The sequence below is a fragment of the Lasioglossum baleicum genome, chromosome 4 (genome assembly GCF_051020765.1).
Source record: "Lasioglossum baleicum chromosome 4, iyLasBale1, whole genome shotgun sequence".
In the NCBI taxonomy this organism is placed as follows: domain Eukaryota; kingdom Metazoa; phylum Arthropoda; class Insecta; order Hymenoptera; family Halictidae; genus Lasioglossum; species Lasioglossum baleicum.
In genome coordinates this window covers 914,602-986,690 of record NC_134932.1, presented here as the reverse complement: position 1 = coordinate 986,690, position 72,089 = coordinate 914,602, and the positions used below count along the sequence as shown (strand labels likewise).

The window sequence follows — 72,089 nt, the reverse complement described above, 5'->3', positions numbered from 1 at the left end:
TAGAACGTCCGAATATTAATTCGAGTAATTGCAGTTCCAGTATAGCCTTTTTCCAGGATTGCAAGGGTGCGGGATTCGCCTCTTCTCATCTCTCGATAATAATACAAACACGGGGTTTCTCACTAGTTAAAAACGCTAGATAAAAGATCGATCTAGGACACTATCTGCCTCAAAAGTCCTATTTTCCGTTTACGAGGCGAAATTTGCATTAGTCGTCACCGTAATTTGCATTATTCGGAAGCATACAAGCTATTTTCATAGCTACATGCTGCCGAATAATGCCAATTACGCCTCGTAAACGAAAAAATAGAACTTTTGAGGCAGATAGTGTCCTAGATCGATCTTTTATCTAGCGTTTTTGACTAGTGAAAAACCCCGTGTTTGTATTATTATCGAGAGATGAGAATAAGAGGCGAATCCCGCACCCTTGCAATCCTGAAAACGAGTCTACTTCCTTTTAATAAACTAAAGCAAGAATTTGAAACCAAGGAGTATGTTCGGTTGCAGGTAGCTACGGTATAAAGTTTAGTACTTTAACGGTATAAAAGGTCCAAATACATCTGGCTACATCGGCTGTGCTTCTTTCGGCTGGCTAAAAATCACTTTGTTGGGAGGTACATCTCGAAGGTCTTTAGCTGAATGTTTTATGACGGCCTCGCCTGTGAATTCGGACTCGCGCTTGTTCCTTCGCGCGGAGGGTTTTACGACGGAACATTAAGTGGCCTGTAGTTCCTTTTTCATTTGGAACAACCTAAGCATTGGAAAAACCGAAAGAATACCGGTATTATTTCGGTTTCGGTAGAAAATTGATTGTGCCCGTGATTATCCTTACGGGCACCGTCGCGTCGGTTCTTCCACGCCATAATTAATCCTCCGGCAACCCTCCCTCTCTTCCCAGTTTTCCCCGAAATTCTATACTCTATACAATTGTACTTGCAGCTTGCAGCTATTCCTTCTGACGCGATAACGGTAACGTTAGCTTATCTGCTTTATAATATTTGTCATTGTTGTAATATCCTGCAATTTCTACCATCTTTAACCCTTAGCACTCCAGTGGTGACTCGAAATCACCACTAAAAATTGCTGTCCCATTATGCAAAATATTGTTTACATTGTTAAACATGTTGGTAGCTAATCAATTACTAAACCTTTAATTATTGTATGAGGTATTACAATCAATTTCATATCCATCAAATGAAAAGAATCGTATAGAACGAAATTATTCTACCTAGAACGAGATGTTTCATTTTCGAGTTAAAACAGCTCCGAAATTAAAACAGCTGCAAATGGTTAATTATTATAACTATCTTTTAAATTTTCAATATAGGCCCCACATAAAAAAGTTGTGAAGTGCAACATTTAGTACCTATATTCTCTACAATTCCGGCCAACTGCAATTTCTGGAAAAATATCTTTAGGGTGACGGGTAATTCAGTGTCTATGATGTTTCGCGTGGTTAACAGACAACGATATAGATATTTATTAAAAGAATAACACGTAACAATAACAAAACAAAACAAGATGTAATAATAATAACAATAACGAGAAAACTAGATTATAAACGTTAATGACTATCGAGTACTAACAAAGTACAGAGATATAAATTAACGTAGCGCGGGCAACTCTAGAGCGATGCGTTCTCAACGAGTGCCACAAGCTTTTTTTCCACTGGTAAAAATCCTTTTTGGTGGGAGGATTAGCAACGTGAGAAAGACCGTTAAAATAAGGGGAGGAATTCTCCGTTCCTCAAGAGTAAGGAGAAAGTTTCCTTCCCCAAAACAATTCAAAGTCGTCGCTGCCAAGGACATTGCAACGGTTGAGTCAGGGTTCTGGTAATCGTCACTTTTACGACCGAACCCTCAATGCAACCGTCCACAGCGCGCACTTGAGAAGGATGAAATTTCCGCGTCCGGAAAGTCCCTCTTTCCAACGCGCCATGTCCACTACATATCTTTTCACATCGTGCAGTAAACTAATTTCTCCAACTTCTCACGAAAAGTCCAAATCCATATAGTCCAACATTAAAAAAGTTACAGTTACTCGAATTAATACAACCCCTGGCAGAAAGTTTCCGATCCGGAGGCATTGATACGGATTTTACAGAAAACTATTACTTTATGGAGTTGAAACTGATGGGAAATTAAAAGGGGCTTATTAAAGAATGAAGAACAACAAATTAACATAAGCTTCCATTTATTATAACAAAGAAACGAGAAAATAAACAAAATGTTACATGGAAAAAAGTTAATAGACCCATTAATAGATCTACTGGAAGAAAGTTTCCCATTTGATTTACAGTCTCCGCAACACCAAATTTCTTCAACAATTACTGTTGGATGATTCTTATAGAGTTTTTTGCGCTGATTCCGAATCTGCCCTTAATTTTTCTCCTAGATACAAATTTCGGATCACGAATAATAGATACAAAATTTGTAATTAGTTACTCGAAGATATAGATACACAGGGGACCACTTGTAGCGGTATTTTCGAATACCTCGAAACCATTCTGCACTTCGCAATCATAACTTAAATTGTGTTTCTTTTTTTCAATTACAGAAAGTGGACAGCGAAAGTCGACAGCGCGAACTGCATCAATTCTTTAAGTTGAAAATAAATGTAGACAATTAAAAAATGTTTTTGGTTAAACTTTTCATTAAAACTCGAAGCAATAAGTATTTACCGAACAAAACGATTATAGATGCGGGATTCGATTCGGGTAATCGATTCCGTAATCCGAAAAATCTGAAAAAATACACATTAATAATCAGGATGAGACACAACTAACGTAATAATATAAATGTGGTCAACTGAAGACTTTGATGTATGTATATACATAAAATCGGCAATTTTATGTTTTCCGATTTGTTTAAAAATCGATTTTGCAACCAAAAATTTTGAAAAAAATCTCAGTAGTGTATGCTATTCGGTAGAATATTCATGAATTTTTTCATAATTTTCTGTTGAACATGACGTGACTAAAAACTTTGGTTGGATACTTCTGACCATCTTTTCCGGCTATACCTTAAGAATCAACGAAACCATTATTTAAAAAATACAAAATATATTTCTTTTTACATCGTTAAAACCGATTTTTCAAAAAAAATTATGCCTAATTTCTCTTCGATATCTCTTTTAGATCAAAAGTTATAGCAAAATGTGCGTCGCGCCGCGTGCTGTGCCCGAGATTCAAATGCGCGCCGTCTCCAGATTCCGACTTTTCGCCTCATGCTTCCGAAACTTCGGCAACGTGAAAATTGGTGAAAATCGAAGGAACGCGTCGCCGACGCGTTCGGTCGAGCAGGTAGTCACACGGACATGGTAGAGGTACGTTTGTGTGTAGCGCGCGTGCAATCGAACATGCACCAACACGGGCAAGCGCGGTCGACACCGCTCACGGATACGACGATACGTCAGGGAAGGGGAAACTGCCGTTCAGTTTTCAGCAGTTTTCAGTTATTCTCTCAACTCTCAACAGTTCTCAAGTTCTCGTTCGCTTAGCTCGGTCGTAATATCTGTGGTTGTCAGGAGGACGTCGCCGCATGTCACATTGTACTTTCACTTTCGAGATATTGTCGTTTAAAGTTTTGATCACTAATGCTTTGACAAGGACATTGGTTATAAATTGTATTATTTTTTCGAGCCTTTTGAATTGATTTTCGTGACGTTTTTTCTGGTAAATACCTAATCCTACACTATAAAGTTCAATAAAGGCATAAACTGAAATTTTTTGAAATTGTGACATGCAGCGTTTTTCTTGACACAATCACAGATATATTTACATAGCTTCGCTCTGTGGTTACACGTTACACTCGCGAGTGCGGTCTGCGTTGCGGCATTTGACTATTTGACTATTTATTAGATTGACTTGCTTGGATTATGTGATTACGTGGATTACTTGGATTACGTGCACTACGTGGAAGGAAGGAAGAACGGAAGGTATTTGTACATATTTATATTGGTTAATCGGTTTCATTTTGCTCAAATGTCTCCCAAAATCTTCGCGTGAAAAAGCGTGAGAACGCTTGTCGGCACACCACGCGACAGTGCCATTTGCCATCACGTATGAGGTGCTACGGGGCGAGTATGTTCACTTCAATGTAGAGTCCAAAATAGTAAATTGTTTGTTTCTTTATCACTTTATCACTCTCTTTTCATTATCATTATTATCATTTATCACTTAGCTTAGCAATATTCTAAATCGGCAAAATGATGGCTTAAACCAATTCAGTAAGGCAAGTATTTAATCTTCTTCACTTGCTTCTCATCATCGAATTTTTTTATTTCTGGTAGTACATTCTTTTGTTTGTAGTTCAACTTAATCGATTTTTTATAAATATCATTGCAATATTTGAATCAGTTAGGTATATTAGTTGATGAAAAACGTCAGTAGACCTTTTGTAATTGTAGCACCAGATATGTGTAGATATGTGTTATTATATTAACACTTATCTACAAAAAATGTACAAATTACGATGTACACACAAAGAATATGATTGAATTATGTAAAGACCCAATATATTTTATTTAATTTTATATATAATTTGTACATTTTTTGTAGATGTGTGTTAATATATTGTATCTACATAATTTTGACACTTCAAAAACACTGTGCAAAGAGAACACAAAGAAAACTGTGGAAGCGTGCGTAATGCAGTACACCTGAGTACACCCGGTAGAACGCCAATGAGGCAGTCTGCAGCGCTGCGGCGCGTGGCGTCGCTTCAGTGCCACTGCGCGCATGCGTTGTGCATTGGGAGTACTACCAATCAGGGCGAACCTGCGCAGCGAACGACACAAACTGGTCGTTACCCAAGTCCCTTCTCTCCTGAGACAGAGTTTAGTAAAGGTACGCTGGCGAGTGTAGCGCGCGGGCGCGTTGCTAACACGATACATACAGTGTCTTCTGCACCGACGAAATGCCGTCGGTGGCCTCCTGTTTCTCACTCCAGTCAGAATATATCCTAGAGGGCGTAAGAGAACACCGAAAAATTTTAGGCTCGCCAACTCCCGTAAGGCTGGCAGTCTTTAATACCCTGATAGCACAACGGACTCCACAGGGAGTGACGCAAACGCGCATAGGTTGACTCCACCTGGAACAACCTGGAACCGTCTGGATGCAGCCCACGGGGAATGCAGCTTTCTGCAGTCCAGCTGGAACGCCACTCTATCCTGGATTCCGCTTCCCCGCAAGATGGCAGCACGGTCGCACTGATTAATGCGGCGAATGCCGCTATACAGGGCAGCGCCGTCGGTAAGGGCAGATTGCTATTGTACAAATATGTAGCAGTTTCCCTTTTTACCGACAATACTGATTTTTGAATGAATATTCAGTCACATGCAAGGAGAGAAAACGAAAAAAAAATCTGTGCAAAATAAAAATTCTCTGCATTGATTGCAAGAGATGGAAGCTAAGATTAAAATGTCACCATGCAAAAAAAGACAAAGTGTCGTATAAGGGAAAAGAAAATTTACTTTTTCTTATTTTTTAATACACCGCAGGGAGTTGGTAAAGACACATGGACAATGACACAAGGAATATATATATATATAATAAATATTATAATTTTTTATTATTACTATGCTTTATTATTATTGGACGAACATCTAAATATCTCTTCAGGTTATTGTGATGCAAAAAATATTTGTTACGTAATGTGCACGGTGTGCCAGATATTTGGTCCATTGACACCATGCACATTACATAACAAATATTTTTTGCATCACAATAACCTGAAGAGATATTTAGGTGTTCGTATTTAAACGGAACACCCTGTATATTGTGATTATTACACGTTGTTGCCTCTGCTTCCCGAAACTTGTGGCCCGTAGCACGTTCTGGCATAGGTGGGATACCTAAAAAATACAAAGAAAATCAGTAATGTACAATATATGCATGTGTGTTGAATGGCATAATTAGATATACGTACCACGCGAAAAATTAGAGGTCTTCCTCTTCCCCGGTTGCCGCAGCTTCCTTCTACTCCTTCCCTGGATAGCACATTATATTTATCCTCTGTTCTGTAAATTAGATTTTCAATTACACAGTGAGTAAAGGTGAGTATTTAATCTTCTTCCCTTATTGCTCATCTCAACGAATTTTCTAATTTCTGGTGCTACAATTACAAAAGGACTTCTGACGTTTTTCATCAACTAATATACCTAACTGATTCAAACATTGCAATGATATTTATAAAAAATCGATTAAAGTTGAACTACAAACAAAAGAATGTACTACCAGAAATAAAAAAATTCGATGATGAGAAGCAAGTGAAGAAGATTAAATATTAGGTTGTCCCAAAAGTTCCTTCCGCAATGCCATTCTTTAATATTGCTAAATAAATATTAGGTTGTCCCAAAAGTTGTTTTTCGATGCATGCACATAATGCAAATTCATATTAAGAAGTACTAAAATATTAACATAAAGATTATCGTATTGTTTGTATTTATTTAGCTACATTAAAGGAACACAATGCGGAAGAAACTTTTGGGACAACCTAATACTTGCCTTACTGAATTGGTTTAAGCCATCATTTTGCCGATTTAGAATATTGCTAAGCTAATTCTAATCTGAATGGGCCAAAGCTGAATTGTGTTGGATTTGTTTAAAGTGATAAATGATAATAATGATAATGAAAAGAGAGTGATAAAGTGATAAAGAAACAAACAATTTACTATTTTGGACTCTACATTGAAGTGAACATACTCGCCCCGTAGCACCTCATACGTGATGGCAAATGGCACTGTCGCGTGGTGTGCCGACAAGCGTTCTCACGCTTTTTCACGCGAAGATTCTGGGAGACATTTGAGCAAAATGAAACCGATCAACCAATATAAATATGTACAAATACCTTCCGTTCTTCCTTCCTTCCACGTAGTGCACGTAATCCAAGTAATCCACGTAATCACATAATCCAAGCAAGTCAATCTAATAAATAGTCAAATAGTCAAATGCCGCAACGCAGACCGCACTCGCGAGTGTAACGTGTAACCACAGAGCGAAGCTATGTAAATATATCTGTGATTGTGTCAAGAAAAACGCTGCATGTCACAATTTCAAAAAATTTCAGTTTATGCATTTATTGAACTTTATAGTGTAGGATTAGGTATTTACCAGAAAAAACGTCACGAAAATCAATTCAAAAGGCTCGAAAAAATAATACAATTTAACCAATGTCCTTGTCAAAGCATTAGTGATCAAAACTTTAAACGACAATATCTCGAAAGTGAAAGTACAATGTGACATGCGGCGGCGTCCTCCTGACAACCACAGATATTACGACCGAGCTAAGCGAACGAGAACTTGCGAACTGTTGAGAGTAGTGATGGGCATTATCGACTAAATTCAACTATCGACTAATTACTATTTACCCTGATAACCAAATTCTCGATTTTTGCCTGGGATTCTCCGCGCGTATTAGTAGCTATTTTTGCCGTCTAATAGCGGAGGGCAATAGCAGAAGGCAAATTGAAGGCAGCCAGCCGGCCGAAGCTGAATTTGTTTAAGAGGGCAGTACCGTCGCGTCTACTGATCTGATTGGCTAATATCGTTTTACAGGGCCGCATCGTCGGTGAGGGTAGTTCGCACTGATGTGGCAGATGTCAGCAGCGAAGTAATCGAGCGCACGAGGAAGAAGATCGATCGACACCAATCGATACGATCAGCGTGTCGTTCGGAATAACGCATACGGTCGTGCGCAGGCGCGGCAGCTCCCCACTACGCACAGATGCACATTTTGTGCACATGCAAATTTTACTTATTCTCATATTTATGTTATTTTTCTTAGACTGCGGATCTTTATGCGAAATAAAAATTGTCTGCATAGATTGCAAGAGATGGAAACTATAAAAATTGCATTGCCATACCATTTTCTCTACAGTTCAATTTCAATTCATTACATTTCGAAATTTATTGAAATGTGTTTATGGAAAAAAAGTGTCGTTCGACGGAAAAGAAAATTTATATTTTTTTTATGACTACTATACACTTATTTTAATGTTTAAATATTAATAATTTTAAATTCAGACTACTCAATATCAGAAGGGATAATAAATGAATGAAGTAGGAAATAATAAATATTATATTTTTTCATTTAGTTTGATTATTTTTCTTTATTAGTCAACTATTAGTCAAATTTTTACAAACCTTGACTTGCGCGAACACAGAAGATGATTTGCAGGACAAATCTGATAAACAGGTTCTGGATGATCAGCTTTTCTTCGTAACTCCTCCCGTGAATCGCTCGAGTACAGTGCTGCTCTCACCGCATTTCTTCTTGGTTGAAAATGGTTGAAAAGAGGATTGTCTTATTATACAGACCTGCACAGACCTGGGCGACGCTGGCTCGAAAAATACATGTTGCTGTTGCTGTTGCTGCTTCTCACCAAAGAGGACTGAAGAGGACTAATCCCAACTAATCCTGACTAATCCTCTTTGCTTCTCACCTTCTCTTGCTCAGTAACACTCAATTACACTCAGTAAGACAGTTCCAGTCCCCACGTCATCCACTCCGACAAAGGAGTTGCAGGCTGCAACAGGCTGCAAATGGCTGCAACTTGCAGCAACATGTGTTTTTCGAGCCAGCGTCGCCCAGATCTGTTATATATTCGCCAATCACATCATCACATCAGTACGACTCGACGGTACTGCCCTCTTAAACAAATTCAGCTTCGGCCGGCTGGCTGCCTTCAATTTGCCTTCAATTTGCCTTCAATTTGCCTTCTGCTATTGCCCTCCGCTATTAGACGGCAAAAATAGCTACTAATACGCGCGGAGAATCCCAGGCAAAAATCGAGTTAATCCCACCTTGAGCAACTCGAACAATAGCGCAGCTCGGAACGGGCCAATTCTTAGCTCTAGGTAGGATTATCCCTCGGCAGGCCTGGTTATCAGGGTAGTTACTACATACTATCGAATATTTAGTCGATAGTTTTTAGTCGACTGAAATTTCGTTTTAGTGGTTATACGTCTAGATTGCGGGCTATAGTCTATGCCTACGTATAGATCTCATTTCTCACTCACTCTTACAGCATTGTACTGCAGTGCTCACTCAGTATTATAGGCACAGTAAGAGTAAATTGGGGTAAATATACCAGACAATAATTAAATAATTAATAATAATAAAAATAATTTTTTTATAATTTTTAATAATTCGATATCGCTAATGAGTGAATGTATTTGATAGTAAATCTTATAAAATTTATTCAAAACACCCGCCGTTAAAATTCAACCAATAGCTCGATAGTTTAAGCGACTGATTCAGTAACTGAATTTAGTCGATAGTTTTCAGTCGTTTACAGGTTATTCTCGTATTTACTCTTATTCTCGATGTTCGCTAGTTAAATGAATAGTAGGACAGTATGGAACAGTACAGAGATATTAAATTTCGTGATTGAATGATTTTGTCTTTATTTAATAATAAATTCATACACTATGTTATAAATATAAATGTACACAATTTATTTATATCACATATATAGTTTATATTGCATAAATAGCAATAAGATTTTAACATCCAATATGAATTAAAGTATTGAAATATCTATTACATATTTCATTACTTGCATATTTGCACGTCCTGTCATAATTATGTATTTCTAACCTTTTCGTTTCATCGTCTGACACTGACATTTGAAATTTCAAGATGGCGACGTGTAAACAGTCGACTGAAAATAGTAACCCCACCACTACTAAATTCAGTCGATAGTTTAAAAAATCAGTCGACTGAAAATAGTAGTTGAATACTATCGATTTAGTCGATAGTTTTTAGTCGATGGTGCCCATCACTAGTTGAGAGTTGAGAGAATAACTGAAAACTGCTGAAAACTGAACCGAACGGCAGTTTCCCCTTCCCTGACGTATCGTCGTATCCGTGAGCGGTGTCGACCGCGCTTGCCCGTGTTGGTGCATGTTCGATTGCACGCGCGCTACACAACAAACGTACCTCTACCATGTCCGTGTGACTACCTGCTCGACTGATCGACGCCGACGCGTTCCTTCGATTTTCACGTTGCCGAAGTTTCGGAAGCATGAGGCGAAAAGTCGGAATCTGGAGACGGCGCGCATTTGAATCTCGGGCACAGCACGCGGCGCGACGCACATTTTGCTATAACTTTTGATCTAAAAGAGATATCGAAGAGAAATTAGGCCTAATTTTTTTTGAAAAATCGGTTTTAACGATGTAAAAAAAAATATATTTTGTATTTTTTAAATAATGGTTTCGTTGATTCTTAAGGTATAGCCGGAAAAGATGGTCAGAAGTATCCAACCAAAGTTTTTAGTCACGTCATGTTCAACAGAAAATTATGAAAAAATTCATGAATATTCTACCGAATAGCATACACTACTGAGATTTTTTTCAAAATTTTTGGTTGCAAAATCGATTTTTAAACAAATCGGAAAACATAAAATTGCCGATTTTATGTATATACATACATCAAAGTCTTCAGTTGACCACATTTATATTATTACGTTAGTTGTGTCTCATCCTGATTATTAATGTGTATTTTTTCAGATTTTTCGGATTACGGAAACATGTTTTAAAAAATTGAAAACCTCCAAAAATTCCAAGAAAATGCATGTTTTGTATTGAAGTGTTAGAGACTCCAGTTTTATAAGAATTCAGTACTTGGATATTATTGAAGCAACCGTTCTTAATTTTTTAATAATTTTTTAGAGGTTGGGTAGCCGTTAACAAAACAAGTACATATATACGGCTGGGAATCTTCTGGCCCCGAATCGAATCCCGCATCTATAATCGTTTTGTTCGGTAAATACTTATTGCTTCGAGTTTTAATGAAAAGTTTAACCAAAAACATTTTTTAATTGTCTACATTTATTTTCAACTTAAAGAATTGATGCAGTTCGCGCTGTCGACTTTCGCTGTCCACTTTCTGTAATTGAAAAAAAGAAACACAATTTAAGTTATGATTGCGAAGTGCAGAATGGTTTCGAGGTATTCGAAAATACCGCTACAGGTGGTCCCCTGTGTATCTATATCTTCGAGTAACTAATTACAAATTTTGTATCTATTATTCGTGATCCGAAATTTGTATCTAGGAGAAAAATTAAGGGCAGATTCGGAATCAGCGCAAAAAACTCTATAAGAATCATCCAACAGTAATTGTTGAAGAAATTTGGTGTCGCGGAGACTGTAAATCAAATGGGAAACTTTCTTCCAGCAGATCTATTAATGGGTCTATTAACTTTTTCCCGTGTAACATTTTGTTTATTTTCTCGTTTCTTTGTTATAATAAATGGAAGCTTATGTTAATTTGTTGTTCTTCATTCTTTAATAAGCCCCTTTTAATTTCCCATCAGTTTCAACTCCATAAAGTAATAGTTTTCTGTAAAATCCGTATCAATGCCTCCGGATCGGAAACTTTCTGCCAGGGGTTGTATTAATTCGAGTAACTGTAACTTTTTTAATGTTGGACTATATGGATTTGGACTTTTCGTGAGAAGTTGGAGAAATTAGTTTACTGCACGATGTGAAAAGATATGTAGTGGACATGGCGCGTTGGAAAGAGGGACTTTCCGGACGCGAAAATTTCATCCTTCTCAAGTGCGCGCTGTGGACGGTTGCGTTGAGGGTTCGGTCGTAAAAGTGACGATTACCAGAACCCTGACTCAACCGTTGCAATGTCCTTGGCAGCGACGACTTTGAATTGTTTTGGGGAAGGAAACTTTCTCCTTACTCTTGAGGAATGGAGAATTCCTCCCCTTATTTTAACGGTCTTTCTCACGTTGCTAATCCTCCCACCAAAAAGGATTTTTACCAGTGGAAAAAAAGCTTGTGGCACTCGTTGAGAACGCATCGCTCTAGAGTTGCCCGCGCTACGTTAATTTATATCTCTGTACTTTGTTAGTACTCGATAGTCATTAACGTTTATAATCTAGTTTTCTCGTTATTGTTATTATTATTACATCTTGTTTTGTTTTGTTATTGTTACGTGTTATTGTTTTAATAAATATCTATATCGTTGTCTGTTAACCACGCGAAACATCATAGACACTGAATTACCCGTCACCCTAAAGATATTTTTCCAGAAATTGCAGTTGGCCGGAATTGTAGAGAAAATAGGTACTAAATGTTGCACTTCACAACTTTTTTATGTGGGGCCTATATTGAAAATTTAAAAGATAGTTATAATAATTAACCATTTGCAGCTGTTTTAATTTCGGAGCTGTTTTAACTCGAAAATGAAACATCTCGTTCTAGGTAGAATAATTTCGTTCTATACGATTCTTTTCATTTGATGGATATGAAATTGATTGTAATACCTCATACAATAATTAAAGGTTTAGTAATTGATTAGCTACCAACATGTTTAACAATGTAAACAATATTTTGCATAATGGGACAGCAATTTTTAGTGGTGATTTCGAGTCACCACTGGAGTGCTAAGGGTTAAAGATGGTAGAAATTGCAGGATATTACAACAATGACAAATATTATAAAGCAGATACGCTAACGTTACCGTTATCGCGTCAGAAGGAATAGCTGCAAGCTGCAAGTACAATTGTATAGAGTATAGAATTTCGGGGAAAACTGGGAAGAGAGGGAGGGTTGCCGGAGGATTAATTATGGCGTGGAAGAACCGACGCGACGGTGCCCGTAAGGATAATCACGGTCGCCTAGAGTGGCCGGACTATGGCAGGGTAAGACGTGGTTTCCCTCGGGTCTCAATTATCCATCGGGCCTTAATTTGTCCGGGCTGTTTGTCTCTCGATCAAGCCGGTTCGTCGAGGTCCTGGTACTGTACTTTGGAAATGAAATGGATTATGTGAAAATTTGCTTGTCAAATGAACATTCTGGGAAAAGGTTCAGGTAATTTCGTGCAGAAAATCCAGAGTTGTTTTGGTAACTACCCAGGACTTATTGGCCCTCGCGACGGTCAAAGTAATTGCCCAGTTTTATCGACGTTTTATTACTTCGTCGCGTACCCTGGTATAAAGCAGCGAAAGCAATTTAGATATCGTGAAACGGTTCGAATTTCTTTTCTTGCTGTTCTTGGAAATTCTGAAATTGTCAACTCAGTGGTCGGCACGGATGAGACTTTTCAGGCCGCCTCCTTTCACCGGCCGCACGTCTCGTTCTCCGTAACGGCCTTTATCCTCGAGGCAGCTCAGGCCCGTATCTATCCCAGACCGTGCGAACTGCGTACAAAATTTCTGTTTATGAAACATTAGAAATTCCATTTCTTTATACACATATTTTTAGCGTGTCTTTCTTAACATGTATGAATTAAATGAAACGAGGCTTCATTAACTGATCTATTTTTATTGAATGGAGTAGAATTACACTGTCCAACAAATTTCAACTTTTTTTATGTTCCCCAATTACTGTAGGGTCCTTCTTATAGAGTTTTTCGCGCTGATTCCGAATCTGTTTTCAATTTTTTTCCTATACGCACAGTTTTTCAGGAACAAGGCTTTGAAAAAAAAACATATTTTTCAACTTCAAACAAATATTGTGATGTTATTATAAAAGATATTGAATTGTTCTTTCTGGCAAAAGATTCTGTAGACTTTCCCGAATACAGTGATATCCAATATTAATACATTATGATTGATTAAACATGTTTAAACAATGATTAAATACGGAGAGATTTCGTCGCGTCGGCGCACAGTGGAAAATTTGGCCCAGACTCGATTCAAAATCAAAGAACTTTCGATAGAGATGAGGTAGAGCGATGAAATTTTTTTAAAATGAAAGCTGAAACTTTGCAGAATATGGGAAAAATAGGGAAGTTATGGTACGAACGTTTTTTAACCGAGAAAATTCGTTAAACATGTAGAATTTAAAGAAATCGATTTTGCAATATCCTGAGGTCGTAGACAAATTTTGAGACCAGATTTGAAATCGGCGTGAAAAAATCTACGGGAAATGATATATAGCAAAAATTTTAAAAAAATTTTCCGCGCGTGGTATTGGAAAAACCACAATTTTCTCGAAATTGTGCAAGTTTAACGAATTTTCTCAACGTTAAAAAACGTTCTTACCATAATCTCCCTATTTTTCCCATATTCTGTAATGTTTCAGCTTTAATTTTTAAAAAATTTCATCGCTCTACCTTATTTCTATCAAAAGTTCTTCGATTTTGTCTCCGATTTGGACGAAAGGTCACACTGTGCGCCGTCTCCAGATTCTGACTTTTCGCCTCATGCTTTCGAAACTTCGGTAACGTGAAAACTCAGCCCGTCTGAGTGCCTGTTCAATTGCTTGCGCGCTACACACAAGCGTACCTCTACTCTGTCTGTGTGAACTACCTGCTCGACTGATCGACGCCGACGCGTTCCTTCGATTTTCACGTTGCCGAAGTTTCGGAAGCATGAGGCGAAAAGTCGGAATCTGGAGGCGGCGCGCATTTGAATCCCGGCACAGCGAGCGACGCGGCGATAACAGAACATACGGACAATAGGACGTCCTTATATTAGGGTATGTATTCGGATAATGGGGGTACGGATACGGGAGTCTCTACTGTATTCAAAGAACAAGTAGACATAATTGAAATCGTAATTCTAATTGCAATATTTTGTAGGACTCAATATAAATAGTACCGTATACTCATCTTTTTTTATCGATGAATATGATCACTAACTAAAATAAATTCCTAATAAGAAAAAAAAATGTTAACAACCCATTGAAAAGTGTTAAAAACGCGACTGAACATGTTGGTGAGAGTCCCATTTGGGGGTGAACGGAACTTTTAAGCTAGTGCTTGAAGCGGACCCTGGGATTCGGCAAGACCGCAGATGTGGCAACCAAACCTTGGGGTTTTCCAGCCATCTGGAAACTATCGAAACGGTGTAGCTTCGAATAATTTTCTGCCAGGGCGGCGAAGACTTCGGTCGCCGTGGCCAAGTGGTGCAATAAACACGGCCAGGTAACCCGACGCGCGTCGGCCAGCCAGACATATCGGCATGAAACCACTAACAAGTTAATTGCAGACCTTGTTTATTTTTCGTAATTGTTTCATGTAAATGACGCTAGCTGCTTCGTGTGGCGTTCTTCCGATTAAAAAAAGACTAATCTCAAGATAGAATTTGGACTGTGGATAGTGGATTTATTCAAAGTCTTCGAATAACGGCACAATCAATTTTCTACCGAAACCGAAATAATACCGGTATTCTTTCGGTTTTTCCAATGCTTAGGTTGTTCCAAATGAAAAAGGAACTACAGGCCACTTAATGTTCCGTCGTAAAACCCTCCGCGCGAAGGAACAAGCGCGAGTCCGAATTCACAGGCGAGGCCGTCATAAAACATTCAGCTAAAGACCTTCGAGATGTACCTCCCAACAAAGTGATTTTTAGCCAGCCGAAAGAAGCACAGCCGATGTAGCCAGATGTATTTGGACCTTTTATACCGTTAAAGTACTAAACTTTATACCGTAGCTACCTGCAACCGAACATACTCCTTGGTTTCAAATTCTTGCTTTAGTTTATTAAAAGGAAGTAGACTCGTTTTCAGGATTGCAAGGGTGCGGGATTCGCCTCTTATTCTCATCTCTCGATAATAATACAAACACGGGGTTTTTCACTAGTCAAAAACGCTAGATAAAAGATCGATCTAGGACACTATCTGCCTCAAAAGTTCTATTTTTTCGTTTACGAGGCGTAATTGGCATTATTCGGCAGCATGTAGCTATGAAAATAGCTTGTATGCTTCCGAATAATGCAAATTACGGTGACGACTAATGCAAATTTCGCCTCGTAAACGGAAAATAGGACTTTTGAGGCAGATAGTGTCCTAGATCGATCTTTTATCTAGCGTTTTTAACTAGTGAGAAACCCCGTGTTTGTATTATTATCGAGAGATGAGAAGAGGCGAATCCCGCACCCTTGCAATCCTGGAAAAAGGCTATACTGGAACTGCAATTACTCGAATTAATATTCGGACGTTCTAAAAAAGACGAGAACTCTTTTAATATTGTACTAAACGATTTGAACTTTTTTGGGGAGCTACAGCAATTAGTTTGCTACAGGATGTGAAAAGAAATTTTTTCAAAAATTGCAATTGATCGGAATTGTATGAAAAAATACTAAGAGTTGCATTTTACAACTTTTTTATGTGGGCCCATATTGAAAAATTGAAAAATACGCTTTGTAGATCTGTGTCGACTAAACATATTTTGAAAATTTCGTCAAAATCGGTTGACGTTGCAATGAGCTACAAACGTTTAAAGATGGTAAAAATCGCAGATTTTCAGCCTACATCGAAGAATTCTTACATCTTTCAAGGCCTGTCGTTTTTTCCCGTATCAACCGATTTCGATGAAACTTTCACAGTGCACATTATTTCCGCAGGCCTACAAAACGTACTTTTTAAATTTTCAATATAGGCCCGCGCGAAAAAGTTGTAAAATGTAACTTTTAGCATTTTCTCTGCAATTCCGACCAAATGCATTTTTTGAAAAAATTTCTTTTCACATCCTGCAGTAAACTAATTGTTCCAGCTCCCCCAAAAAATTCAAATCGTATAGTACAATATTAAAAAAGTTATCATCTTCTTTAGATCGTCCGAATATTAATTCGCGTAACTGTACGTATTAGGGGATAATTAATGTATTACTGGTTTATTGATTTATGTGTAGGTTTACTCTTAATGTAACTGTAAAGAAAATTACGGCGAGGGGGGAAGAACGTAACATTCAATTTGTACATATAGTTTCCATCTCTCTTGCGATCAATGCAGACAATTTTTATTTTGCACAAAGATCCGCAGTCTAGGAAAAATAATATAGATATAATAGAAATAAATAAAATTTAATATTTTTTTATATCGGGTTTATTATTTCGTTTTCATTCAGAATCGGTATTTGGAATTGTCGGTAAAAAGGAAGACTGCTACATATTTGTACAATATGTAGAAATTCATTTCACCGACATTACCAACATTACTGACATAACCTCACCGACGGTGCTGCCCTGTATAACGGCATCCGCCGCTCCACGCAGACTCCACGAGCTGCCTTCCATTTGGACGGAAGAAGCTGCCCTCTAGATGCTGTGACGGCGGTGGACGGCGGACTTTGTTACATCTATGCGCATTTCTGGAAGCCCGCTGGCATGAACTCCACACTCTTTCTAGATGTACTCCAACCGTTGCTCCGAGCAGCCAATAAGCGGCGTCTGGAACCGTACTGCCCTCCAAATTCACTCCACGCTCTGGACTGTCCCTGGCAGTTCCAAACTGTGCTATCAGGGTATTTTTAGCACTTGCCATGTTGCCATTAGGGCTGCAGGCGAGCCGAGCTAAGCTCGAACTCGACTGGTCGAGTCGAGTCGAGACTCGATTGGTCGAGTCGAGTCGAGTACTCGCACGAAGCGAGCGGCTCGCACGATGCGAGTAGCTCGCATCGATGCAAGCTACCCGCATCGAAACGAGCTACTCGCGCCGACGTCATCGGCTCGCATCGGTGCGAGTTACTTGCATCGATGCGAGTACTCGACCGGCTCGATCAATCCAGTCGAGCTTACCTCGGCTCGCACCGATCCACAGTGCGCCGGAATGCCTGTTTCTTGGACAAAATTCAATAACTTTTGTTCTGTTTATGATAGAGACATGAAACAAAGTGGGTTTTTTTATTTATATTGAGAGCAATCACAATATGATATTATTATAAATATAGTATTTATTTAAACATTAAAAAACGATATTTATAAACAAAATTTTGTTTTATTGGTGGTTTTCAGTAGATATATGAATTCGCAGTTCAGTTCTTCCGAAACTGAAACTTCGTATTAAATTCTGATTGAGAACAAATTTTTTTCATAAATAGCTACTGATCGGAATTGTAGAACAAATACTAAAAGTTGCATTATACAACTTCTTTATTTGGGCCTGTATTGAAAATTTAAAAAATACGTTTTGTAGATCTGTGTCAATTGAACATGTTCTGAAAATTTCGTCAAAATCGGTTGATGCAAGAAAAAACGACAGGCATTGAAAGATGTAAGAATTCTTAGATGTAGGCTGAAAATCGTGAAATCTGCCATTTTTACCTTTTTTAAACGTTTGTAGCTCATTGCAACGTCGACCGATTTTGACGAAATTTTCTTGCTTTCTGGTTCGAAAAAAAACGTCGACATTGCAAACTTCATAGGGCGGTTTCTCAAGATAAAAGTCTTCTCTATCGCGTGGTATCGTTCGATTTTCCGCTGGACCCCTATTTTTTGAGATAAATTGAAAAATATCCTCAAAAATTGGTGCAAAAGTGGTGTCTCTCCGTCTTTAATGCTTGTTTAAACATGTTTAAACAATCATAATGTATTAATATTGGATATCAATGTATTCGGGAAAGTCTACAGAATCTTTTGCTGTAAAGTACAATTCAATATCTTTTATAATAATATCAGAATATTTGTTCGAAGTTGAAAAATGTTTTGTCAAAGTCATGTTCCTCAAAAACTGTGCGTCTAGGAAAAAAATTAAGGACAGATTCGGAATAAGCGTAATTGTGGAACAAATTTGGTGTTGGACAGTGTTATTAATTATTATTAGGACATTAATTTTTATTTATTTAATCGTATGTGTAATTAATGTAATATCAACATTCTTTTATAATAATACATCAACATTCTCACAAATACGAAAAGCAGTCATACTTATTACAACTTAATTCTGTGCAAATATGATATTTTTTTCTTTTTTTTACGCGGGGAGGTGGAAAAACCTTGAAAAGGCACGAGGTAGTGTGGGATTTTCAGCCACTAAAAAACCACCACCCGTTCTTCCGCTGGTTTTCCGCGATACTTCCGGTTGGAGCCGTTTGGTTCTCACTTCAATATTATCGCTACGCTGAAGTCGGCGCCTACTCGTCTCTGTTCTACTGGCGAATAACAACAACATTAATAATAATAACAACAACAATAATAGTAAGAATACTCTGATAACAATAACAATATAATTGATAAAAGTGATACATGCCTTTGCAGTACAATCTATGATTTCTGGTTGGCAGATACAAAACATAGTTGCTCCACTTTCTCCGATAATAGAGACGTCCTTCTCTCTGTAACTATATTGCCCGCTAGTGAAAATAGTCGCTCGCTATATGCTTGTGTTGCGGGAATACCAAATAAATTTCTAGCAACTATTGATTCCGGTGCAATCAATTTTTCCGTTAAGTATGTGTCTATTTGGTGTTGCAAAATATTAATTGGTTGGCCTTCGTTCCGAGCAACATTTTTGAAGAAACTAAAAAGGCTTTGTGATGATGCTGATAATAATGCTTCTGCAAAAAAATATTATAAAATATGTACATACTATTATATATTAAATACAATCTCGTTCAATTTTGTGATTCTTTTAGACTATCCAACGTTTTCATCTGCAACGCTTGCATCATTTGGTACAGAAGATTTGCTATATATGTTCGAAAATTTCTGTAAAATGTCCTTTGCCTCTTCTTTCCTCTCCGTTGGCAAGAAGCAATTTTTTTTCCATATTCTTCTATTTCGGCCCACTCGCGGATTGTGATCGGGTCGGGCATCCGCGGTTCGCACCGTACAGTGTGCAACGCTCGACGCACGTTGATTAACCTGTTCGTCAATTATTAATTTTAACGGTGTCCTTCCCGCATATTGCGCCAACTATTCACATTTGAGTTTTTCATTGGCCGCGGAAGACCGATGAAAATATCGAACTATTCTTCGACATTTTGTCAATAAAGCCACTAATTCCGTGCACGGCTTAATAGCATCTTTGATAACCAACTGAAAAAAAGTATAAAATTTAGCCGTTAAAACATATTGTTCATTGAGATAATGTCCACTTCGTTAAATAATTGTTATTAACATATTTTTACTTGTAAATTATTATGAGCGAACCATGGAATTCGCTCCCATATACGACTCAATCGTACAGCTTTTACTATAATTGCAGCATTGTTCGTTACAAAAAATATATTAAATTCTTCGTTAAGCAGGTTCCATTGTCTAATTGTATTCTTCAAAAATGAATTAATATGTTCACCGCTGTATGATTCGGTGACGTTGCTTATTTTTAGTGTGAAGTTTTGTATAGCGAAGTTGCTGTTCATATAGTGTACCGTGACGGATAGGTAATTTTCATTTGATCTTGAAGTCCATCCATCCGTCGTGAAAGCAAAAGTTTCCGTCAAAAAAATTGAGAAGATTAATTGAAGATTACAAAAAACATATACACACTTCACTATTATAATTCAATAAAAATATTCTGACTTACAGTTTGGATATCTTTTTCTATTATCGTCGCAACGATATCCGAGAGAGTGGTACGACTGGGTAAATTGTACCGCGGCTTTAACATTCGAATTAAATTTTTGAATCCACTATCATTGACCATACAGAACGATTGACAATCAGCTATTATCATCTCAGCAATGGATGTAGTAGTTTTTTTCGCCCTTGCAGAATTGCTTTCCAGCATGCCTAGTTTTCCTCTACATATATTTGTGACATTATGTCTGGTGTGAACTTCTTCCTCCCAGTCCGCGAAATATACATCACGATGCACACTCTTTCGTCCCTATTTATTTTGGTAACTCATTTCCAAACTATGCATTCTTCTCTTTCGAACACTGTCCACCGCCACAGCATTTGCACTAGACGCAACTGCAACTATCTCTGTGTTGTCCACTTCTATGGCACTGTTTGTACTCGCGCTATCCATTTTGTATAATTAAAAAAAAAGTCAATTAACGATGTACGGCTCGTGATGACTAAACTCTTCGAGTACGATACAATGTTATCTTGGCGATCGTCTCGATCGAAGTTCGACGATGATCGCCGACTCGGCGACGCCGGTGCAACATTGTATCATACTTTTAAGAAGGAATGGTCGAAATAACGAACGAAGAGCCAGTCTTTCGCTGACGATCACAGAGTGCAGTCATTCCGAATCACGAGCAGTGCATCATTAATTGTGTCTTTTTTGAAATTCTACAAAATGGATAGCGCGAGTGGAAACAGTGCGATGAAAGTGGACAACGCAGACATAGGTGCAGTTGCGTCTAGTGCAAATGTGGCGGTGAACAGCGTTCAAAGGAAAAGTACAGTTTGGAAATGGTTCACCAAAATAAATCAGGACGAAAGTGTGTGCAAGCTTTGTCAAAAGGTATTTAAATGCAAGCGGACTAGCACAACATCGCTAAAACGGCATGTAGAATGCCAGCATCGTGAAGTATATGTCGCGGTACAGCAGCAAGAAGTCCCCACCAGACGCGATGTCACAAATGTGGATGAAAACCTAGTCATGCTGGATAGCAATTCTACAAGGGCGAAAGCAATTACTACAGCCATTGCCTTGATGATCATACGTGATTGTCAGCCGTTCTGCATTGTCAATGATAGCGGATTCAAAAATTTAATTAAACTGTTAGAGCCGCGGTACAATTTACCTAGTCGTATCACTTTCTCGGATACCATTATACCTACCATATATGAGAACGAGAAGAAAAGGATTGCGACGATACTAGAAAAAGATATCGAAACTGTAAGTCAGAATATTTTTATTGAATTATAATAGTGAAGTGTGTATATGTTTTTTGTAATCTTTAATTAATCTTCTCAATTTTTAGACGGAATCTTTTGCTTTCACGACGGATGGATGGACGTCAAGGTCTAATGAAAATTACCTGTCCGTAACGGTTCACTATATGAACAGCAATTTCGTTATACAAAACTTGACACTGAAAATCAGCAACGTCACGGAATCCCACACCGGTGAACACATTCATTCATTTTTAAAGAATACACTGAGAGAATGGAACCTGCATAATGAAGAATTCAATATATTTTTTGTAACTGATAACGCTGCAAATATAGTGAAAGCTATACGATTGAATCGTACATGGGAGCGAATTCCATGTTTCGCTCATACATTACAAGTAAAAACATGTTAATAACAATTATTTAACGAAGTAGACATTATCTCAATGAACAATATGTTTTAACGGCTAAATTTAATACTTTTTTTCAGTTGGTTATCAAGGATGCTATTAAGCCGTGCTCAGAATTAGTGACTTTATTAACAAAATGTAGAAGGATAGTTAGATATTTTCATCAGTCGTCGGCGGCCAATCAAAAACTGAAACGTGAACAGTTGGCGCAGTATCCGGGAAGGACACCGTTGAAATTAATCATCGACTGTGAAACGAGGTGGAACTCGCAGTACGATATGTTGAACAGATTAATGAACGTGCGTCGAGCGTTGCATACCGTACTGTGCGAACCGCGGATGCCCGACGCAATCACAAGCCGCGAGTGGGCCGAAATAGAAGAATATTCAACGTGTCTGAAATTATTTAAGGAAGCCACGGAAATCATGACTGTGGAAAATACGCCTACTCTCCCGCGATACATTCCCACAGTCTACGGAATTCGGGATACTCTGATGAACATGCTTGAGAACGACAATCCAAGCGAGATCTCAGTATTAAAAAATAATTTTATAATTGAATTAGGCAGCAGATTTTATTTTGCAACTAGTACGGACAGCTTACTAGTGAGCATGATTTTGGATCCACGAATAAAGAATCGCTTGTTGCCAATTGAGAGGAAAGAACAGGCAAAGGATATTTTAGAGAAATTTGCAAACAAATATAGCAAATCTTCTATAACAAATAATGCAGGCGTTGCAGATGAAAACGTTGGTGAGTGTAAAAGAATCACAAAATTGAGCGAGATTGTATTTAATATATAATACTATGTACGTATTTTATAATATTTTTTTGCAGAAGCATCATCAATACAATCATCACAAAGCCTTTTTAGTTTCTTCAAAAATGTTGCTCGGAACGAAGGCCAACCGATTAATATTTTGCAACACCAAATAGAGACATACTTGACGGAAAAACTGATTGCACAGGAATCCTGTATATTAGAGTGGTGGAGACAAAATTCCACACGCTTTCCCGAGTTAGCAGTAGTTGCTAGAAATTTATTTGGCATTCCCGCATCACAGGCATATAGCGAGCGACTATTTTCACTAGCGGGCAATATAGTTACAGAGAGAAGGACGTCTCTATTATCGGAGAAAGTGGAGCAACTATGTTTTGTATCTGCCAACCAGAAATCATAGATTGTACTGCAAAGGCATGTATCACTTTTATCAATTATATTGTTATTGTTATCAGAGTATTCTTACTATTATTGTTGTTGTTATTATTATTAATGTTGTTGTTATTCGCCAGTAGAACAGAGACGAGGAGGCGCGCCGACTTCGGCGTAGCGACAATATTGAAGTGAGAACCAAACGGCTCCAACCGGAAGTGTCGCGGAAAACCAGCGGGAGAACGGGTGGTGCTTTTTAGTGGCTGAAAATCCCACACTACTTGGCAGTGCGGACCCTGCCTCGTGCCTTTTCAAGGTTTTTCCACCTTCCCGCGTTAAAAAAAAAAAAAAAAAAAAAAAAATTATTGTACTTGCAAAGAATTAAGTTGTAATAAGTATGACTGCTTTTCGTATTTGTGAGAATGTTGGTGTATTATTATTAAATATTCCGTTTTGTCGATCGTAATGTAATTGCTTTGTTTTGATTTTGTTATTATTATTATTCGTATATATCGTTATTATTATTATTGTTATTGTTACTGTTATTATTGTTGTTATTGTTAATATTGCTATTATTGTTAATATTGTTGTTATTGTTAATATTGCTATTATTGTTAATATTGTTGTTATTGTTAATATTGCTATTATTGTTAATATTGTTATTTTTGTTATCGTTATCATTAGCATCATCATCACTATTATTCATCTATTTATTCTATCTTACTATTATAACAACGGTTAGTATGACCAGCTCCCTGGTATGACGAATTATCTTAAACACAACATAAGAGTGAGAGAGAGAGAGAGAGAGAGAGAGAGAGAGAGAGAGAGAGAGAGAGAGAAATAAAGGAAAATTTATTTATGATTTAATACATGTATAATATGTGTCACTTTTCATTAATTACCTTCATATTTATATATATATATATATAATATATATACAGGGTGAGTCACCAAACGTTACCACCTCAAATATCTTTGTTGTTTCTAAAGATACGTAAAATATGGTAAGGACAAAGTTGAATGGTACAATGGTGCTGACACGATGCAAAAAAAAAATTTTGTTTTTATGTAATTTTTTCTAGAGATATGAAGGTGACCTTCATTTTTTTAAATGGAATGAGGTATTTTTTAATACATCAATCGATGCAGCTGGACATTCGTTATAATAAAGTACTAACCTATGTATGTCGAAAAGTTATTAGTTCAGGAGATATTTCAATTTAAATAATTCTAAAACACCATTACTGTCGTGATAAGACGTTACATAAGTAAGTAAACACTGACGTCGTAGTACGACAGTAATGGTATTTTAGAGTTATTTAAATTGAAATATCTCCTGAACTAATAACTTTTCGACATACATAGGTTAGTACTTTATTATAACGAATGTCCAGCTGCATCGATTGATGTATTAAAAAATACCTCATTCCATTTAAAAAAATGAAGGTCACCTTCATATCTCTGAAAAAATGACATAAAAACAAAATTTTTTTTTTGCATCGTGTCAGCACCATTGTACCATTCAACTTTGTCCTTACCATATTTTACGTATCTTTAGAAACAACAAAGATATTTGAGGTGGTAACGTTTGGTGACTCACCCTGTATACACATATACAGGGTGTCCCAAAATTCGTGAAAATCCCGAAAGGGGGTGGTCCCTGAGACCATTCTAAGAGACATTTTCCTTTGCACCAATGTCAACTGCGGCTTTGTTTAGGAGTTATTAACGAAAAACACGGACCAATCAGAGCGCGTCCTGGCCCGCCGCGCCTCGCCGCGCCGGCAAGCGAGTGTCGGTGGTACGCCGTGACATCGCAACGAACAAGAGTTTCTCGATAATGTGAATCCTCTCCGATTTCGATGACCTTTGGATACGTTGTCCAGACCATGATTCTGAACAACATTTCTCTTTAGACTTTTTGGCGATCGGCTTTAGTTTACGAGATAATCGTAAAAAAAGAGAAGAAGCAGAAACTGATTGAATTAAAAACTCACGTATTCAGCCGTAAATCCATTTGCTGCTTCGAAATGTGTGTCACTGGGTCACTCGGTGACGAACTGCACAGATGTCTTCAGGTACACGGCAGTACCGAAAGCCAAGGGACGTACGGCCAGGTCGACGAGCTGCACAGCCGGTGGTAGAAGGCCTACGGCATGCGCGGTCAAGTCGACGATCCAGAATTTAACTTTCACTTTCGAATCGATAAATAATTCGTATGTTTATTTTACACAGATGCCTGGAAATTTTTCCACACTCACAATCACTGTTCACATTTGTCAACACATAGTTATGCACTAATAATAGTTGCCATATCCCTTGTACTGCTGCACAAATCACAACAATCAGGTAATGCAATCACTAGACTGTGGATTTCATGCATTTGTAGCAAACATGAGTAGGTGCATTTTAATACAGTAGAGAGATTAAAATAATTTCAAAACACCAATGTATTATTTTCAAATTCTTAAAATGATCACAGTAAGAATCAAATATCTGTCTGGCTCCTGTCCCTTGTAATAGCGGCAGCCAACATTCATTTTGCATAAAGATTCGCAGTCTAGTGATTAGTTTAAATATCACAGTCAAAAAAACAGCTAATACATAGCAACCGTTAGCTTTGAATTTACAAGTCTTTGGAGATGTTCTCTCTACCGCGGCTCGAACGACACTGATTTTCCGCAAGATTTTTCTAAAGAATTTAGGAAGGGCATTTAGAGTGTCGAAATTCGAAATGCACGCTGTAGCACGAGAACGACGGGACGGTTGGACGAAAAACAGGATACGAGAAGGACCGCTTTAAGACTTATGGCAATCACATGTTTAGGTTTTCCTGTAGATTGGTACGCAGAGTCGATGGGTAACCGTTCGAAAACGTCGTCTGTCCTTCTTTTAGGAAGTTTCTTAAGGAAGGTATAGGACAATAGGGATGCTACGCTGACCTGACATTTTTACCCCTTGCTGGGTAAAAGGACGGATGACGTTTTCGAACAGTTGCCCATCGACTCTACGTACCAACCTGCAGGAAAAACTAAACATGTGTTTGCCACAAAGCTTACAGCGGTCCTTCTCGCATTCTGTTTTTCGTCTAACCGTCCCGTCGTTCTCGTGCTACAGCGTGCATTTCGAATTTCGACACTCTAACTGCCCTTCCTAAATTCTTTAGAAAAATCTTGAGGAAAATCAGTGTCGTTCGAGCCGCGGTAGAGAGAACATCTCCAAAGACTTGTCAATTCAAAGCTAACGGTTGCTATTAGCTGTGTTTTTGATAGTGATATTTAAACTAATCACTAGACTGCGAATCTTTATGCAAAATGAATGTTGGCTGCCGCTATTACAAGGGACAGGGGAGCCAGACAGATATTTGATTCTTACTGTGATCATTTTAAGAAGTTGAAAATAATACTATGGTGCTTTGAAATTATTTTAATCTCTCTACTGTATTAAAATGCACCTGCTCATATTTGCTACAAATGCATGAAATCCGCAGTCTAGTGATTGCATTACCTGATTGTTGTGATTTGTGCAGTAGTACAAGGGATATGGCAATTATTATTAGTGCATAACTATGTGTTGACAAATGTGAACAGTGATTGTGAGTGTGGAAAAATTTCAAGGCATCTGTGTAAAATAAACATACGAATTATTTATCGATTCGAAAGTGAAAGTTAAATTCTGGATCGTCGACTTGACCGCGCATCCCGTAGGCCTTCTACCACCGGCTGTGCAGCTCGTCGACCTGGCCGTACGTCCCTTGGCTTTCGGTACTGCCGTGTACCTGAAGACATCTGTGCAGTTCGTCACCGAGTGACCCAGTGACACACATTTCGAAGCAGCAAATGGATTTACGGCTGAATACGTGAGTTTTTAATTCAATCAGTTTCTGCTTCTTCTCTTTTTTTACGATTATCTCGTAAACTAAAGCCGATCGCCAAAAAGTCTAAAGAGAAATGTTGTTCAGAATCATGGTCTGGACAACGTATCCAAAGGTCATCGAAATCGGAGAGGATTCACATTATCGAGAAACTCTTGTTCGTTGCGATGTCACGGCGTACCACCGACACTCGCTTGCCGGCGCGGCGTGGCGCGCCGGGCCAGGGCGCGCTCTGATTGGTCCGTGTTTTTCGTTAATAACTCCTAAACAAAGCCGCAGTTGACATTGGTGCAAAGGAAAATGTCTCTTAGAATGGTCTCAGGAACCACCCCCTTTCGGGATTTTCACGAATTTTGGGACACCCTGTATATATGTATAAGTATCATCGTTTGCACTATCAGTATACTTCCACAAATCATAAAATTGTGCAAGGTATTATTTAAATATATCCTTTTGCGTTTTCATACAACCTTCTACAAGCATAAATAATACTGATTATTGTGTAAATTCAGCACAAAATTTAAATACCCACTTCAACTTTTGCAAATTCAGAAAAGACTTCGAGATGAAAATCACTCAAACATTTACAAAGATTACAATATTATCTAAAGAGCAAGTATCACGAGTTTTGAACCTAAATCTGAAGTCCCTTATCTATAATCTATACTCACACAGTACTGAATGACAGGGCGATGGTAGGTTATAGACTTGCACATACTGGCACGAATATATACATTTTTTCGCGAATTTTAGGAAGATCAAATAGTAGACGTTTGTTGTTCAATTAACACAGATCTACAAAGCGTATTTGTTAAATTTTCAATATAGGTCCACATAAAGAAGTTGTATAATGCAACTTTTAGTATTTCTTCCACAATTCCGATCATTTGCTATTTATGAAAAAAATTTAATTTAAAACGACGTTTCAGTTTCGGAAGAACTGAACTGCGAATTCATATATCTACTGAAAACCACCAATAAAACAAAATTTTGTTTGTAAATATCGTTTTTTAATGTTTAAATAAATACTATATTTATAATAATATCATATTGTGATTGCTCTCAATATAAATAAAAAAACCCACTTTGTTTCATGTCTCTATCATGAACAGAACAAAAGTTATAGAATTTTGTCCAAGAAACAGGCATTCCGGCGCACTGTGGGTCGGTGCGAGCTGAGCTAAGCTCGACTGGATTGATCGAGCCGGTCGAGTACTCGCATCGATGCAAGTAACTCGCACCGATGCGAGCCGATGACGCGGCGCGAGTAGCTCGCTTCGATGCGGGTAGCTTGCATCGATGCGAGCTACTCGCATCGTGCGAGCCGCTCGCATCGTGCGAGTACTCGACTCGACTCGACCAATCGAGTCGAGCTTAGCTCGGCTCGCATTTTGCGAGTACTCGAACAGCCCTAGTTGCCATGTTGTATTGCTTTACGGCGGAAACGAAACTGAAATTCGGCTGTCGAGCCGTCGAGCGTATGAATGGCAATCTGGAGCTAGCATTCGAGTCCCCGTGCAGCGGGGATTTTTTTTTATTTTTATTTTTCATTACTTTTTTAATTACATTTTTTAACCTTCCAAAAAATTAAAAATATAAAAACTATGTTCAAAATATGTATTCATTTAAAATAGAAACGTTTTGTTACTGTCATAATTGCATTAATAAAAATATATTATGTGACGTGGCAGATTCCGCCTACGTCACTCCGAACCTTAAGCGAAAGACCGGGTCACTGGAAAGCGGCATAATAACGAAACGGTTATAACGAGCGCTCTCCCTGGGACATCCGAACGCCCAAAAGAATAGAATTATCGCATTTGAATGTCGCGCCGCCGGGCGCGACAAGAGTTTTCAGAAACCACCGAAATCGGCGAGGAGCCCGATACCTGTCTCCGGCCGCCGATTGGCGGAAGGCCGCAAGCGGAGACGCTCGGAACACCAATCACAGGGCGCCGCCGGCGAGGAAGACGGCGAGGATTGGACCGAGCCCGGATCTGTCAACCCGGAGAAAGCGACGAGGCTGTTAAACATAAGGACGATCAGCAGTCCACCCTCGTCGACGTCTCATCCGGAAAATGCCATGAGAGCTACACCGGAACGGCTCGGATCCATGGATGCCGACTAACCGCCTTATATCGGCCGGGCTTCGGAAAATGGAAAATACCGATGGCCCGGGCCGACCTGTCATCGAGTCGTCCCTGCGCCCAGAAACAACGTGATTGGCAGAGCGTCGCCGAAGACGAGAGTGGGGGGAAAACTCGCTTCCGCGCAGTGATGCCAGAATCGGGGACGCGAGGACGCTTCCCCTCCAGCACAGGTTCCCCCTCTCTGACGGACCGTCCTCGCCGTAGCTTCTGCTGCGCACGCGCTACACACGAACGTACTTCTACTCTGCCCGTGTGAGTGCATGCTCGATTGCACACGCGCTACACAAACAAGCGTACCTCTACCATGTCCGTGTGACTACCTGCTCGACCGAACGCGTCGGCGACGCGTTCCTTCGATTTTCACTTCACCAATTTTCATGTTGCCGAAGTTTCGGAAGCACGAGTCGGAAAGTCGGGATCTGGAGACGGCGCGCATTTGAATCCCGGGACGGCGCGGCGCGGCGCGGTGCACATTTTGCTATAACTTTTGATCTAAAAAAGATATCGAAGCGAAATTTGGACTAAATTTTTAAAAAAAAACCGGGTTTAATGGTTAATCCTAAAATATGTTTTGTATTTCTTAAAAAATTTTTCTCGTTGATTTTTAAAGTTAAGGTAGTCCAGAAGGCCCCCAACACAAATTGATTTTTAGTCGAACCATGCTCAATAAACAATTACGAAAAAATTTATAAATATTAATTAAAATTAAATAAAAATTAAAATATTATAAATTATGCAGACATGTTTAAAAAAATTGAAAATCTCGAAACATTCGAAGAAAATGCATATTTCGTATTGAACTTTTCGAGATACCAGTTTTATAAAAATTCATTAGTCCGATATTATTGAAACAATTGTCCTTAATTTTTCTCAGAATTTTTTATAAATTGTATCGTTGTTAAAAAATCAAAATCAATTTTTTCGATATTTCTTTGTTGATGTATTATGTAATACTGAATATTTTTATAATCAGAAACATAATGTACAGACTTGATAATGCAATATAAAATATTTTATTTACGTTATATTTCAATATACATATGTGCATCACTCCTAACAATTTTGGTAATCACATAATTATTGTAACGACATTTTACATATATCAGGTCGTTAAGTATGAAACTAGACAAATAAAACACAAATTTCAAACACATTTGTCAAGTTTCATACATCTCCGGTTACGAAAATCGATTTTAAATGGTCCCTGCCTTTCTGTAACATAACAAAAAAAAAATAATTAGTTAAAGTCATGATTGCAAAGTATAGAATAAAATATTAATGTATAACTTTATAGTATAGTTTATACTTATCTTTTCTTTGAAGTCATTCACTTGAATCTGCTAATATTGATTTTACGTTGTCCAGAAAGTCCACTCCAGCTGACACACACGCGATTTTGAATGGGCCTCTGCCTTTCTATAGCATAAAAAACACATAGTTAAAGTTATAATTATACAAAGTACACAATGAAATATTAATGTAATCATATACTTATCTTTTTTCTTTCAAGTCATTCTTGAATCTGCTAATATTGATTTTACGTTACCGCGATTTTAAATGGTCATCTGTCTTTCTACAACATAAAAAAAACACATAGTTAAAGTTATAAGTACAAAGTACTTACAGAATGAAATATTAATGTAACGATACACTTCGCTTTTCTTTGAAGTCATTCTTGAATCTGCTATTTCATTACCGCTGACACCCACGCGTTGCTATATTCAAAGAAAAAGTAGACCTAATTAAAATCGTAATTCTAATTGCAATCTTGTAGGACTCAATATAAATAGTAACGTATACTTACCTTTTTTCATCGATGAATATGGTCACTCACTAAAATAAATTCCTAATAAGATAAAAAAATGTTAAAAACCCATTAAAAAGTATTAAAAACGCGACAAAGAAACTGGAGGCTGTTTACTATAATAATAATAATAATAATAATAATAGTATTTTATTTCCCATTTCGGGGTACAAACGCGGACCTCCGCTCCGCTTACAAACTTCACCTTCCTTATCTCTTCATTCTTAACTTAAATTTACACTTAAACGCGAGAGAGAGAGAGAGAGCACACCGTTCACTCATTCCTCACACATTCTTCTTCACTCCTGAGAGGGAGATTTTCTTCGTTCAAGAGTAAGTTGCTTGAGAAGAATCCCCATGTCATTACAATGCCATGCGTGTGTCATTCTGCAGCACTGGCAGCAAGTGCTGCTTGTGCTACACTTCCAACGGAGTGTGACGAATTGCTTCGTGGCGTCCCTTCGTTTATACATAGCAGCCCTAAACGGACTGCTATTTATCGCCAATTTCAGGAGAGTTATGAGAACTGTCCTTTGAAAATTCTCAAATTATCGGACACACGCTGGCTTTCTAGGCATCTGACTGTGGTACAATTTTTAGAAACTTGGGACGTTTCAGTCAAATTTTTCAACGAGTACAGCTTTTCGGAAGGCTCGGCAGCTGCTAGGAGATTTTCTTCGCTCCTGAGCAGATATGACATCAAAGGATATTTCTTCTTTTTGGAAAATGTCCTTGATGCTATGAATAGTTTTAACGCCTCCTTCCAAAGTAGGAAAACGTTGGTGCAGGAGTTACAACCGTCTTCAGCAAGGTTGCTTCGATTTTTTTTGAAAAGGTTTTTAAAACCAGCGCTTTTAGATTGGCTTAGCGAGGTGAGGGCGATAGATTTCTCGTTGGAATCAAATCAAGTTCCACTAGATCAAGTGGAGTTTGGTTCCAGATGCCACGATTATTTGGAAGAGGCAGTTAGGGATGGAATGGCGGAAGTTGAGGTGTCCACCTTAAAGAAAAATTGCTTAAGGTTTTATGTGACCTTATGCAATGAACTGAGAAATCGTCTTCCTCATGACGATAATTTTCCTCAGACAATTGACGGTCTTCAAATCGCCCGATTCCCTATTCAACAGCGACAGAGATTTAACTTTTCAAAATCTCGTAGCTGTCGCTAATAAATTAGGGAATTGGAGTGCCGTAGATCTACAAAAAGAGTGGGACTTTTTGTACTACGGCACTTTCCGGTCGCAGAGGGACCAATGGTCGAATCTGTCTTTTGACGATATGTGGGTAGACATTTGTAACCAAACAGACCCGAATCATGTTCTTCGTTTCCCCCTTTTAACTTCTCTAATAAACACGGTCAGATGTCTTCCGCACTCGAATGCCGAGGCCGAGCGAATTTTCTCTTTGCTTCCCGACATAAAATCTCGAAAAAGGAATAAAATAGGCGCTGGCCTATTAAATTCCATGTGTGTGGTGCGCACATCCTTGAAAGCTAGACAGGAGTCTAGTCGCACCATGTCTGTCGATGACAGACATTTGTCCCTTATGTCGGGAAAGCATTATATGAAAATTCATCGCCCTCGCAAAGTTATAAACAATTAACTTTGCACTCGTTTACGAACTAGTGAGGTCGTGTTTTCTTCGTTAATCGTTCGATAGTTTAGTTCATATAGTAAACAGCCTCCAGTATGGATGAAGAGAGTGGAAGAGATGAGAGAAAGGATGAGCAGCGGAACCGGGGGTCCAGAGTGTGTGAATGAGTGAAGAAGAATGTGTGAGGAATGAGTGAACGGTGTGCTCTCTCTCTCTCTCGCGTTTAAGTGTAAATTTAAGTTAAGAATGAAGAGATAAGGAAGGTGAAGTTTGTAAGCGGAGCGGAGGTCCGCGTTTGTACCCCGAAATGGGAAATAAAATACTATTATTATTATTATTATTATTATTATAGTAAACAGCCTCCAGTTTCTTTGTCGCGTTTTTAATACTTTTTAATGGGTTTTTAACATTTTTTTATCTTATTAGGAATTTATTTTAGTGAGTGACCATATTCATCGATGAAAAAAGGTAAGTATACGTTACTATTTATATTGAGTCCTACAAGATTGCAATTAGAATTACGATTTTAATTAGGTCTACTTTTTCTTTGAATATAGCAACGCGTGGGTGTCAGCGGTAATGAAATAGCAGATTCAAGAATGACTTCAAAGAAAAGCGAAGTGTATCGTTACATTAATATTTCATTCTGTAAGTACTTTGTACTTATAACTTTAACTATGTGTTTTTTTTATGTTGTAGAAAGACAGATGACCATTTAAAATCGCGGTAACGTAAAATCAATATTAGCAGATTCAAGAATGACTTGAAAGAAAAAAGATAAGTATATGATTACATTAATATTTCATTGTGTACTTTGTATAATTATAACTTTAACTATGTGTTTTTTATGCTATAGAAAGGCAGAGGCCCATTCAAAATCGCGTGTGTGTCAGCTGGAGTGGACTTTCTGGACAACGTAAAATCAATATTAGCAGATTCAAGTGAATGACTTCAAAGAAAAGATAAGTATAAACTATACTATAAAGTTATACATTAATATTTTATTCTATACTTTGCAATCATGACTTTAACTAATTATTTTTTTTTTGTTATGTTACAGAAAGGCAGGGACCATTTAAAATCGATTTTCGTAACCGGAGATGTATGAAACTTGACAAATGTGTTTGAAATTTGTGTTTTATTTGTCTAGTTTCATACTTAACGACCTGATATATGTAAAATGTCGTTACAATAATTATGTGATTACCAAAATTGTTAGGAGTGATGCACATATGTATATTGAAATATAACGTAAATAAAATATTTTATATTGCATTATCAAGTCTGTACATTATGTTTCTGATTATAAAAATATTCAGTATTACATAATACATCAACAAAGAAATATCGAAAAAATTGATTTTGATTTTTTAACAACGATACAATTTATAAAAAATTCTGAGAAAAATTAAGGACAATTGTTTCAATAATATCGGACTAATGAATTTTTATAAAACTGGTATCTCGAAAAGTTCAATACGAAATATGCATTTTCTTCGAATGTTTCGAGATTTTCAATTTTTTTAAACATGTCTGCATAATTTATAATATTTTAATTTTTATTTAATTTTAATTAATATTTATAAATTTTTTCGTAATTGTTTATTGAGCATGGTTCGACTAAAAATCAATTTGTGTTGGGGGCCTTCTGGACTACCTTAACTTTAAAAATCAACGAGAAAAATTTTTTAAGAAATACAAAACATATTTTAGGATTAACCATTAAACCCGGTTTTTTTTTTTTAAATTTAGTCCAAATTTCGCTTCGATATCTTTTTTAGATCAAAAGTTATAGCAAAATGTGCACCGCGCCGCGCCGCGCCGTCCCGGGATTCAAATGCGCGCCGTCTCCAGATCCCGACTTTCCGACTCGTGCTTCCGAAACTTCGGCAACATGAAAATTGGTGAAGTGAAAATCGAAGGAACGCGTCGCCGACGCGTTCGGTCGAGCAGGTAGTCACACGGACATGGTAGAGGTACGCTTGTTTGTGTAGCGCGTGTGCAATCGAGCATGCACTCACACGGGCAGAGTAGAAGTACGTTCGTGTGTAGCGCGTGCGCAGCAGAAGCTACGGCGAGGACGGTCCGTCAGAGAGGGGGAACCTGTGCTGGAGGGGAAGCGTCCTCGCGTCCCCGATTCTGGCATCACTGCTTCCGCGTTCCGAACCATCTCGAACTGGGCCACTGGGTCGAAGGACTAGTTAGAGTAAAGACGTGCGAACCTTAGACCGCGATTCACAAAGTATTTTGCGACTGCCGCCATTACAGCGATATTGGTAAGTGCCGGTCAGGCTTCATTTCAATATAATTTTGTGACCAGTTCGTGTTGGTTCGGGGACGTTATTTGAGTTCGCGAGAGTTCGTACCGCGGTGTACCGCGTGTTTCCCCGCGTTTACCGTTGACCAGGAGTCGCTCTCCTGAGAGGCTCGCGAGGCCGCGGATCGTGTGTCGCCGAATCCTCGTGCACGAGCTATTCGGGACCCACGATATTCGCCCGGTAATTCTTCGGGTTACCCTCGGATCGTTCCTCGGGAGGATAATGCGCCGTATTCGTTTCGTGTCGTTCACCGTTCGCACGTTTCGCCCAGTCTCGAATTAGGAACGCGTACGTCACCGGAGCTCGGTCGAATTCGTGCCCTCGGGGCTTGTAAATTCACGCGAAGTCCTGTGACGACCGAGCTCGACGCGATAGAAGTTATTCCGCGCGATCGGCCGAACAGCCGCCGTCACTTTCGTGTTCGCGCCGGCAAATCTATTGACTACCGCCGGCAGCGGCCGGCGGATTGTATGACCATCTCGTTTTAATAAACGACTATATTTTGCCCGGGATCTACCAAGTAGCTTCATTTACCGTGAGAAACGTTCTCGTCGCGGGGAATGCCCCGTTCCTTTCCTCACGTGGTTCCCTGGACCTGTTCGCGGCCGTCACCGGCCTAAACGATGTTCGCAGATTCGACGTCGTTTTGAGAACCGATCGAATCGTTCGAGAGTTTCGCGTGGTACGGTATGGTACCTGGCGCCCGTTCACTTCGTGTCCAAATTTGTCGTTCCGTTCGAATCTGCGAAGATCTTTTGTCTCGAGAGGACCACGTGTCGCGCGACCGAGCGTGGCCCGGTCGCAAGGCCATAATTTCTCGAAGGCGGTTATCTCTCGGTTCGCCGGGAAATAAACGTCGTGACAATTAATACCTCATTATACCTATAGGTATATGATCGAGAACAGGTTGATGGTATTTATTTGGACTGATTGGAGAATACGAAAATGCAGGAAGTATTTTTTAGTTTATGAAACAATTTGTAGATTTATTAGTTGTCAAACAAATAATAAAATAAATTGTATAGTATATATAAATTGATTTTATACTAGCATACACAAGTTTATTTGATCTTCTGTCTTCCTATAATAAAAAAACACAGTCATAACTATAATTATAATAGAATTTCATAAAATATTGAGGTTATTGCAAACTCATCTTTTTTCGCGATGATGCTCTAATTTTATTGCTTCTCTCGAATGTCCATTTCCTTCCGAGACAGTGCGTTTCTAAGTGTAAATAAAAAATGTTGATATAAAATGTATCATAATTAAACTACAATTATTCTAATAACGTAGAATGTAGTACATATTAAGTTTTAATTACCAGGATTTTCTTCTTCGACGTTAAGCACCCTTTACTGCTTCTCGTAATTTACGTATATGGACATTAGGGTGGACCTTATTTTTCGACCATGAAATTTTTTTGTCCCGTAAACCAGAATTGTAACAAATGTTGAGAAAATGATCTGGAAAAATTTTGGGGCCGATTGGATCATGGGAAAATGAGGCGCAGCAAATTTGAAAATTTTGAATTTTTTAAATCTTGACATAAATAGACGTTATGATATATCGTTGAATTTGTCTTTTTTCACTTTAAGAATCCATATATAGCATAAACAGTTGTTGATAGAAAAACATCCGTGACCTTGAAAACTTGAAATAATGACTTTGAAAAAATTTTTTTTCTCTGATACTATATCCACCTCCTTATATACTACAACTTTTGTTTGAAGAGATTTTTCATACATACATAACTGACAGAGATATTAAGGGGCGTAATTTGCATTATTCGGAAACATACAACTGCGCATATGTATAGCTATTTTCATAGCTACATGCTGCCGAATAATGCAAATTACGCCTCGTAAACGAAAAAATAGGACTTTTGAGGCAGATAGCGCCCTAGATCGATGTTTTATCTAGCGTTTTTGACTAGTGAAAAACCCCGTGTTTGTATTATCGAGAAATGAGTAAATGAATATTTTGCAATCCTGGAAGTCTCTCTACTCCCTTATAAATAAATTCATTAATATGCTCTAATCTACAAAAGAAAAACAGTTATAATATCGGAAAAAGAAGTTATTATGAATAATAAGTAGTCTGACTGAAACATAGACTGAAGGTGGTCAATGATACCGCTGAACGGGGCGTTAAACTAATGGAGGATCATAATAAAATTTTATATAGAAACAAAGAGGAGAAATAATATATACTATACAAACTGTGATGGAATATCGACAGCAGTATCCTGACGCCACAAAACAGATTTGTCAAAGGATTTTTAAATATTTTTTAATATAGAGAGAAACACCTGATCAATCCCTACATGCGATTAATTGCATTTTTAAGAGGTATTGAAGACAGCTTATTAACTGAGACCGCTTCCTGAAACATGATTCATTTATGAGTACATTGTGCGACGAGGCGAAGAGCTAGCAGACGAAGTCGAAGTCGAAATCTTAAAAGAATAAGGACTTTCCGCGTCTCTTTTTTTCCCCACGCTGTCCTTCATTGTGTCCGAAACTTGCGTCGCTCATTGCATAAGCAAATATCATCGGAATTATATAATTTTGGTTTCATTTTCATAAAAAGAAACAAAATTCACCAAATATGTTAAGGAAAATCCTATAAAAAAATAATGATAAATAATTAAGCTTTGTTGTTTGATTAGTAGTCTCACACCGATATACCCGACCCGACCCGTATCATGTTACAATGTTTCACTCCACTCCACGGCGACCAAAGCCCTCGAGCTTCACTTCCCTTTTCTCCGTTCGTCATCATAGAATAGTGTTTCCTGAAAATTGAATGTCTCATATCTGGCCAGACTCGAGTTTTCGACATTTATAGCAAGCTTGCTATAATCTTCTCTAATTTGTCAAAATTTAGTTTTCTATTTAAAATATTTTGTTGTTAAAACTCATTAATAGTTTTAAATAGTACTTGAAATATTGAAAATGATATTGGAATATTGGAATATTACAATTTGGAATGAAGGGCCTAGCCGGACGAGATAGTCCTTCGAATTATTTAAACAGCCGTTGTGCCATTCAATTTTCGGTCCATTTTCCCCATTTACTTGCATTAATTTAATCATATAATTGCATTTAATTGAAATTGATATTTGAGATTTTTTCCCGATTTTTTGGTTGAAAATGTTAATTACACACAAAGTGAAAAACACGCAAAAATTCGACAAATGCAAGTTTTTTAGAGAAATTGAAAAATAGCATTGATCATATTTTTAGACTATCAACATACAGAACTTTTTTTACGACAGCGCGTAAACGACAAAGAGGGACTGAGGTACGAGGCAGCCGTCACAGTTCAAAAGGCTGCGTACCGATTACATCAATGCACATAGGAAAGTTTTTTATTTTTCAATCTTTTTTTACGGAATTACCAACGTATTTGTGAGATTCTTCTAATTAAAATGAGCCTAAATACGGCACAATTTGAGCCATATTTACTTATTTAAAGTGTGATCATAATTACCTAATATAGGTTATTATAATAGGTCATTTAATATAATATATTTATAATTATAAATAATTTAGGGATGTGCGGGCCGCTCGATGTTCGGGTTCGGGTCGGATCGGGTCGCAGAAAGTCCGGCGGCCCGTCGATTCGACTTCGAATTCGTCGGGTGGGTACGAAAAGAATCGAACAAGTTCGGGCGGACGAGTTATTGCGTTATCCGAGATTCAAATACTCTGCGTTCTTATGACATAGATAATGGTAATAATGGTTTTCTTTCTTAACTTATAACGTGATTTTTAATATACTTGGTTTTTTTAGAACTACATTAGGTATATTCGTCAAACACGTGCCTGCTCTTTATATGTATTAAAGCTTGAATAATGTACGTTGAATGTGAAAAACTTAAAAGACAATAGTTCTAGCTTTTTAACGAATTTTCTCCGAATGAACTTAGATATGTATCGATAATATCATTAAAATATCCTTACGGAAGTTATACAATACACCTAGAAGATTACAATATGGTAAAGTATGGCAATAATTCAATGACTCCAAGAAAAATGGAAAACTTAATGACTCCGAGAAAAATAAAGAACTTAATGACACTGAGGAAAATGAAAAATTGAATAAATCCAAGAAAAATGGAAAACTTAATGACTCCGAGAAAAATAAAGAACTTACTGACTCTGAGGAAAATGAAAAATTTAATAACTCTCAGTTAATAAGCTGTCTTCAATACCTCTTAAGAATGCAATTAATCGCATGTAGGGATTGATCAGGTGTTTCTCTCTATATTAAAAAATATTTAAAAATCCTTTGACAAATCTGTTTTGTGGCGTCAGGATACTGCTGTCGATATTCCATCACAGTTTGTATAGTATATATTATTTCTCCTCTTTGTTTCTATATAAAATTTTATTATGATCCTCCATTAGTTTAACGCCCCGTTCAGCGGTATTGTTTTAGAATCCAGGTCGATTCGGGAAATCGAATCGATACCGGGTCTCTAATATTAATAACCAGGGTGGAGAACGATTCGATTGACGGGTCGAGCGAGACGTTTACACAACTGAGCGGGATGAAATCACTGTGAAACGTTGTCGTGTTGTCAAATCAAAATAGTGAACTGATCGATCAGCTGGGCTCATCGATCCACTGCGTCCGCTCCCCCTGCCGCACCCGCGAGGCCAGAGCTGCTCGATCCACCCGTGGATCTCGCGGGGAGCAGTGGGACGGTGCGGGGACGACGACGCGCCGAACTGATCGCTCGTACGGAGTCAATTTATTCAATACAACTGATGTACAGAGTGGCGCGAGTACATTATGTGATAAACCGTTGTAACAACACGAAGTCGAAGGAATTCTGTCCTAAAGATATAAAGGTTTAACAGCCAATAAGGGAATAATCTTTAACATGCCGCCCACCTTGACGCGACCGGTTCGCGTCGAAAGTGTTTCCGGCGACAATAGTGCAAGGTCTGCGGGATGACGTCATGGAGTGGGGAGACTGTTCGAAATCCACCGGGGGCCGATGATTGTGGTCTCGTGGCAATCAGTCCTCGTGGGCCGCCCACCATGACAACATTGTGGTAGTTTTGATGTAGAGTGGTTACGAGGCTTCGGTGTCGTCGGAGTCGGTGTGTACGGGCAGTACGACGACTTTGGTCACGGCTCTCCGGAACGTACGAGTGCCCGACCGCAGGATCACCACGCGTACGAGGCCGTCCTGGCCGATTACATCTTCTACACGCCCCAACGGCCAGCGCGTCGGGGGAGAAAGGTCGTCTTTTACCAATACGATCGCGCCGACGCGTAGATTTTCCTGTCGGCGTTGCCACTTCGTGCGTTGTTGCAGGGTATTCACGTATTCCTTGCTCCACCTGCGCCAAAAATGATCGTGCATATTAGTGATTAGACGCCAACGTGACGTGAGAGTGCACGTGGCGTCGTTGGGTGGTGCTTCAGGTGGGGAGTGTATCGGTTCGCCCACGAGAAAGTGACCCGGGGTGAGGGGGTCGAAATCGTGTGGATCCTCGGATAGTGGTGTCAACGGCCTGGAATTCAGACATGCCTCGATCCGACTCAGCAGGGTGGCCATCTCCTCGTAAGTAAGTGTGGTGTCGCCTATTACCCGTTTCAAGTGCGATTTCATGCTCTTCACCGCTGCTTCCCACAGACCTCCCATATGCGGCGAGTACGGTGGGATGAACGTCCACTCAGTTCCGTCATTGGCCAGTTCCTCGGCGACTGAAGAGTAGAATTGCGAAGCTGAGTTGAACATCTGCCGCATGATCGAGTCAGCGCCCGTGAAAGTCGTACCATTATCACTATACAGCTTTTGACAGTGGCCGCGTCTCGCAGTGAATCTGTGAAAAGCAGAGATGAAAGCGGATGAGGTGAGGTCGCTTACCGCGTCCAGGTGTACGGCCTTGGTGGCTAGACACACGAAGACCACCACGTATCCTTTGTGACTCTTATGTCCTCTGCCTTTAGTTGTACGGAGGGGAATCGGGCCGGCGTAGTCGACTCCAGTGTGCAAGAATGGCTTCGACGGTTGCACACGGGCCGTCGGAAGACTTCCCATTTGTTGGCGTCCAGTAACTGCTCGCATCCTCGCGCAAGTGACGCACTCGTGCAAAATCTGCTTCACCCGAGGCAATCGTCGTGATATCCAAAATGCTCGGTGAATCCATGTCACCGTAGCATTGACCCCACCGTGAAGCGTCTTCAAATGAGCATCCCGGATGACCAGCGTAGTCAAATGAGAGCTCCGGTCCAAGATGATTGGATGACGACGGGACTCCGGCAGGTCGGAGTGTTGCAAGCGGCCGCCCACCCGGAGGACTCCATCGTTGTCGACGAACGGCGCCAGCGTCTTGAGTGAAGAGGACAATGGAACCGCGTTGCCTTGTCGAAGAGCGTTGAGTTCGGGTTGAAATGATCTCTGCTGATCGGATCGCACCGCGGTCAGGAGCGACTCTCGGAGTTCGGACGTCGTCAGTGCTCCCGTTGTTCGGACATTCGAGGCTTTGGCATTAGCTGCGAAGCGTCGAACGTATGCGGTGGTCCTGATCAACCGAGGTAGTGTCGAGAAGCGTTCAGCATACGCTTCCGATTCCGGGGTGTGAACCGAGGCTACCGATACTTGTCGTTCCTCCGGAAGGCTTCCTTGTACTGTACTCGTCGCTGGGGTCGGCCAATCGGAGTTGGGCAGTTGGATCCAGGAGGGCCCGTTCCACCAGAGGGTGGCTGCCCGGAGTTCGACGGCTGAGATTCCTCTCGTCGCCAGATCTGCGGGGTTGTCCGCCGTCCCGACGTGTCTCCATAACGCTCCAGGTAGGAGAGTTTGCAGCTCGGCTACTCGGTGAGCGACGAATGGCTTCCATCTCGAGGGATGCGACCGGATCCAGGCTAATGCGACTGTTGAGTCGGTCCAGAAATGCACTGGCGTGCCACCGAGGTCTAGGGCTGCGATTAGCGACGACAGGAGTCGAGCGAGAAGTACGGCCCCGCACAGTTCTAGTCGTGGGATGCTCTGCGTCTTGATTGGACTGACTCGAGACTTTCCCAACAAGAGAGTCGTCTTCGTTCCGGACGTTCGACGAACGGAGATGTACACGGCTGCTGCGTAGGCACGTTCCGAGGCGTCACAGAAGCCGTGGAGCTCCACCTCACAGTTGTCCGGCGAATACTGGGTCCACCTTGGGATCGTGATTTCTCCCAGCTGGCCTAGCTCTCCTCTGAAGTCGATCCAGCGCTGGCTAAGGGATGACTCAACGGCCTCGTCCCAGGTTACTCCTGCCAACCAGAGATCCTGCATCAGAATTTTTGCTTTAATTACTGCTGGTGCCAGCCAGCCCAGCGGGTCAAAAAGACGGGCGACTTCGGCTAAGATAGTCCTCTTCGTCCAGGTCGACCCGACGGGTGGAGTCGCTGACTGAAGTCCTCGCACGGACAACGAGTCGCTCCGCGTCTCCCACTGAAGTCCCAGTGCTCCGTGGATCTCTTCGTCTTGGAAGACCTTCAGTGCTGAGTCTGTCGATCGGAGTTCGGGAGTCGAGCTGGCCCACTTGTCTAACGGGAACCCTGCAGACTCGAGGATGGCGGTCAGCTGTCGACGGACTTCCCACGCTTGCTGGAGGTTATCTGCACCAGCCAAGATGTCGTCCACATACGAGTGGCGTCGTAGAGCTCTGGCGCCCAACGGAAACCTACCCTCCTCATCCGATGCCAGCTGTTGTAGCACCCTATGCGCGAGGAATGGAGCCGGTGCAGTTCCGTATGTCACCGTGGTTAACCTGTAATCAGAGACCGATTGAGAGGAGTCATCTCGCCAGACAATACGGAGCCAATCTTGGTCTTCAGGGTGGATTTGGATCTGTCGGAACATCTTTACGATGTCAGTCGAGAAAGCCACCCTGAAGAGGCGCCAGCGCGTTACGATCGCCCAGAGATCGCTCTGCAGCTTCGGTCCCGCCAGCAGTTCGTCGTTGAGAGTGTGACCTGCGATCGACGCAGCTGAGGCGTTGAAGACTACCCGGATCTTCTTCCTCCCATCGGACTCCTTCCAGACGGCATGGTGCGGGATATAGGAGCCAGGGTCTCGGTCCTGAAGAGGAGCTCCTGCGGAAACCATGTGTCCGAGCCGGCGGTACTCCCGTATGAACTCCACGTAGCTTTGCCGTAACTGGTGGTCTCGTGCGCGTTTGGCCTCGGCGTTGAGAAGCATTCCGCATGCGACCACTCTCGATCTGCCTGTCAGTGGTCGCTCCTCCCCCCTAAAAGGTAACCTGACAACATACCGTCCCGAAGCATCTCGAAATGTCGTACATTGGAACAATTTTTCACATTGTAGGTCTTCCGGGGATAGCGGCAGCGACGCCGGTACTTCCTCGATCTCCCAAAATCGTCGAAGGTCTGGAAGCGGTTCCTGACAGCTGACCTGGTGGATACGTGTCCTTCTTGTCGACGACTGCTCCTCGCCCACCGGACCGATCAGCATCCAGCCGAACGGTGTATGCACGGCGACCGGAGTTCCGGTCGGACCGACCTTTCTCTCCCGGAGAAGGAGCCCGCACACGTCGGCTCCGAGGAGAACATCAACGTGTGCCGGTTCAGCGAAGTCTGGATCGGCCAATGGTAGTCCTCGGATGTGGGGCCAGTCCTTCGGTGCCACGTGCTTCGACGGCGTAGGGGCGACCAGAGAGGTTGTCACCAGCGCCTCCAACATGACCTGGAACTCAGGTTCGATCGGGGAACGCAGACTTACCTGTACCTCCGACCGGGCCGTTCCGACGTTGATGCCCTGATACCCTGTCAGCGACACCTGCACCGCTCGCTTCCGCAGCCGAAGGGTTTGAGCGGCCCACTCGCTCAAGAAGGACGATTCAGAGCCAGAATCCAAGAGAGCTCGGACCATCAGAGTCCTTCCGTTGGGAGCTTCCAGTTTGACCTTCGCGGTGGCAAGGAGGATCCCCTGAGGAGTCTGCACCGCGTGGATTGCGGCTGTCGACGACGAGTCCGAAGGCGCCGCTCCCTGACCGGTGTAGGCATCGTGTAGCGTCGTATGGTGTTGTTGTCCGCAAACTCGGCACCGGTAGATCGAAGTGCAGTGAGGGAGCTGGTGTCCAGACGCGAAACACGAGAAGCAGAGTTCCTTGCTGCTGACCAGATCTCGTCGTTTCGCAGCAGATAATTTTTGAAACTGGTTACAGGTTCCCAAGGTGTGGGTTCCCGAGCAGAGCGGGCACCTGCGACCGCCTTGGCCTTTCGGCGTCGGCTCCTCCGCGTTGACGGCCAATACATGGCGGCTGGTTGAGGAGGGCTTGGAGGACTCGGCGCTCCGCATGGACGTGAGTGAATGCGATCGGTTTTCCAAGAAGTCTTCCAATGCGTCAAAACGGGGTACGGCCGTTGGGACGGCGAGTGTAGCCTCCCACGCTAACCGGGTCGTCTCGTCTAGCTTCTCGGTCAACAGGAAAGCGAACCACTCATCCCACTCCTCGATGGGTTTCCCGAGAGCGGCAAACGACTTCCGAGTTTGGATGAACTCGTCGATGAGTCGCTTGTACTCGGACGGCGACGGCTTGTTGATCGATGGACAACTGATCAAACGCCTCATATGTGTTGCCGAGAGGACACGCGGATTGCCGAAACGTCGCACCAAGGCTTGCCAGGCTCCGTCGTAATTGCTTTCGGTGATAGGTGTCCGATCGAGCATTCTCGCGGCCTCTCCTGTCAAGCACGATTTGAGATAGGTCAGCTTGTTCACTTTAGACAGCCGTTTTTTGTTGTGCACCGACGACAGGAACTGATCCCGAAAACTCTCCCACTGGTGGATGTCACCGGAGAAGGTCGGCAATTGAAGTTTAGGCAACTTGGCGTCTGACTCGAGATCCGGATCGTCATGGTTGGACGCGGTTGAGGTTGCGGTAGAACAAGCAGCAGTAGGGGCCGGGCGCAATGATTTGATCCAGGCATTCAGAGCTGAGAGTTGCCTATCGTACTTCTCGTCGATGGAGTCATAGAGTTCGGGATCGTAATCCTCCTGGTCGAGCAGGTGGCCGTGGATGGCCTTAAAATCCATCCAATACTCGTTGAGTTTGCTGATTTTGACGTCCAGCAACTCGATCGACACATTATCCTTCCCCATCTTTTTCAGGTTGGGGAGGATCCTCGAAATTAGTCGTCCTGTATCCCTTTGGCGGGTGACGAGGTGTTTCACATCGTTGGACATCTTGGTACGGTTAACGTCAAAACGCCGTTGAATTTGAAGGCTGAGGCGGCCACAACACTAAACAAATCACCGCTCGCGAACGTTCCGTAAAATGGGTCACACGCGACTGTTATGATAGCGCGCGGTCGGCACGAGCAGAGACAACCGTTAGCGCGTTTGAATGCGGGAGGTCGTTGGGGATCGGAACGCAACTCCAACTTGTCGCAAATTCGAGGTGTTCGGAGCGCGATCGACGAAGTGATGGCGGGTCCCGTAGCTTCCCGATGCACCACTCACGAAACACTCGGGTCAGGAAGCGGTATCGAAGACCCACGCACGAGGGTCAGGATCCCTGTGTCCAGCGCGGGTTATCGAACGACCGTGAATTCAGTATATCCGGCTCGAAGGACCAATGTTTTAGAATCCAGGTCGATTCGGGAAATCGAATCGATACCGGGTCTCTAATATTAATAACCAGGGTGGAGAACGATTCGATTGACGGGTCGAGCGAGACGTTTACACAACTGAGCGGGATGAAATCACTGTGAAACGTTGTCGTGTTGTCAAATCAAAATAGTGAACTGATCGATCAGCTGGGCTCATCGATCCACTGCGTCCGCTCCCCCTGCCGCACCCGCGAGGCCCGAGCTGCTCGATCCACCCGTGGATCTCGCGGGGAGCAGTGGGACGGTGCGGGGACGACGACGCGCCGAACTGATCGCTCGTACGGAGTCAATTTATTCAATACAACTGATGTACAGAGTGGCGCGAGTACATTATGTGATAAACCGTTGTAACAACACGAAGTCGAAGGAATTCTGTCCTAAAGATATAAAGGTTTAACAGCCAATAAGGGAATAATCTTTAACAGGTATCATTGACCACCTTCAGTCTATGTTTCAGTCAGACTACTTATTATTCATAATAACTTCTTTTTCCGATATTATAACTGTTTTTCTTTTGTAGATTGGAGCATATTAATGAATTTATTTATAAGGGAGTAGAGAGACTTCCAGGATTGCAAAATATTCATTTACTCATTTCTCGATAATACAAACGCGGGGTTTTTCACTAGTCAAAAACGGTAGATAAAACATCGATCTAGGGCGCTATCTGCCTCAAAAGTCCTATTTTTTCGTTTACGAGGCGTAATTTGCATTATTCGGGAGCATGTAGCTATGAAAATAACTATACATATGCGCAGTTGTATGCTTCCGAATAATGCAAATTACGCCCCTTAATATCTCTGTCAGTTATGTATGTATGAAAAATCTCTTCAAACAAAAGTTGTAGTATATAAGGAGGTGGATATAGTATCAGAGAAAAAAAATTTTTTCAAAGTCATTATTTCAAGTTTTCAAGGTCACGGATGTTTTTCTATCAACAACTGTTTATGCTATATATGGATTCTTAAAGAGAAAAAAGACAAATTCAACGATATATCATAACGTCTATTTATGTCAAGATTTAAAAAATTCAAAATTTTCAAATTTGCTGCGCCTCATTTTCCCATGATCCAATCGGCCCCAACATTTTTCCAGATCATCTTCTCAACATTTGTTACAATTCTGGTTTACGGGACCAAAAAATTTCATGGTCGAAAAATAAAGTCCAGCCTAATGTACATATATGTAAATTACGAGAAGCAGTAAAGGGTGCTTAACGTCGAAGAAGAAAATCCTGGTAATTAAAACTTAATATGTACTACATTCTACGTTATTAGGATAATTGTAGTTTAATTATGATACATTTTATAAGCAATGAAATTAGAGCATCATTGCGAAAAAAGATGAGTTTACAATAACCTCAATATTTTATGAAATTCTATTATAATTATAGTTATGACTGTATTTTTTTATTATAGGAAGACAGAAGATCAAATAAACTTGTGTATGCTAGTATAAAATCAATTTATATATATTATACAATTTATTTTATTATTTGTTTGACTACTAATAAATCTACAAATTGTTTCATAAACTAAAAAATACTTCCTGCATTTTCGTATTCTCCAATCAGTCCAAATAAATACCATCAACCTGTTCTCGATCATATACCTATAGGTATAATGAGGTATTAATATATTTTTATTAATGCAATTATGACAGTAACAAAACGTTTCTATTTTAAATGAATACATATTTTGAACATTGTTTTTATATTTTTAATTTTTTGGAAGGTTAAAAAATGTAATTAAAAAAGTAATGAAAAATAAAAATTAAAAAAAATCCCCGCTGCACGGGGACTCGAATGCTAGCTCCAGATTGCCATTCATACGCTCGACGGCTCGACAGCCGAATTTCAGTTTCGTTTCCGCCGTAAAGCAATACAACATGGCAACATGGCAAGTGCTAAAAATAGATTGTGGCTGGCATAAGCGCACAAGCAGCACACACGGATATAGTAAAGGTACGCTGGCGAGTGTAGCGCGCGGGCGCGTTGCTAACACGATACATACAGTGTCTTCTGCACCGACGAAATGCCGTCGGTGGCCTCCTGTTTCTCACTCCAGTCAGAATATATCCTAGAGGGCGTAAGAGAACACCGAAAAATTTTAGGCTCGCCAACTCCCGTAAGGCTGGCAGTCTTTAATAGTATCTCGTCGGTGGTATCTCGTCGGTGATGCGGCGAATGCCGTTATACAGGGCAGCGCCGTCGGTAAGGGCAGATCGCACTAATGTGGCAGATGTCGATAAAGTAAATTTCTATTGTACAAATATGTAGCAGTTTTCCTTTTTACCGACAATACTGATTTTTGAATGAATATTCAGACACATGCAAGGAGAGAAAACGAAAAAAAAAATTCTCTGCATCGATTGCAAGAGATGGAAGCTAAGATTAAAATGTCCCCATGCAAAAAAAGACAAAGTGTCATATAAGGGAAAAGAAAATTTACTTTTTCTTATTTTTTAATACGCCGCAGGGAGTTGGTAAAGACACATGGACAATGACACAAGGAATATATATATATATATATGTATATATATATATATATATGTTTCGGCTCCGACCAGCGTGGTCGGAAGATGCCGGTTGCCGGAACCACCCAGATTTGAGCGCGCGTGGTAACTCCACGAGGACCAGTGGAGGAAAAGGAGTTCGAGCGAATGAGAAGAAGTTATTTTGCGTTGAACACCCACATGAGGCACTTCACTTTATTTGTCCCTGTCGCGAACATGAATCGCATGTATGTTCGGTGAGCGAACGAGTCGACAAACTGACCAAAAAAGCAAGAAGGCACCGCAGGTGCCTTATATAAGAATGAAAGGGCGAACCCGGATTGGTCCGCTGGAATCGGGTGATTTCTATACAATATACATAGAACGTTTGAAGGATTCAAGCGGTGAAATTCGGCTAATGAGAGCGTGTTGTTGCTAAGCGGCAACGCGCGACGGCGACGTGTGCTCTATTTATAGGTTGCAAAAACGGGTGAAACGGAGATCACCCGTATCGGCGACATAGACCGAATTTCACTGCTTGAATCCTGAACATACTGCCCGCCTCGAAATATTAATTTCGAAACGCTGCGGAGGCGCACGCAAGTGGCCACGCATGGCCGAACGATCTTAAACAAAATAGGGACAGCGCTTTACAATTCCCGAGCGCCTGTCCCCATGAGCGCGCGATGGGCTGCCCGCCGTGACGTCTCGAGGGCGGGGGTGGGCGGTACATGTTATCGTGAGAGCGCGAGAGCATAGGCGCGAGAGCGGAGGCATGAGAGCGGAGGCGCGAGGTCGCGAGAGCGCGAAAGCGTAGGCGCGTGAGCGCGAGAGCACGAGAGCGGAGGCGCGAACGCATGCGCGAGAGCACGAGAGTGCGAGATCGGAGGCGCGGACGGATGCGCGTGGGCACAAGAGTGCGAAAGCGGAGGCGCGAGCGGATGCGCAAGAGTACGAGCGTTTGAGAGCGGAGGCGCGAGCGGATGCGCAAGAGCACGAGAGCGGAGGCGCGAACGCATGCGCGAGAGCACAAGAGTGCGAGAGCGGAGGCGCGAACGGATGCGCGAGAACACGAGAGTACAAGATCGGAGGCGCGAGCGAATGCGCGAGAGCACGAGAGTGCGGGATCGGAGGCGCGAGCGGATGCGCGAGAGCACAAGAGTGCGAGAGCGGAGGCGCGAACGGATGCGCGAGAACACGAGAGTACAAGATCGGAGGCGCGAGCGAATGCGCGAGAGCACGAGAGTGCGAGATCGGAGGCGCGAGCGGATGCGCGAGAGCACAAGAGTGCGAGAGCGGAGGCGCGAACGGATGCGCGAGTGCACGAGATTGCGAAGGCGGAGGCGCGAACGGATGCGCGGGTGCACGAGAGTGCGAGAGCGGTTGCGCGAGCGGATGCGCAAGAGCACGTGAATGCGAGAGCGAAGGCGCGAGCGTATGCGAGAGAACACGAAAGTACAAGATGGGAGGCGCGAAGGCACGACAGTGTGAGAGCGGAGGCGCGAACGTATGCGCAAGAGCACGTGAATGCGAGAGCGGAGGCGCGAACGGATGCGCGAGAACACGAGAGTACAAGATCGGAGGCGCGAGAGCACGAGAGTACAAGATCGGAGGCGCGAGAGCACGAGAGTGCGAGATCGGAGGCGCGAGCGGATGCGCGAGAGCACGAAAGTGCGAGAGCGGATGCGCAAGAGCAGGTGAATGCGAGAGCGGAGGCGCGAGCGGATGCGCAAGTGCACGAGAGTGCGAGATCGCAGGCGCGAACGTATGCGCAAGAGCACGTGAATGCGAGAGCGGAGGCGCGAACGGATGCGCAAGTGCACGAGAGTGCGAGAGCGGAGGCGCGACTGGATTCGCGAGAGTAAGAGATGGCGAAAGCGGAGGCGCACACGGATGCGAGGGTGCACGAGAGTGCGAGAGCGTGGGCGCGACTGGATTCGCGAGAGTACGGGATTGCGAAAGCGACGGCGCGAACGGATGCGCGGGTTCACGAGAGTGCGAGAGCGGAGGCGCGACTGGATTCGCGAGGGTAAGAGATTGCGAAAGCGACGGCGCGCACGGATGCGAGGGTGCACGAGAGTGCGAGAGTGTGGTCGAAAGCGCGAGAGCTGAGGAATCAGGCAACTTGATACGCGGAATGTGCGGATCTAAGGTCGTTGGATTTGCTTGTTCGGCGGAAAACAAGTCAAGCGGACTTACAGAAGAATCCTGGAGTTCGTCAAGCTTCTCGTGCATGGAGGCCAAAGAGATGAGGTACGTTTCCTCCGTGGTGAAATATGGGTCGTCGGCGAAGTACGGAAGAGCAGCTCGTTCGTCCTTAGAGGTGGAGGCGAGAAGTCGAGCGTGCCCGTCCTCGAATCTTGTCCAAGCTGCCTTGAGATCCGCCATCCTCGTCAGCAGTGTTGAGCGCGTCCATGTTGCCTTCCCCAAGTTGGTTAGGTTGTCGAGCGCGTGCTCGATTGATTGCTGCGTCAACAGCTGCGCTTCAAGAACGACTTCCATCGTACCGAAACTTCTTCTTTTCACGGGTCTCGTGGATTACTCGCGATCCGGCTCGAAGGACCAATGTTTCGGCTCCGACCAGCGTGGTCGGAAGATGCCGGTTGCCGGAACCACCCAGATTTGAGCGCGCGTGGTAACTCCACGAGGACCAGTGGAGGAAAAGGAGGTCGAGCGAATGAGAAGAAGTTATTTTGCGTTGAACACCCACATGAGGCACTTCACTTTATTTATCCCTGTCGCGAACATGAATCGCATGTATGTTCGGTGAGCGAACGAGTCGACAAACTGACCAAAAAAGCAAGAAGGCATCGCAGGTGCCTTAAACTCTGTCTCAGGAGAGAAGGGACTTGGGTAACGACCAGTTTACGTCGTTCGCTGCGCAGGTTCGCCCTGATTGGTAGTACTCCCAATGCACAACGCATGCGCGCAGTGGCACTGAAGCGACGCCACGCGCCGCAGCGCTGCAGACTGCCTCATTCGCGTTCTACCGGGTGTACTCAGGTGTACTGCATTACGCACGCTTCCACAGTTTTCTTTGTGTTCTGTTTGCACAGTGTTTTTGAAGTGTCAAAATTATGTAGATACAATATATTAACACACATCTACAAAAAATGTACAAATTATATATAAAATTAAATAAAATATATTGGGTCTTTACATAATTCAATCATATTCTTTGTGTGTAAATCGTAATTTGTACATTTCTTGTAGATAAGTGTTAATATAATAACACATATCTACAAAAAAATGTACAAATTATACAAATAAATTAAATATATTATTTATTACGCGTGCAAATAGTCCCGATTTCCCATTCCGAATCATGTCATGCTAACCCGTTTCACTCCGGTACACCGTGTACATGAATACTCGCGTCGAGTAGAGTGGGGAGTGGGTAGTGGAGTGGGAGTTCGGAGGTTCGCAGCAAGCCGCTGCCTCAGTCGAGCTGCGCGAATTGAGTCCCTTCTCTCATGAGACAGAGTTTATATAAGAATGAAAGGGCGAACCCGGATTGGTCCGCTGGAGTCGGGTGATTTCTATACAATATACATAGAACGTTTGAAGGATTCAAGCGGTGAAATTCGGCTAATGAGAGCGTGTTGTTGCTAAGCGGCAATGCGCGACGGCGACGTGTGCTCTATTTATAGATTGCAAAAACGGGTGAAACGGAGATCACCCGTATCGGCGACATAGACCGAATTTCACTGCTTGAATCCTGAACAATATATATATAATAAATATTATAATTTTTTATTATTACTATGCTTTATTATTGGACGAACACCTAAATAACTCTTCAGGTTATTGTGATGCAAAAAATATTTGTTACGTAATGTGCACGGTGTGCCAGATATTTGGTCCATTGACACCATGCACATTACGTAACAAATATTTTTTGCATCACAATAACCTGAAGAGATATTTAGGTGTTCGTATTTAAACGGAACACCCTGTATATTGTGATTATTACACGTTGTTGCCTCTGCTTCCCAAAACTTGTGGCCCGTAGCACGTTCTGGCATAGGTGGGATACCTAAAAAATACAAAGAAAATCAGTAATGTACAATATATGCATGTGTGTTGAATGGCATAATTAGATATACGTACCACGTGAAAAATTAGAGGTCTTCCTCTTCCCCGGTTGCCGCAGCTTCCTTCTCCTCCTTCCCTGGATAGTTCATTATATTTATCCTCCGTTCTGTAATTAGATTTTCAATTACACAGTGAGTAAAGGTGAGTATTTAATCTTCTTCGCTTATTGCTCATCTCAACGAATTTTCTAATTTCTGGTGCTACAATTACAAAAGGTCTTCTGACGTTTTTCATCAACATACCTAACTGATTCAAACATTGCAATGATATTTATAAAAAATCGATTAAAGTTGAACTACAAACAAAAGAAAGTACTACCAGAAATAAAAAAATTCGATGATGAGAAGCAAGTGAAGAAGATTAAATACTTGCCTTACTGAATTGGTTTAAGCCATCATTTTGCCGATTTAGAATATTGCTAAGCTAATTCTAATCTGAATGGGCCAAAGCTGAATTGTGTTGGATTTGTTTAAAGTGATAAATGATAATAATGATAATGAAAAGAGAGTGATAAGGTGATAAAGAAACAAACAATTTACTATTTTGGACTCTACATTGAAGTGAACATACTCGCCCCGTAGCACCTCATACGTGATGGCAAATGCAGGCAAATGGCACTGTCGCGTGGTGTGCCGACAAGCGTTCTCACGCTTCTTCACGCGAAGATTTTGGGAGAGGTTTGAGCAAAATGAAACCAATTAACCAATATAAATATGTACAAATACCTTCCGTTCTTCCTGCCTTCCACGTAGTGCACGTAATCCAAGTAATCCACGTAATCACATAATCCAAGCAAGTCAATCTAATAAATAGTCAAATAGTCAAATGCCGCAACGCAGACCGCACTCGCGAGTGTAACGTGTAACCACAGAGCGAAGTTATGTAAATATATCTGTGATTGTGTCAAGAAAAACGCTGCATGTCACAATTTCAAAAAATTTCAGTTTATGCATTTATTGAACTTTATAGTGTAGAATTAGGTATTTACCAGAAAAAACGTCACGAAAATCAATTCAAAAGGCTCGAAAAAATAATACAATTTATAACCAATGTCCTTGTCAAAGCATTAGTGATCAAAACTTTAAACGACAATATCTCGAAAGTGAAAGTACAATGTGATATGCGGCGGCGTCCTCCTGACAACCACAGATATTACGACCGAGCTAAGCGAACGAGAACTTGCGAACTGTTGAGAGTTGAGAGAATAACTGAAAACTGCTGAAAACTGAACGGCAGTTTCCCCTTCCCTGACGTATCGTCGTATTCGTGAGCGGTGTCGACCGCGCTTGCCCGTGTTGGTGCATGTTCGATTGCACACGCGCTACACAACAAACGTACCTCTACCATGTCCGTGTGACTACCTGCTCGACTGATCGACGCCGACGCGTTCCTTCGATTTTCACGTTGCCGAAGTTTCGGAAGCATGAGGCGAAAAGTCGGAATCTGGAGACGGCGCGCATTTGAATCTCGGGCACAGCACGCGGCGCGACGCACATTTTGCTATAACTTTTGATCTAAAAGAGATATCGAAGAGAAATTAGGCCTAATTTTTTTTGAAAAATCGGTTTTAACGATGTAAAAAGAAATATATTTTGTATTTTTTAAATAATGTTTTCGTTGATTCTTAAGGTATAGCCGGAAAAGATGGTCAGAAGTATCCAACCAAATTTGTTTTTAGTCACGTCATGTTCAACAGAAAATTATGAAAAAATTCATGAATATTCTACCGAATAGCATACACTACTGAGATTTTTTTCAAAATTTTTGGTTGCAAAATCGATTTTTAAACAAATCGGAAAACATAAAATTGCCGATTTTATGTATATACATACATCAAAGTCTTCAGTTGACCACATTTATATTATTACGTTAGTTGTGTCTCATCCTGATTATTAATGTGTATTTTTTCAGATTTTTCGGATTACGGAAACATGTTTTAAAAAATTGAAAACCTCCAAAAATTCCAAGAAAATGCATGTTTTGTATTGAAGTGTTAGAGACTCCAGTTTTATAAGAATTCAGTACTTGGATATTATTGAAGCAACCGTTCTTAATTTTTTTATAATTTTTTAGAGGTTGGGTAGCCGTTAACAAAACAAGTACATATATACGGCTGGGAATCTTCTGGCCCCGAATCGAATCCCGCATCTATAATCGTTTTGTTCGGTAAATACTTATTGCTTCGAGTTTTAATGAAAAGTTTAACCAAAAACATTTTTTAATTGTCTACATTTATTTTCAACTTAAAGAATTGATGCAGTTCGCGCTGTCGACTTTCGCTGTCCACTTTCTGTAATTTAAAAAAAAGAAACACAATTTAAGTTATGATTGCGAAGTGCAGAATGGTTTCGAGGTATTCGAAAATACCGCTACAAGTGGTCCCCTGTGTATCTATATCTTCGAGTAACTAATTACAAATTTTGTATCTATTATTCGTGATCCGAAATTTGTATCTAGGAGAAAAATTAAGGGCAGATTCGGAATCAGCGCAAAAAACTCTATAAGAATCATCCAACAGTAATTGTTGAAGAAATTTGGTGTTGCGGAGACTGTAAATCAAATGGGAAACTTTCTTCCAGTAGATCTATTAATGGGTCTATTAACTTTTTTCCGTGTAACATTTTGTTTATTTTCTCGTTTCTTTGTTATAATAAATGGAAGCTTATGTTAATTTGTTGTTCTTCATTCTTTAATAAGCCCCTTTTAATTTCCCATCAGTTTCAACTCCATAAAGTAATAGTTTTCTGTAAAATCCGTATCAATACCTCCGGATCGGAAACTTTCTGCCAGGGGTTGTATTAATTCGAGTAACTGTAACTTTTTTAATGTTGGACTATATGGATTTGGACTTTTCGTGAGAAGTTGGAGAAATTAGTTTACTGCACGATGTGAAAAGATATGTAGTGGACATGGCGCGTTGGAAAGAGGGACTTTCCGGACGCGGAAATTTCATCCTTCTCAAGTGCGCGCTGTGGACGGTTGCATTGAGGGTTCGGTCGTAAAAGTGACGATTACCAGAACCCTGACTCAACCGTTGCAATGTCCTTGGCAGTGACGACTTTGAATTGTTTTGGGGAAGGAAACTTTCTCCTTACTCTTGAGGAACGGAGAATTCCTCCCCTTATTTTAACGGTCTTTCTCACGTTGCTAATCCTCCCACCAAAAAGGATTTTTACCAGTGGAAAAAAAGCTTGTGGCACTCGTTGAGAACGCATCGCTCTAGAGTTGCCCGCGCTACGTTAATTTATATCTCTGTACTTTGTTAGTACTCGATAGTCATTAACGTTTATAATCTAGTTTTCTCGTTATTGTTATTATTATTACATCTTGTTTTGTTTTGTTATTGTTACGTGTTATTGTTTTAATAAATATCTATATCGTTGTCTGTTAACCACGCGAAACATCATAGACACTGAATTACCCGTCATCCTAAAGATATTTTTCCAGAAATTGCAGTTGGCCGGAATTGTAGAGAAAATAGGTACTAAATGTTGCATTTCACAACTTTTTTATGTGGGGCCTATATTGAAAATTTAAAAGATAGTTATAATAATTAACCATTTGCAGCTGTTTTAATTTCGGAGCTGTTTTAACTCGAAAATGAAACATCTCGTTCTAGGTAGAATAATTTCGTTCTATACGTTTCTTTTCATTTGATGGATATGAAATTGATTGTAATACCTCATACAATAATTAAAGGTTTAGTAATTGATTAGCTACCAACATGTTTAACAATGTGAACAATATTTTGCATAATGGGACAGCAATTTTTAGTGGTGATTTCGAGTCACCACTGGAGTGCTAAGGGTTAAAGATGGTAGAAATTGCAGGATATTACAACAATGACAAATATTATAAAGCAGATACGCTGACGTTACCGTTATCGCGTCAGAAGGAAAAGCTGCAAGCTGCAAGTACAATTGTATAGAGTATAGAATTTCGTGGAAAACTGGGAAGAGAGGGAGGGTTGCCGGAGGATTAATTATGGCGTGGAAGAACCGACGCGACGGTGCCCGTAAGGATAATCACGGTCGCTTAGAGTGGCCGGACTATGGCAGGGTAAGACGTGATTTCCCTCGGGTCTCAATTATCCATCGGGCCTTAATTTGTCCGAGCTGTTTGTCTCTCGATCAAGCCGGTTCGTCGAGGTCCTGGTACTGTACTTTGGAAATGAAATGGATGATTATGTGAAAATTTGCTTGTCAAACGAACATTCTGGGAAAAGGTTCAGGTAATTTCGTGCAGAAAATCCAGAGTTGTTTTGGTAACTACCCAGGACTTATTGGCCCTCGCGACGGTCAAAGTAATTGCCCAGATTTATCGACGTTTTATTACTTCGTCGCGTACCCTGGTATAAAGCAGCGAAAGCAAAATTGCTTCTATCTAAATAGATATCGTGAAACGGTTCGAATTTCTTTTCTTGCTGTTCTTGGAAATTCTGAAATTGTCAACTCAGTGGTCGGCACGGATGAGACTTTTCAGGCCGCCTCCTTTCACCGGCCGCACGTCTCGTTCTCCGTAACGGCCTTTATCCTCGAGACAGCTCAGGCCCGTATCTATCCCAGACCGTGCGAACTGCGTACAAAATTTCTGTTTATGAAACATTAGAAATTCCATTTCTTTATACACATATTTTTAGCGTGTCTTTCTTAACATGTATGAATTAAATGAAACGAGGCTTCATTAACTGATCTATTTTTATTGAATGGAGTAGAATTACACTGTCCAACAAATTTCAACTTTTTTTATGTTCCCCAATTACTGTAGGGTCCTTCTTATAGAGTTTTTCGCGCTGATTCCGAATCTGTTTTCAATTTTTTTCCTATACGCACAGTTTTTCAGGAACAAGGCTTTCAAAAAAAAACATATTTTTCAACTTCAAACAAATATTGTGATGTTATTATAAAAGATATTGAATTGTTCTTTCTGGCAAAAGATTCTGTAGACTTTCCCGAATACAGTGATATCCAATATTAATACATTATGGTTGATTAAACATGTTTAAACAATGATTAAATACGGAGAGATTTCGTCGCGTCGGCGCACAGTGGAAAATTTGGACCAGACTCGATTCAAAATCAAAGAACTTTCGATAGAAATGAGGTAGAGCGATGAAATTTTTTTTAAATGAAAGCTGAAACTTTGCAGAATATGGGAAAAATAGGGAAGTTATGGTACAAACGTTTTTTAACCGAGAAAATTCGTTAAACGTGTAGAATTTAAAGAAATCGATTTTGCAATATCCTGAGGTCGTAGACAAATTTTGAGACCAGATTTGAAATCGGCGTGAAAAAATCTACGGGAAATGATATATAGCAAAAATTTTAAAAAAAATTTTCCGAGCGTGGTATTGGAAAAACCACAATTTTCTCGAAATTTTACAAGTTTAACGAATTTTCTCAACGTTAAAAAACGTTCTTACCATAATCTCCCTATTTTTCCCATATTCTGTAATGTTTCAGCTTTAATTTTAAAAAAATTCCATCGCTCTACCTCATTTCTATCGAAAGTTCTTCGATTTTGTCTCCGATTTGGCCGAAAGGTCCCACTGTGCGGCGCCCATGTGAATCCCGGCACAGCGCGCGGCGCACATTTGGCTATAACTTTTGGTCTAAAAGAGATATCGAATAGAAATTAGGCCTAAATTTTTTTTAGGCCTAATGATGTAAACGGAAATATATTTTGCAAATAATGTTTTCGTTGATTCTTAAGGTATAGCCGGAAAAGGTGGTCAGAAGTATCCAACCAAATTTGTTTTTAGTCACGTCATGTTCAACAGAAAATTATGAAAAAATTCATGAATATTCTACCGAATAGCATACACGACTGAGATTTTTTCAAAACTTTGGTTGCAAAATCGATTTTTAAACGAATCGGAAAACATAAAACTGCCGATTTTATATCGGTCTTCAGTTGACCACATTTATTTTATATTATTACGTTAGTTATGTCTAATCCTGATTATTAATGTGTATTTTTTCAGGTTTTTTTGATTATGGAAATATGTTTCATAAGAATTGAAAACCTCCAAACATTCGAAGAAAATGCATATTTTGTATTGAAGTGTTTGAGACTCCAGTTTTATAAAAATTCAGAACTTGGATATTATTGAAGGAACTGTTCTTAATTTTTTAGAGATTGCGTAGTCGTTAACAAAACAACTATGCGGCTGCGAATCTTCTGGATCCGAATCGAATCCCGCTGCTTCTGTTTCTTTCAGTAAATACTTGTTGCTTCGGGTTTTAATGAAAAGTTTAATCAAAAACATTTTTTAATTGTCTGCAGTCTACATTTATTTTCAACTTAAAGGACTGATGCAGTTCGCGCTGTCGACTTTCGCTGTCCACTTTCCGTAATTAAAAAAAAGGAAGCACAATTTAAGTTATGATTGCGAAGTGCAGAATAGTTTCGATGTACTCGAAAATTCCGCTACAGCTGACCCCCCCTGCGTTCCCATATTCGAAAAGAAACAAACATAATTAAAATCATAATTCTAATTACAATATTATAGGACACAATATTAACATTAACGTATACTTATCTCTATTCATCGATGAGATTAATTCTTGAGCAAAATATAAATGCCTTATATCATATAAAAAACGATAAAAACGCTACGGAGAAAACCCCGACGGCACACCGGCTCGGTTTCAGCCTGGCCCCTGTGCACAAAAGGGCGCGTTTTCCGCCTGCCGAGGGCTCGAGCCCAGGGCCTGCCGGCCGGGCTAGGATTCAGCCGATTTGCAAGATTGCAAGGGTGCGGGATTCGCGTTCTCATTGCGTGATAATACAAACACGGGTTTTTTCAGTAGTCAAAAACGCCAAATAAAGGTCAATCTAGGCAGCAATCGCCCTCAAAGGTCTTATTTATTAACTTATTATACTTTTGTCGGTAACAAGGGAGACTGCTACGCATTTGCAAAGTACTGCCACATTGATGCCGCATGCGCGAGAAAAGTTGGGCCCAATCGAAGCACTGATTGGCCACATTAGTGTGATACCGTGCTGCCCTCTCAAAAACAGGCTGAATCCCAGCCCGGCCGTCAGGCTCTGGGCTCGAGCCCCCGGCAGGTGAAAATCGCGCCCTTTTGTGCACAGGGGCCAGGCTAAATCGTCCTGATTTGGTCTCAACGCTGAGCCAAGCATTGCGTTAGCCCGTAACGTGTCGGGCTGGGGCTCGGCTAGCTGGGTCCGGCGGTGGGCTCGGGCAGACTGTGCTGTCGGGGAAGTTATAGAGAATAGCTATAGGTACATTTGTGGTTGTTTAACGAAATAGCGTACCCGCCAAAATAAGAAACAAAGACTAAACGGCCTACATACAAGTTCGTAAACGCGTGCAAAGTTGATTGCTTGAAATTTTGCGTACGCGACGAACTTGCATACAAATTGCTTGTTGTTATTATAAAGATAAATGTCTATCACCGATAGACATGATGCGACTAGACTAGAATTTAATAGGTTGATGCCTATTTTATTCCTTCTTTTCGTCTTGATATCGGGAATCAATGACAATATCCTTTCGGTCTCGGCACTTGAATGTGGTAAACATCTGACAATTTTACACAGTCGACGCAAGTTCGTGAAACGAAGAACTTGTTCCGCGTTTTCTTGTTTGCAGATGTCTATCCACATATTGTCGAATGATAAATTCGACCATTAGTGTTTTTGGAATTCGGATGTTTTTAAAAAGATTTTTAAAACCGATGCTTTTACAGAGCATTTTGATTTAATTCGTCAGGTAAATTTCTACGGCACATTAATATTGAGCCTAATATTGCCTCAAACCCAGAACCAGGAATGACAACGGGCAGAAGGTAATGCAGGCAAACGGAACATTTGCGTTGCACGTGGCACCGCTCGCAAAAACTCTCCAGAGAACTTTGTCCATTCTCGTTGGCCACGCATATTACGCGTCGCGCACACGGGCACATTCATTCTTTGTGTTCGTGTTGCATGTATACCTCTCGGAAATTCGTCGGCAACGCGTGACGTTCGCCGGAATTTTCCTGCGGGACCCATTATATGCGCATTTCCCTTTTTCGTCGGTCGAGTGCAATTGGACCGGGGATGGTCACATCTGGAAACAATTTCGAAAAACTGCTCCGAAAGGACCGTGACCAAACAGAGAAAACGATCACGTAGCAATGTTGCCGTCTCTTTGTTGGAATGCCTGTGTTTCTGATTTTTACTTCCCTGCCCTTTTTGCGAGCGTGCGAAAGTATTGTTTACACCGACAGAAAAAATTCAATGAAAATCGTGACTGAGATTGTTGGATTGTTTTTATACATTGGAAGTACTAAAATCCAAGAAAACGTGCATATATTAGCCGAAAGTTTTAACATTTTTCAGTTGATTTCAGTACAAGAAATATGTAGTCTAATCGATGAAAGAAGTTGTTTCTGTATTTCTTTTTTTTATATATTCATGTATGAAAGTGGACATTTACGAAAACATCTGCAACGTAATGATTCCTAAAGAAATTATATGGACGTATATTAAGATCATATTAGTTATTGTAAGAAATCTAACATATTTTTATACATACACAATTGTGAAAGTGAACATTTTCGATCGTATTGGTCTAATATTTTTATTTTACATTTGTTACAGGTAAGGAAGCAAGAAACTTACAAGATTATGAAGAAAATAGGTGTCCTTCTTTTGCAGAAGCTGTAACATGTCCAAATCGATGTCATGAGTCAAAAAGTTTGCAAAGTCGCAGACATTTATCTCATTAAATTAATACACCAAACACGATATAATTTGAGCTGTATTTAATTGTTTAATTCTGGCCTGGGCAACTAGTGCTCCTGATGGCACGCAAACATTTATCAGTATAAACGAAGTGAAAATGAACATTTAGCTGTATTGTTGCTGCGAATTTCGCTACGAAAGCAATGATTAAATTGATCCGGATCGCTGGCAATGCAGAAGGGCCGTCAGATCGCATCTTCTGTAAATTGATTCGGGTGCAGAAACTAGTCTCGTGAACTCGAGCCATCCGTCGCGACGTTTCAGCGACCGGATGCCGTTAATGATCGGCAATTTCAGTACACGCGTGAGAGTGCAAGTTTCATCTTCCCTCTTTCTCTCTGCTCTTCTCGGCCGCTCGAAATCCCTCGAGACGTGGCCGAACATTTTTCTCCGCGATTAAATCCATCGAATTTGTATGGTAATTATGATGTACGTCGGCCGCAATTAAGGACTGGAATTAACTGGCCCCTCGGAGCCAGCCCAGAGGGCACCGAAAACGTCCCGGCTTGACGTTTAATTGATAGTTCGGCGAGAAGTCTTAATGACTGCGTCCAAACGACGCGACGGGACCGCTGCCTGTTTCTGTAAAACTCAAACGCGATTTCCGCAATTATGCGCGCTTTCTCCTCTCGTGTCATCGTTCGTCTTATCCGTGTAGCAAAATAAAGAGTTACAAGTGCCCTTGAAACAAATTAAATTACCGGTGTGACGTGCCATGATGGTGATAAACATTTATCTCTATAATAACAACAAGCAATTTGTATGCAAGTTCGTCGCGTACGCAAAATTTCAAGCAATCAACTTTGCACGCGTTTACGAACTTGTATGTAGGCCGTTTAGTCTTTATTACTTATTTTTGCGGGTACGCTATTTCGTTAAACAACCACAAATGTATAGCTATTCTCTAATGACAGCTATCGATGAATAAAGATAAGTATACGCTAATGTTAATATTGTGTCCTATAATATTGCAATTAGAATTATGATTTTAATTATGTTTGTTTACTCGGAATACCTCGGAACGACGACCAAAAACATAAAGAATAATTTAGAAAAAACAAATAAGTTTGTGGTTACTATTAATATTTTATTCAGCACTTCGCAATCATAACTTTAATTGTGCTTCCTTTTTTTTAATTACAGAAAGTGGACAGCGAAAGTCGATAGCGCGAACTGCATCAGTCCTTTAAGTTGAAAATAAATGTAGACCGCAGACAATTAAAAAATGTTTTTGATTAAACTTTTCATTAAAACCCGAAGCAACAAGTATTTACTGAAAGAAACAATTAGCAGCGGGATTCGATTCGGGCCCGAAGATTCCCCGCCGTATATGTAGTTGTTTTGTTAACAACCACCCAATCTCTAAAAAATTATGAAAAAATTAAGAACAATTGCTTCAATAATAAGTAAGTACTGAAACTAAGTTTGTTAGGTTTTCAATTTTTTAAAACATGTTTCCATAAATCGAAAAACCTCAAAAAATACACATTAATAATCAGGATGAGAAACAACTAATAATATAAATGTGGTCAACTGAAGACTTTGATATAAAATCGGCAATTTTATGTTTTCCGATTTGTTTAAAAATCGACTTTGCAACCAAAAATTTTGAAAAAAATCTCGGTAGTGTATGCTATTAGGTAGAATATTCATTAATTTTTTCATAATTTTCTGTTGAACATGTGACGTGACTAAAAATCAATTTGGATGGACACTTTTGACCATCTTATCCGGCTAACGAAACCATTATTTAAAAAATGCAAAATATATTTCTGTTTACGTCATTAAACCCGTTTTTTCTACAAAAATGTAGTCCAAATTTCTCTTCGATATCTCTTTGAGATCAAAAGTTATAGAAAAACGTGCGCCGCGGCGCGCTGTGCCAGGATGCAAATGCGCCGTCTCCAAATTCCGGCTTTCCGCCTCACTTTCGAAACTTCGGTAACGTGAGAACCGGAGGAACGCGTCGGCGTAGATCAGTCGAGTAGGTAGTTCACACGGACAGAGTAGAGGTACGTTTGTTGTGTAGCGCGCGTGCAATCGAACATGCACCAACACGGGCAAGCGCGGTCGACACCGCTCACGGATACGACGATACGTCAGGGAAGGGGAAACTGCCGTTCAGTTTTCAGCAGTTTTCAGTTATTCTCTCAACTCTCAACAGTTCGCAAGTTCTCATTCGCTTAGCTCGGTCGTAATATCTGTGCTTGTCAGGAGGACGCCGCCGCATGTCACATTGTACTTTCACTTTCGAGATATTGTCGTTTAAAGTTTTGATCACTAATGCTTTGACAAGGACATTGGTTAAATTGTATTATTTTTTCGAGCCTTTTGAATTGATTTTTGTGACGTTTTTTCTGGTAAATACCTAATCCTACACTATAAAGTTCAATAAATGCATAAACTGAAATTTTTTGAAATTGTGACATGCAGCGTTTTTCTTGACACAATCACAGATATATTTACATAGCTTCGCTCTGTGGTTACACGTTACACTCGCGAGTGCGGTCTGCGTTGCGGCATTTGACTATTTGACTATTTATTAGATTGACTTGCTTGGATTATGTGATTACGTGGATTACTTGGATTACGTGCACTACGTGGAAGGAAGGTATTTGTACATATTTATATTGGTTGATCGGTTTCATTTTGCTCAAATGTCTCCCAGAATCTTCGCGTGAAAGAGCGTGAGAACGCTTGTCGGCACACCACTGCACACCACGCGACAGTGCCATTTGCCATCACGTATGAGGTGCTACGGGGCGAGTATGTTCACTTCAATGTAGAGTCCAAAATAGTAAATTGTTTGTTTCTTTATCACTTTATCACTCTCTTTTCATTATCATTATTATCATTTATCACTTTAAACAAATCCAACACAATTCAGCTTTGGCCCATTCAGATTAGAATTAGCTTAGCAATATTCTAAATCGGCAAAATGATGGCTTAAACCAATTCAGTAAGGCAAGTATTAGGTTGTCCCAAAAGTTTCTTCCGCATTGTGTTCCTTTAATGTAGCTAAATAAATACAAACAATACGATAATCTTTATGTTAATATTTTAGTACTTCTTAATATGAATTTGCATTATGTGCATGCATCGAAAAACAACTTTTGGGACAACCTAATATTTAATCTTCTTCACTTGCTTCTCATCATCGAATTTTTTTATTTCTGGTAGTACATTCTTTTGTTTGTAGTTCAACTTTAATCGATTTTTTATAAATATCATTGCAATGTTTGAATCAGTTAGGTATATTAGTTGATGAAAAACGTCAGAAGACCTTTTGTAATTGTAGCACCAGAAATTAGAAAATTTGTTGAGATGAGCAATAAGCGAAGAAGATTAAATACTCACCTTTACTCACTGTGTAATTGAAAATCTAATTTACAGAATGGAGGATAAATATAATGTGCTATCCAGGGAAGGAGGAGAAGGAAGCTGCGGCAACCGGGGAAGAGGAAGACCTCTAATTTTTCACGTGGTACGTATATCTAATTATGCCATTCAACGCACATGCATATATTGTACATCACTGATTTTCTTCGTATTTTTTAGGTATCCCACCTATGCCAGAACGTGCTACGGGCCACAAGTTTCGGGAAGCAGAGGCAACAACGTGTAATAATCACAATATACAGGGTGTTCCGTTTAAATACGAACACCTAAATATCTCTTCAGGTTATTGTGATGCAAAAAATATTTGTTACGTAATGTGCATGGTGTCAATGGACCAAATATCTGGCACACCGTGCACATTACGTAACAAATATTTTATGCATCACAATAACCTGAAGAGATATTTAGGTGTTCGTCCAATAATAAAGCATAGTAATAATAAAAAATTATAATATTTATTATATTTATATATATATATATATATATATATATATATATATATTCCTTGTGTCATTGTCCATGTGTCTTTACCAACTCCCTGCGGCGTATTAAAAAATAAGAAAAAGTAAATTTTCTTTTCCCTTATATGACACTTTGTCTTTTTTTGCATGGGGACATTTTAATCTTAGCTTCCATCTCTTGCAACCGATGCAGAGAATTTTTTTTTCGTTTTCTCTCTTTGCATGTGACTGAATATTCATTCAAAAATCAGTATTGTCGGTAAAAAGGAAAACTGCTACATATTTGTACAATAGAAATTTACTTTATCGACATCTGCAACATTAGTGCGATCTGCCCTTACCGACGGCGCTGCCCTGTATAACGGCATTCGCCCACCGACGAGATACTATTAAAGACTGCCAGCACCGACGAGATACTATTAAAGACTGCCAGCCCCTGTGTTATTCCGCGGGACCAGTAAGTGGGCGCGAGTGGGCGCGGGGATAACGTGAAAGTTACAGTGATCTGATATACCACTTCGCTAAAAATTCTAAATAGTGCTAAAATAGTGCCAAAACATCGTCTGAAATATGGCGGAGAATGTAACATTTAATAATTATCGATATGGTTTCGTAATAATTCGCATTCACACCGATGCATCGCGACGAGAATCTCCTCAGTGGTCTTCTTTACCGACAAAATGCCGTCGTTGGCCTTCTGTTTCTCTGGATGGAGCTAAAATATATCCTAGAGGGCGTAAGAAATACCGAAAAATTCGAGTCCCGCCAACTCCCATAAGGCTGGCTGTCTTTAACAGTATCTCGTCGGTGCTGCCAGCCTTACGGGAGTTGGCGAGCCTACAATTTTTCGGTGTTCTCTTACGCCCTCTAGGATATATTCTGACTGGAGTGAGAAACAGGAGGCCACCGACGGCATTTCGTCGGTGCAGAAGACACTGTATGTATCGTGTTAGCAACGCGCCAGCGCGCTACACTCGCCAGCGTACCTCTACTATATCCGTGTGCGCTGCTTGTGCGCTTATGCCAGCCACAATCTATTTTTAGCACTTGCCATGTTGCCACGTTGTATTGCTTTACGGCGGAAACGAAACTGAAATTCGGCTGTCGAGCCGTCGAGCGTATGAATGGCAATCTGGAGCTAGCATTCGAGTCCCCGTGCAGCGGGGATTTTTTTTTATTTTTATTTTTCATTACTTTTTTAATTACATTTTTTAACCTTCCAAAAAATTAAAAATATAAAAACTATGTTCAAAATATGTATTCATTTAAAATAGAAACGTTTTGTTACTGTCATAATTGCATTAATAAAAATATATTAATACCTCATTATACCTATAGGTATATGATCGAGAACAGGTTGATGGTATTTATTTGGACTGATTGGAGAATACGAAAATGCAGGAAGTATTTTTTAGTTTATGAAACAATTTGTAGATTTATTAGTTGTCAAACAAATAATAAAATAAATTGTATAATATATATAAATTGATTTTATACTAGCATACACAAGTTTATTTGATCTTCTGTCTTCCTATAATAAAAAAATACAGTCATAACTATAATTATAATAGAATTTCATAAAATATTGAGGTTATTGTAAACTCATCTTTTTTCGCAATGATGCTCTAATTTCATTGCTTATAAAATGTATCATAATTAAACTACAATTATCCTAATAACGTAGAATGTAGTACATATTAAGTTTTAATTACCAGGATTTTCTTCTTCGACGTTAAGCACCCTTTACCTTGAAAACTTGAAATAATGACTTTGAAAAAAATTTTTCTCTGATACTATATCCACCTCCTTATATACTACAACTTTTGTTTGAAGAGATTTTTCATACATACATAACTGACAGAGATATTAAGGGGCGTAATTTGCATTATTCGGAAGCATACAACTGCGCATATGTATAGCTATTTTCATAGCTACATGCTGCCGAATAATGCAAATTACGCCTCGTAAACGAAAAAATAGGACTTTTGAGGCAGATAGCGCCCTAGATCGATGTTTTATCTAGCGTTTTTGACTAGTGAAAAACCCCGTGTTTGTATTATCGAGAAATGAGTAAATGAATATTTTGCAATCCTGGAAGTCTCTCTACTCCCTTATAAATAAATTCATTAATATGCTCCAATCTACAAAAGAAAAACAGTTATAATATCGGAAAAAGAAGTTATTATGAATAATAAGTAGTCTGACTGAAACATAGACTGAAGGTGGTCAATGATACCGCTGAACGGGGCGTTAAACTAATGGAGGATCATAATAAAATTTTATATAGAAACAAAGAGGAGAAATAATATATACTATACAAACTGTGGTGGAATATCGACAGCAGTATCCTGACGCCACAAAACAGATTTGTCAAAGGATTTTTAAATATTTTTTAATATAGAGAGAAACACCTGATCAATCCCTACATGCGATTAATTGCATTTTTAAGAGGTATTGAAGACAGCTTATTAACTGAGAGTTATTAAATTTTTCATTTTCCTCAGAGTCAGTAAGTTCTTTATTTTTCTCGGAGTCATTAAGTTTTCCATTTTTCTTGGAGTTATTCAATTTTTCATTTTCCTCAGTGTCATTAAGTTCTTTATTTTTCTCGGAGTCATTAAGTTTTCCATTTTTCTTGGAGTCATTGAATTATTGCCATACTTTACCATATTGTAATCTTCTAGGTGTATTGTATAACTTCCGTAAGGATATTTTAATGATATTATATATGATACATATCTAAGTTCATTCGGAGAAAATTCGTTAAAAAGCTAGAAATATTGTCTTTTAAGTTTTTCACATTAAACATGCATTATTCAAGCTTTAATACATATAAAGAGCAGGCACGTGTTTGGCGAATATACCTAATGTAGTTCTAAAAAAACCAAGTATATTAAAAATCACGTTATAAGTTAAGAAAGAAAACCATTATTACCATTATCTATGTCATAAGAATGCAGAGTATTTGAATCTCGGATAACGCAATAACTCGTCCGCCCGAACTTGTTCGATTCTTTTCGTACCCACCCGACGAATTCGAAGTCGAATCGACGGGCCGCCGGACTTTCTGCGACCCGACCCGAACCCGAACATCGAGCGGCCCGCACATCCCTAAATTATTTATAATTATAAATATATTATATTAAATGACCTATTATAATAACCTATATTAGGTAATTATGATCACACTTTAAATAAGTAAATATGGCTCAAATTGTGCCGTATTTAGGCTCATTTTAATTAGAAGAATCTCACAAATACGTTGGTAATTCCGTAAAAAAAGATTGAAAAATAAAAAACTTTCCTATGTGCATTGATGTAATCGGTACGCAGCCTTTTGAACTGTGTCGGCTGCCTCGTACCTCAGTCCCTCTTGGTCGTTTACGCGCTGTCGTAAAAAAAGTTCTGTATGTTGATAGTCTAAAAATATGATCAATGCTATTTTTCAATTTCTCTAAAAAACTTGCATTTGTCGAATTTTTGCGTGTTTTTCACTTTGTGTGTAATTAACATTTTCAACCAAAAAATCGGGAAAAAATCTCAAATATCAATTTCAATTAAATGCAATTATATGATTAAATTAATGCAAGTTAATGGGGAAAATTGACCGAAAATTGAATGGCACAACGGCTGTTTAAATAATTCGAAGGACTACCTCGTCCGGCTAGGCCCTTCATTCCAAATTGTAATATTCCAATATTCCAATATCATTTTCAATATTTCAAGTACTATTTAAAACTATTAATGAGTTTTAACAACAAAATATTTTAAATAGAAAACTAAATTTTGACAAATTAGAGAAGATTATAGCAAGCTTGCTATAAATGTCGAAAACTCGAGTCTGGCCAGATATGAGACATTCAATTTTCAGGAAACACTATTCTATGATGACGAACGGAGAAAAGGGAAGTGAAGCTTGGGGGCTTCGGTCGCCGTGGAGTGGAGTGAAACATTACCCGTAACATGATACGGGTCGGGTCGGGTATATCGGTGTGAGACTACTAATCAAACAACAAAGCTTAATTATTTATCATTATTTTTTTATAGGATTTTCCTTAACATATTTGGTGAATTTTGTTTCTTTTTATGAAAATGATACCAAAATTATATAATTCCGATGATATTTGCTTATGCAATGAGCGACGCAAGTTTCGGACACAAAGAAGGACAGCGTCGGGAAAAAAGAGACGCGGAGAGTCCTTATTCTTTTAAGATTTCGACTTCGACTTCGTCTGCTAGCTCTTCGTCTCGTCGCACAATGTACTCATAAATGAATCATGTTTCAGGAAGCGGTTCAGTTCAGAATGAAATAAAATAATGTTACACGCACTTTTTAAATAGCGTCATGGTGCAAGAAATATTCGTATAGAGTCAAATAGAATTATTTTTTTAGATATCTTCGTACGAAATACTGCCTCTAAATAACATTGTATGGATAGGAGCCGTCGAAAATTAGTTTAATTAGTTAATACTTTTATCTTGTTACTACCTCTACTTTAACAATTGCAGTCAATAATGCTGTTGAGCATTACAAGTATGGGATAAATAAGTAAAAAAATTAATTTTCTGTTTCCTACTAAGGATCTTAATAAGAACGATTGAATTTTGTCATTACACAACATAACAAAATATTTTTTAAGAATCATTATTTTATATATAAAATGCAATAATGTTCAAATTACTTTTAAATTCCAATATACATTTGTAGAATATTACGTATAGTAATTACTTTCATTTTTCCTTCATCTATAAACTATCGATTATATTGTAAACAAATATTACAATGTTGATAATAAGAAAAATAAGAATGCAATAAGAGAATTATATATAGTATTATAAGGCAATTACAGAATAGGTAATGTCAGCATTCTACTATATCATTCTTCTTCAACTTGACGAATATCTCGTCGATTGTGGAACTTTTAGCGCTGTGGTATATCAGATCACTGTAACTTTCACGTTATCCCCGCGCCCGTTGCGCCCGGTTACCGGGCTCGCTGAATAGCACAGGGGCTGGCAGTCTTTAAGGGGGTAGTATACCCTCGATTTGTAACTAGAAAGGAACTAGAATCTTACTAGATTTTGGGTCGAAAATATGGGTTTGCTGGTTTTCAGTTAGTGTCCTTATTTGAGCAAATTTTGGGCTGGGTGAGGGCTCATTCGAAAGAGGAAGGTTCACCGCAGGGGGCTCTGGTCATCCCATCAGCCAAAAAGACTTTTGGAGACAGAAAAATGCATTGAAATCTGCTGGTTTTTTTCCTAGATTTTTACTCTACTTTGGACACTAATATTATTAGATATAAACATATTCTCGTTAACCTCATGACCAGAGCCCCCTGCGGTGAACCTTCCTCTTTCGAATGAGCCCTCACCCAGCCCAAAATTTGCTCAAATAAGGACACTAACTGAAAACCAGCAAACCCATGTTTCGAGCCATTTTTCTAGTAAGATTCTAGGTATTTTCTAGTTACAAATCGAGGGTATACCCCTTAAGGGGGTAGTATACCCTCGATTTGTAACTAGAAGGGAACTAGAATCTTACTAGAAAAATGGCTCGAAACATGGGTTTGCGCGCTGTCGGTTTTCGTCCTTATTTCAGAAAATTTTGGGCTGAGTGAGGGCTTATTCTAAAGAGGAAGGTTAAACACACTGCGCCCTGGTTACAAGGTTAACGAGATTATGTTTATAACTAATAATATGAGGGCCCAAAGTGGAGAAAAAATCTAGGAAAAAAACCAGCACATTTCAATGCATTTTTCTGTCTCCAAAAGACTTTATGACTTATGAGATGACCAGGGCGCAGCGCGTTGAACCTTCCTGTTTAGAATGAGCCCTCACACAGCCCAAACTTTGCTCAAATAAGGACAAAAACCGACAGCGCGCAGACCCACTTTTTCGGACCCAAAATCTAGTAAGGTCCTAGTAAATAGCAAATATCTAGCAAATAACTAGAATCTTACCAGATTTTCGATCGAAAAAGTGGGTCTGCGCGCTGTCGGTTTTTGTCCTTATTTGAGCAAAGTTTGGGCTGTGTGAGGGCTCATTCTAAAGAGGAAGGTTCAACGCGCTGCGCCCTGGTCATCTCATAAGTCATAAAGTCTTTTGGAGACAGAAAAATGCATTGAAATGTGCTGGTTTTTTTTCCTACATTTTTTCTCTACTTTGGGCCCTCATATTATTAGTTATAAACATAATCTCGTTAACCTCGTAACCAGGGCGCAGTGTATTTAACCTTCCTCTTTAGAATAAGCCCTCACTCAGCCCAAAATTTTCTGAAATAAGGACGAAAACCGACAGCGCGCAAACCCATGTTTCGACCCCATTTTCTAGTAATATTCTAGTTATTTTCTAGTTACAAATCGAGGGTATACTACCCCCTTAATAGTATCTCGTCGGTGATTCGCCGCATCACCGACGAGATACTAGTATACCCTCGATTTGTAACTAGAAAGGAACTAGAATCTTACTAGAAAAATGGCTCGAAACATGGGTTTGCGCGCTGTCGGTTTTCGTCCTTATTTCAGAAAATTTTGGGCTGAGTGAGGTCTTATTCTAAAGAGGAAGGTTAAACACACTGCGCCCTGGTTACGAGGTTAACGAGATTATGTTTATAACTAATAATATGAGGGCCCAAAGTAGAGAAAAAATCTAGGAAAAAAAACCAGCACATTTCAATGCATTTTTCTGTCTCCAAATGACTTTATGACTTACGAGATGACCAGGGCGCAGCGCGTTGAACCTGCCTCTTTAGAATGAGCCCTCACACAGCCCAAACTTTGCTCAAATAAGGACAAAAACCGACAGCGCGCAGACCCACTTTTTCGGACCCAAAATCTAGTAAGATCCTAGTAAATAGCAAATATCTAGCAAATTACTAGAATCTTACCAGATTTTCGATCGGAAAAGTGGGTCTGCGCGCTGTCGGTTTTTGTCCTTATTTGAGCAAAGTTTGGGCTGTGTGAGGGCTCATTCTAAAGAGGAAGGTTCAACGCGCTGCGCCCTGGTCATCTCATAAGTCATAAAGTCTTTTGGAGACAGAAAAATGCATTGAAATGTGCTGGTTTTTTTTCCTAGATTTTTTCTCTACTTTGGGCCCTCATATTATTAGTTATAAACATAATCTCGTTAACCTCGTAACCAGGGCGCAGTGTGTTTAACCTTCCTCTTTAGAATAAGCCCTCACTCAGCCCAAAATTTTCTGAAATAAGGACGAAAACCGACAGCGCGCAAACCCATGTTTCGAGCCATTTTTCTAGTAAGATTCTAGTTCCTTTCTAGTTACAAATCGAGGGTATACTACCCCCTTAAAGACTGCCAGCCTTATGGGAGTTGGCGGGACTCGAATTTTTCGGTATTTCTTACGCCCTCTATGATATATTCTGGCTCCATCCAGAGAAACAGAAGGCCAACGACAGCATTTTGTCGGTAAAGAAGACCACTGAGGAGATTCTCGTCGCGATGTATCGGTG

At 40.1% G+C, this 72,089-nt stretch overlaps 1 protein-coding gene and 2 long non-coding RNA genes across 8 annotated transcripts; 1 reads left to right on the top strand and 2 right to left on the bottom strand.

Moving 5' to 3' along the window:
• Positions 1 to 5,685: 5,685 nt before the first annotated feature.
• LOC143207790 (uncharacterized) lies at positions 5,686 to 8,897 on the bottom strand. Of its 3 annotated transcripts, none has more exons than XR_013008753.1 (4): positions 8,383 to 8,897; positions 6,849 to 8,269; positions 5,928 to 6,018; positions 5,686 to 5,853 (listed from the first exon to the last, which is right to left on the bottom strand). It is a non-coding gene; the product is annotated as an uncharacterized LOC143207790 (long non-coding RNA). The 3 variants fall into 3 exon arrangements; XR_013008754.1 differs by lacking the exon at positions 8,383 to 8,897 and having other exon boundaries at positions 5,690 to 5,853; positions 6,849 to 7,714; positions 8,144 to 8,367; XR_013008755.1 differs by lacking the exon at positions 8,383 to 8,897 and having other exon boundaries at positions 5,693 to 5,853; positions 6,506 to 7,344.
• A 30,969-nt stretch (positions 8,898 to 39,866) lies between these two features.
• On the bottom strand, positions 39,867 to 44,993 carry LOC143208163 (uncharacterized). Its single transcript, XM_076422307.1, has one exon. The coding sequence runs from the start codon at positions 44,991 to 44,993 to the stop codon at positions 39,867 to 39,869; it is 5,127 nt and encodes a 1,708-aa protein (XP_076278422.1).
• Positions 44,994 to 62,767: 17,774 nt separating this feature from the next.
• Positions 62,768 to 64,523, top strand: LOC143207791 (uncharacterized). 4 transcript variants are annotated; one of them, XR_013008759.1, is made up of 4 exons: positions 62,768 to 63,371; positions 63,429 to 63,526; positions 64,154 to 64,244; positions 64,319 to 64,523. It is a non-coding gene; the product is annotated as an uncharacterized LOC143207791 (long non-coding RNA). The 4 variants fall into 4 exon arrangements; XR_013008758.1 differs by having other exon boundaries at positions 62,768 to 63,522; XR_013008757.1 differs by having other exon boundaries at positions 62,768 to 63,526.
• Positions 64,524 to 72,089: the final 7,566 nt, after the last annotated feature.

Coding starts and splice junctions, on each gene's coding strand:
- LOC143208163 (XM_076422307.1), bottom strand. CDS start 44,993: ATGTCCAACGATGTGAAACACCTCGTCACCCGCCAAAGGGATACAGGA.